The 72,089-nt window shown below is 43.0% G+C and overlaps 1 protein-coding gene across 1 annotated transcript; it reads right to left on the reverse strand.

The window, feature by feature from the left end:
* Positions 1-17,252: 17,252 nt before the first annotated feature.
* BARX2 (BARX homeobox 2) lies at positions 17,253-49,128 on the reverse strand. Its single transcript, XM_062508503.1, has 4 exons — positions 48,918-49,128; positions 20,784-21,081; positions 18,271-18,355; positions 17,253-17,507 (listed from the first exon to the last, which is right to left on the reverse strand). The coding sequence occupies exons 1-4, from the start codon at positions 49,126-49,128 to the stop codon at positions 17,253-17,255; spliced, it is 849 nt and encodes a 282-aa protein (XP_062364487.1).
* Between the last annotated feature and the right edge of the window lie 22,961 nt (positions 49,129-72,089).

Below are 72,089 nucleotides of genomic sequence, written 5' to 3' on the forward strand. Positions count from 1 at the left end.
ACTCTCTCCTACTTATTAGTGGGAGGAACACCTCTTGTGTGCTCAGCTCTTAGAAATATCCATGGAAATGTGCTATTTTCTATCTCTCAAAACTGTTATTATATTGATATCATTTGTTGCTTGCAACAGTGAGTCAGGTTGGGAAACACTGGGGGTCGAGTATCAGCTACTCATCTGCAAAATGAAGTAAAGGAATAAACAATGGAGTTTCTTGGGGTCCCATAAATTATAGTAATTAGAATTAAACAATTTGATACAGTCAGAAACAGTGCCCAGAGCTTTTGCCTTCCCCCTCTGCCCCATGGAAGACACAGCCCAGGTAGAAGCTGGAGCCAGTCCCCAGTGCTGGCTCTGGGGCAGCTGGAATGTGATTGAATTCCTCCCCTCTCATTACCACTTCCTGAGCCCGGGTGCCTACGAGCCCCGAGGGACAGCAGGGGATGAGGGGAAACATTAGTTTCTTAACAAAGTCTTGTGTCATCTTCTTGACAGTACCTTTAAGCACTGGATGACACTCAGGAATGATGTGGCTTAACCTCAAGGGTTCAAGCGAGGGAACATTTCCTTTTGCCAAGGAGCAGCAGTAATCGCTGGAGAAGAAATCCATTCCAGCTCTCCCTGGCAGCAGCCACCACGTGCTTCACCCATGTGGCAGGGACACCTTCAGAGCTCCTGTGCTACCTACATGGGGTAGCTGTGTACTCTGGAGTACCACTCATTTTGGGGGAGTGTCAGGATGGTTGGTCTCGATGAGCTTTTCCAGCCTTAATGATTCCCTGATTCTCTATGCATGGATGAAGGGGATATCATACATTCCCCAAAATTAGTACCTTTCCATGGAGGTGATGTGACAGACTGTGGGCACTCCCTTAACCTGCTGCAAACAGAAAAGGAAAGGGGTTAAAGCACAGGAAAGATGAGTTTAAGTGGAGGGACTCTGAGGCACAGCATTCCAGTGGGATGGAGGGAGTCCCACTGGAGGAGTTGGATGCAAAGGTTTTCCTCAGCACTCCCTTTACACACTTATTATCTGGAGATTAATAAAAAGCCACAGTACTATTAAATCCCAGGGATTAAAGGTTTAACATTACCAAGAAAAAGAAGAAGCCTGGAGAGAATTAACTAATGTTTATATGTGGTTTCTATCTTCCCTTTTTCTTTCACCCTCTGTCTGCCTCAAAAATTAATAGATGGGAACAACTTCTTCTGCCAAGGCCAGGCTTCACCAGTTAAGACTTCTTTTTCCACTCCAAAATGCTTATAACAATTCAGTTCAGGGGCTGGTGATTCATGGGGCTTTCCCAGGGTTTATCTGCAATTACAGGTCCCATTGTTCCCCAGCACGGCCTTTCTTGTAGTTATATTGTCCACACGATGACTTTCAGCCCTGTCCCTCAGCCTGGGAAACTCACAGCATCACTGCCTCTACTGCTAGAGCACTCTCTTCTCCCTCTCCAAAACAGCAAGATAAAGAACTTCCCATGGATATGGCATCAAGAGCTGCAAATTCCCACCCTTGGTGGCTCTTCATGAGCTGCTCTGTGTGACCCTGACCTTTCTTGGGAACATCTCCAGGTCAAGGTCATTCCTTGTTCATGGGAATGAGCCTCTCACACGGAGGACAGAAGGTGACACTTAATCCCCAGCCAGATGCTCAGAAGCTATAAGTGGATCCTCATTGATTTATGTCAACTGAAAACACAACTTGACCACATCTCTTGGTTCCTGAACAGTCCTATGCTGTGCTGCTCTTGAACCAGGAATTCCAGCTAACCCAAAATTCCAAGTTACTGCAACAGATGAAAAGAATGAGGGGCTGTTCCCTTCTCCTGCCCCAATGGAATGCAGATTACCAACTTAATTTAAAAAGCCCCAAACAAACCAGAAAAAAACAACCCCACCCCCAGATATGCATTCCCTATCAGACTTACACTTGGATAAACATTCCTGGTTCCTGAAGAAATTTGAACCACAGAAGATTCTGAGTTGGAAGGGGGTCCACAAGGATCATCAAGTCCAACTCTTATGTAAATACCCATACTGGAATTGAACCTGCAATCTTGGCATTATTAGCACAATGCTCTGACCAGCTGGGCTAATGAACTTCATAAACCTGTCAGTGTTTCAGCTGTAAACTCCAGGCCTTGCGTGCTGGAAATGCTGGAAACTGGATGTTGGAAGTTAATGAAATGAAAAATTAATATGCTTTTTTTCTGGAAACATCAGTATGGGGTGAGATACAAACTCCAATAGTAACAGATGCTGCCTTCTCTGCATTTTCCATCATTCCAGTCTGCCCTACCTACAGATGTCTGTCCATTCCCTCTTTTCCTCCTACTGTTGATCCTGAAAATCTGATGTAGATGTGCCATGCTGGGGGCTGAAGATGAGAGGAGCTCTGTGCCATCCATTCCTCATCCTTGGCAGAGTCACATATAGTGACACCATGTCACAGGCCCGAAATGCTCCTTGCCTGTGATTTTGGCAATGCTGCTGCCTCTATTTATAAAGCAAGATTGCCAGGGAGGCACGCCCAAAACAAGGGCAATGCCAAGACAAGATTAAGCCTCTCTCATTGCAGCAATTCCAGGCTATTCTGTAGGAAAGAGGAATTAAGGATCTCCTACCACACACAGCCAGGGGCTTGGGACTGGCCAGAGACCCAGCTGAGAGCATATATCAGCTCCTGGGAGTTATCCCATCCTTTTCCAAAAGAGTTGTTTTTATGCCAGTACTGCCAGGCTGGGAGGCAACATAACACCATGAGGGGGAAGCATTGTGATCCCCTCTTTTCATCTTCCTTAGCATATAAGCACAGAATTAATTGCAACTAAAGGAAATCTCTTAAGAAGAGAAATTTACCCTGGATATCAATATGTCCAGTAATGGAAACTCCACCATACCCCAGGCATGCTTTCCGTGCTCAATTAGCCACACTGTGAAAATGTCTCCCCTGATGTCTCCATTATCCCTCCTCTCCATTAGGGAAAATCCAGTAGATTTAAAAATGAGATGCATGTCATTTCAGATTTTAATGCAAAATAAAGAAAAAAAGCTTACTGTTGATTAGGAAAAACCCCGTCCTCAAAGACACGATTCTCCAGAGGCTGCAGTTGCAGCTCTGTTTCTGACTGGAGCCCAAGTGCTGATGAACTCCCTGACAAGTGCCCTTCTTGGAGGGGACTTGGCACAGTCCAGCCCTGTGATAAAAGGTTTTGTTGAACTTCAGCCACGTTCAGCTGCCTCCATTCAAAGCTCCTGAGGCAGAGCATAGGGGAATATTTCCAAATGGGATGGATCAAACAGCAGGTGATTATTACCTCAGTAAGCAACCTCCATTTCTCTCTGTTTTCCCAAGTTAAAAACAAGGCTAAGCACAGCATCACCACTCACAGCCTGCTCAGTGAGATTACCTATTTTTACTGTGACATAAAGTACTAAGAGCTCCTGAAAAAAAAAAAAAACAAACTGGATAAACATTGACTTCTATTATTTATAAATCCTACCATTTACAGAGATGATGGGTTCAATTCTCCTCTCACCCACTGACAGCACAATGACACAGTGCCAGGTGAGGGAAGGAGGACAGAGACCCAGAGGCACATAAGGAGTTACCCAGGGCATGTTCTTGTCCCGGTCCTAGATGAGCAAGAAGGGGATCAGCACAGGAGGGAGGAGGGAGGGTGCACTGAGAGCCTAATGAGGCTGCAGGACTCCCTGCCACACAATGCTTCTGAAACCCAAGAACCAAAGTGTAATTTCTGTGAGTAATGATACCTAGGGTCATTACAGCCAGGAGTAAGGAGCATTTGGAAGGCAGATATGGTGTCACGTACCAGGGTTAAGCCAGCTGCTGGGGGTCAGGAAAAGGAGGAAAGATTGCTCTGCACCAGTGTGAACTGCTCCTCATATTCCCCCTGGCAGCCAGTGTGACACAGACTGGACACATTGGAGTCAGCCACTTTTCTAAGCTACTTCATGTTACTCCATATTCTCCATTTCCACAGAACGGTTTGGGTTGGGAGGGACCTTAAAACCCTCTCATTAAATCCCCTGCCGTGGGTTGGGACACCTTCCCCATGACCATTCTGTGTTAGTCTTCAGCTAAAAACAAACTCTAAGACATCTGCTTTTGCTAAAAATGCTCAGTGGTCATCAATTTCCACGCAAATCAAGGTCTGGTGGCTTCAGCTGTTAACTAGAAACATGAAGGAGATAAGGGAAAGGATTTTAACTCTGTGTTAAGTAACTGTGTACTTAACTCTGGTGTCTCCAGAGAATGACTCTGCTCTGCAGGAGACAGAATAAATTGTCACAGATGGAAGGAGATGGTCAGCTCAGACTTAGCAGCAAATTTTAAGATGGTCAAAGTCGGGTGAGATGAAGCCCATTCAAAGGAAGAAATGTTTCAAGCTGCTGTTGTGTAGCATTGCCCAAAAGACTATCAACATGAGAATAAAAATATCTGGTTTAAGTTAAAAAAATTAAAGTAGAAAAAAAGTTCATTTCCTCACCTTTGATTTGTCAGTCCTGAAAGGGCTCATGTTTGAATAACATAAAAGCAACAAAAATTTGACAAAGTGAACCAACTACCACCCTAAACTGGAGGAGAAACAAAATAGTGTAAATCATTAGCAACTTCCATCAAGAAATTATGACATTAAATCCATTAAATCCTGGTGAAATCCACTGGTATTGACTCGTTGGACTCAAGAACATGACTGACAAGGTGCTCTGGAGGTGACTTACAGCAACACAGTGGTGGGAGCTGCTGTGTCTGAAGTGGCTCAGACAGGTACTGGACAGCAAAGCCAATCGAGGCTTCACTGGAGGTGGGGATCCAGCTTCAGAAATTAAGAGCTGGTGGCTTCAACCTGAACCTCTCCAGCAGTGAAGAACAACCCCACAGGAGCACTTGGCTGATTTTATTGACACTCAGCTTTGTGTGCCTTCCCCACCTCACCCCTAACACCAAACTCCACTCAGCTGTGGAGCGTCATGATCCAGCTCCAGACCTGAATTCTCCAGCTTGCTCCCATCCTGTGCTTGCTGAATTGCAGGTGGCAAAAATAAAGGCTGTTTTGATATTTCCCAGTGCACCAAATGCACATAATTTTGGGAGAATTTAAGAGAAACTCCAGTCAAAGCCTCTCAAAGGAATTAAAATACATTTCTCATGAGCAGTTGAACTCATGTCCATACTCTTACTGCTCTCAGAGAGGACCCCTGGCATTTGCAGTCCTGCCACTTTTGTCTTTGATATTTTGAGAACTGTGTTTCATCTCTTTGTGCCTTTAGTTTCTCTATCTGTAAAATGGGCTTTTCCCCTAACTTAGAAGTTCTGCATTAGCTGAAGTTGTCAAAGCATTAAAATCATAGCCATGGAGTTTTTGTTTTCTTGATTTCACGCTATAAAGAAAGTAAAATCAAAGCAGATTGCTACAAAAAAAAAAATAAAAAAACCACCAGAAGCCTTTGTGTCTCATCTTCCTCCACAGATAGAGTTTCTAAGGTATGTTAAGAAATGAAACCACATAGGGGTTAGTGGTGTCCATTTAAATCTCTCAAATACCTACACTCAAATATTCCAAGTGCAGGAGGATTAACTCCAAATCTGAGCGGATTAGTCAAAAAGCTTCCACAGCAATGTGGAACTGCGGGAGAAAAAGATATAAAATTGTCACTTTCATCAATTTTACAATACAACTTGATCCCCACATGTATAGTGAGCTGTAAGCCTGGCAATATCCTGGGATCAGGGGGAGAGGAAAATTTCACTTGGGAACAAAACAGTTCGGAGAGTTGGAGCATCAGAGACATGAGAGCCAGGAAACCTGAGGCCACCTTGGTCCCTCACTCAACACCCACAGCCCCCACTGGCTGTGCTCCTGGAGCTTGTCCAGCTCCTCTGCAAACCTAGAGTCACACACACACATAAAAATATATATTTACACACTCCCAAGGAATTAAAGACAACTCCAAAAGATTAGGATGTGAAGGACATGATTAAACACATGATATCACATAAGCAAACAGACAACCTTGCATCATTGTTTGAAGGTTATATACATTACAAGGCTAAAAAGGGGAGACAATTCCCTTGCAAGAGGAACAAGGAAAATACAACAAGTACAGATTCCTGCAGGATTTCCCTGGGCTAGGAGGCTGAAGGAGGGCAGAGATAAAACCACTTGTAACAACCATTATGACCCATAGAATTAACACCAGACTCTATGTGTGGAACAACCAAGGGAAGAGTCCAGCTCTGATACAGAATCCCAGAATGGTTTGTCTTGGAAGGGAATTAAAGCTCATTTCACCCCCTCCCCCACCATGGGCAAGGACACTAGACCAGGTGGCTTTGAGCCCCATCCAGCCTGGACTTGAACACTTCCAGGGATGGGGCGGCCACAGCTTCTCTGGGCAACCTGTGCCAGGGCCTCCTCACCACCACAGGGAGGAATTCTTGTGAATCTACTGGCCAGAGAAAGAACACACCACTCTGCATTTGTGGCAGCTCTGGTTCAGAAATATTAAAATACAGAAAATTAAAATACAGAAATATTAAAATCCACATCCAGGATTGCATTTGATCCACAGAACTCCCCTCGATTTTTATCAGAAAACCTTCCCTGCCTGGAATTGGTTGTCAGTGCCTGCATGACTGGTCACAGCTTATCCATAGCCTTAATTAGCAGGTGTGTGACTGCCTGTTTAGCCATATTTTTAGATCTCTGGGCTCTTGCAAGCTGTCAGAAAAGAAAATGCATTATTTTAGGAAAAATAGCACTGTAAAACAGTGACATTCTGTTTGACGTGTGAGGATAAATTAAGGATGAGAATACATTAAAGAAAACTCAGAGCACCTTCGTCATATTCCTGTATTCAAGGAGAAACACAGCAGAGTTTCAGTTGATCTTGGCTTCTTCACTGACCTGGAGCAGTAAATTTTCCCCCCTTTTAGTGTTTAAGTAGTTTGTCAGTGAATGATCCCATTCATAAAGTGCTGGTGATGACAGTTCTGCAACGCTAAATGGCACTTAACCGTGTAGCTAATAAATCTGCAACAAAAATAAACAGAGAGGATGAGAGTGGAAAAAAAAGATTAACAATGGCAGAGAGCTAAAAAGAAAAAAAATTCAAAACCCCCACTGGCAGGCATGAAAGGCCATTGTCATTAAAAGTGTTTGGAATGGTACTGAGCAGCATTGCTCCCATTTCCCTCCCCTGTTTGCCTGACCTTTGAATTTTCAGAAGAAACAAGGCTGGGCTGATGTCTGCATACTCTGTATTTAGTAATTCAAACTTGCTGTGAATGGTGCAGATGCAGCTCTCCGTGCAGGTGTCCCTATCCACTGACACCCCCTGGATTAAACAAAGGACATGTCCATGCTTGTGGAAAGCAAGATTTGCACTTATGAAATGGGAACCCTGACTCCATATAGGAAAAATGAATGCAAATCCTCAAATTGTTGAAAGCAGGACTCAGGGAGGGAAATTCAGGCAGAAAATTTGGAATTATGACAATCCTGTAAGAAACTAACCTAATGCCACAAACAAGATGATTTATCATAGAAACCCCAGAGCAAAGGTTTTAATAAACCAACTTAGCGTGGAAAATTGCCACCTGTATTTAAGAATTTGGAAGAAAATTTGATAAAACGGAATTTAACAGCTTAGGAAAATAAAGCAGAAGAGATACAGGGAAACGGGATAATATGAAAATATTTTGTTGTGCTAGTTTCTTTTCAATAAGATAATGGATTATCTAGACAAGGGAAATGTCATCCACCAGTAATTTGTATGAATTCTCCACTTCTGCAAAGGGAAGCAGTATCCTCACTAACAAAAGCAGGGCTAGTACTAGAGCATCCAGAGGTGATTGGAGATAAAAGGAAAACGTGTTCAGAGAGAGGCAAGTGGACTCAAGGAAGTTTATTAACACAGTTGCTCAGGATTCCAACTGAGATTAATTTTATATAAGTCTTTAATTAAAACACTGGACAGTAAGAGCAGACTTGAGCCTTCAAAGTTTGCTGACGACAAAAAGCTGAGTCAGATTGTCAAAGTAATTGTACAACCAGCACAAAAACAGGAGACTGAGAAATGAGATATGGCAGAAGCAAACCCTGTGGTAATCACTGAATGATTAAATGAGGTCTCTGGCTACCAAAATCAGGTGGCCCACCTTAAAAAACCTGACCATTTTAACTCCAAAATGAGCCAGATGAGATGTCTGGGGTAGAGGAGGTGCTGCTGTAAGGCTTTCACTACAGCAATGTGCATGGCTTTTATCACCTGTGATCAACAAAAATAAATCCAGCCTGGAACAGAAACAGCAAAAGGATATGGGAGTGATCCTGCGAAGGAGTTTATCTCATGGGACAACCTCCAAGAGCCTGACAGGATGAAGACTGCATGGAGATCTGATCGCCAGCTTTAAATACCCTAGGAGAAGAGCAGCAGAGAGGGAGAACTGCGTGTGGCAGTGGACAATGCCAGGGAAAAACAAAAGGCCATGAAATGGGACACACAGAGGCCTAGACAGAACATTTAATGAAGGGTGGCCACAGGAACTGGGCTCTGCAATAATTTTTCAAGAGGGGTACAAAACTAAAACCCCTTCCATTTGTTTTTAAACAGAGACAGAAATATTTATGAAAGTATGAACAAACATGGAATTGCAACAACCTGGTCTTGTAACCCAAACAACCCTGCTAATCCTGACTTTTATATTCTGCCATGATACCAGCTTGAGCAGGCACCCCCAGCACTACCTGTGCAGATTCTGCACAGGTAAACGGGAATATTTCTGTTCTGTTTCACAAGCATCCATTTCCTGCTCTGTTGTTATTGGAACTACACCGAGTTGAATCAACGTAAGATGTTAGGAAGAACAAGCAGGAAATGAAACTGATGAAAATAGGATCCTCCAAAGAGGACACCTGGCTCTGGGAAGTACTTAGTGAGCATCAGCGCTTTGGCAATACTCACCTGCTTCAGGTTTACGGTGCACAACTAGAACTCAGTTTCTTTGCTAAGAACAGACCTTGAAAAAGAGCTAAAATGCAGAAAGCTTTGGGTTTCTGAAAGAAAGAAAACCATTCTTTCTTTACAGGGGCTGGATATGCAGTAACTCCTGATATTGGGGGACATGGGCTACAAGGACAAGCTTGTGATACCCTCCAAGGAGCTCAGTACCCTCAGAGGGAGCATTATCTGCTGCTTCAAAATCAGCATTTCTCCCCAAATGTCTCAAATTCAGATTTAAAGTCTTATCTTGGCCCTTGTTCCAGGCCTATGTCCCACATAAAGTGTCCAGGGTGCTGAGTAAATGGCGAAAATTTCCCTCTGCTGCCTTGGGCTCCCAAATTGCTGCTGGAGCAGATGGGCTCCATGCTGTGCCCAAAAGGTCAGCACGCTTGGCGTAATCCAGCCCAGGGCTGGAAGCCAGGGAGCTGAGCATTCCTTGGGAAAGGGTGTAGGGAGACTGTTCCATAGCTTCCAATCAGTTTCTATCAAGTGGAGGATCAAGTTCAGGGGCTTTTGCTCATCCCAGGGTGGTAACATGGCACAAGGAGAGGAGCAGGACCTGGGGAAGGGAAAAAATGAATCTTCATAACAATCATATTTAGCAACTAAAGGACTGGCTGATGCTTCAGAAATGAGCTGTTCCCTCTCTTCTGGCAAGAGCTTGGAACAAATGCCAAGCCATCCTCTGCTCTCTGATATCTTCATCTCACTGCACAAGATGGTGACTTTTCACTGCAGGGGCAAATCTAATTATTACCTCAGGGGTAAATAGTCACTGAGGCACATGGAGAATAAGGCAGGTAAATCCCAGTCTGCATTTTAAATCCCATTATCAGGGATTATTATCAGCATCATTAACCTACATAACACAAAATGAAACACAGGGGGAGAAATTTCATTGTCTTTTCAGTAATGAAAAGAATGGACAGGAGAGGAAATATTTCTCTGAGTCATGCTCTCCACCCAAACAATAGAAATATCTCCATGTGGAGGAGCAGGTGATGTTATGGATTAGCTGCTGTTAATTATCACCATGAAGCAGCTTCTGTGGGCAAATCCCAGCACAGAAAACTGCTCTCTCTCCTTAGGAAGCCCAGACTCTAGAGCTTTGCTGTCTTTGAGGTTTGTAGAGAGCTGATGCTCTGCACCCTTGTTTGGTAGGCATCAATCCTCTGAGACTGCAGGCACGTTCCTCTGATCCTCCAGCATCAATCCAGGGATGGGCACAGCACAGGAAAAAGTGAACAATTGTTCTGGGTGTGGAAAATAGCACTGGTGTGGCAGCCTGTGGTTTGAGAGCACACTCGGGTGTCTGCTACTCTAAACCCAGTAGCATTGGTAGATCACAGTTCTGGGAATGCCAGGAGGTTCAATTCCCCAGCTGCCAAAGCCCAAAGCTCCTGTGGGAGCAGCATTGATCAGGAAGTGTCCAAGGTAGGAAGGTTGGGAAGAGAGACAGAATTATGGGCATTCTGAAGGTCCATAAGAAGATGGAAATTTCCATCCCTCTTGGCAGGACCTTAGACCCAAAACACCAAGGCTTGTGCACACACTGACATGCCAAGGACAGGGATGGATGATGGAGGAGGAGTGTCTTCTCACTGATCTGGTCCCACCATCTCTCGGCAGAATCACTGTGAGCAAGAACTCCCAGTCGTGACCTACTTGTGCATTTATCATTTTTAATCCACCACTTTCAGCTTGTTTGCTCCTCATTGAGCTACCAGACCTACAGGATAATGTGAATTTTCCAGATGCACTGGGAAAGCACCACAGGGAGCTGTGTGACCTAGCTTTATAAATAACCCCCCTTCCTCAATGCTGTCTTGCTAAAAAGTTCTTGAAAGCCACAAAAATCTGCAGGGTTTCTACCCAGCAACCTCAAGGATGAGGCCCTGCTGTTTTCACGACACTTTACTCCTCTTTTTTCCCATTCATTTCATGAGTGTAAGTGTATAGCATTGTAATTACAAGGTGACACTGCTGGAACAGCAACCCAGGCTGGGACAGGAAGGGATGCTGCTGAAAGCTTTCTCCCAGTGAGCTTCTTCTAGCATAAATAGCAGGACCTGACTGACTTCAGTCAGTTATCAGACCTGCTTTAACTTAATCCCCTTTCTGTGACAGCCTCCGTGACACCTTTCAGGGCTTCAGGGTCCGTTGTACTCTTTGTCCTCACCAAACCTGCTGAACTCATTGTGGTCTGCAAGGATCAGCATCAAATTGGGTATTGCAGCTCTGATATAAGTAATGAAAATTTTACTTCAGCTTGAGAACTGGCTTTGGGTGTGGTGAGGAGGGTGAAGTCTGAAATGTCCAGGAAATCAGAACCTTCTCCACCTGACAAGGCTGGCTCCTGCATGCGAAGGGCATTAATGGTCCGTGTGGGAAGCATAGAAGGCCTGAAATATTTCACTATTGTTTTCTCTACAAGGGTTTGGTTCCTCTGGTTTGTACAAATATCAGAAGGATTTGCCCAAGGGGTACCATCACTTCCTCTGCTTTTGCTAGTGCTCAGCAGTCTCCGCCACCTTCTTCCCCAGGAAATTTTGGCTCCTGAAATTTTACCTTGATAAATTTGTTCCTCGGTAATCTGTGGAGGGAAAGTTCCCCCTCCCACCTGCATGCAGGAAGGCAGGCTGTCTATGATTTCAGGAACTTCCCCTAGTGAGTAACACTTTTCTGTTACTCTCAATTGTTTGACAAAACAGGAGCTCCACTGTTTCCAGCAGTGAAGGGACCTGACAGAGCAGCCTGGAAAGGTTGCCTGTCCATTGTAGCTGCCCACACTTCTCCCTTTGGGAGGGGATCATTTTACCCATGGATCCCAGCAGATCCAGAGGCTTCCTTTCGAGCAGTGACTATAAATCCACTGCACTAGGACACTACATTCAAGGAGGTTTATAAGACAGGAAGGGACTGGAATTAATGGGGAAAGACTAGAAACCCCAGGGTGTCTGGTTGAAACAAAAACAACTATCAGACAACCTATTTCTGACAGGAAAAATATATTTAGATTTTAGGGTTCAAATCCCTGCATTGAAAATCACCCCCATGGACTTTAACTCCATTATCTCAATGTCTAAAGCTTGTATCCAGTTGTGGATTCCTAGACACAAGACAAGGGACAAGTTGGGGAAGGGTTTGGCCAGTTTCTAGATAGTAATTTAAACCAAGTATCACTAATGCAAGAGATTTAAATTGCAGCTACAATATAATAATGGAAAGCTACTGTCCTCCAGAGACTGATGCCCCCAAACCACCTATTCTTCAGTTTACAATAAAACCTGATAAATCCTACCTGGCAGTACCAGACATTGGGAAGAAAGAGAAGGTTCTTACATGATATTCATGCCCAACATTTAGGATCCTACAGGATGTAGACTTCACCAAATCTCTGCATTTGTTGAGATTTGGGCCCAAATCCTGTATCGTAGCTTACGTCTAATCCGAGAACTGTTCTTTATCCAGCAGTGTTTTAATTTATAGTGCATAAAAGGAAACATAAAAACGTGTCATTCATCATCCTTGCACATATAGCTAGACCACATACAGCTAAGTCACAGAAAAATATCTTTTTACAGAACTAGTGCTTCATCTGTCCAAAAAAAGAGAGGTTGACTTTTTACAATGATTATTTTTCTACCCAGTTTTATTTTTCATGTAGGTTGATGCAGTTTAGCCGTGCCCCTTTGCTTTTTCTTTCAACTACTTCTCTTTTTTTTTAGTCCATTCTTGTATACTGTCCTTTTCCATTTTGCTGCTAAAGAAAGATGTTTGAGGGGGAGGAAACTGAAAATCCTCTCAAACACCAAATTTCTTTTTACTGGCCTGAAGTCAAATTAATGAATTTTTTTTTCTTTCCTTATTTATCCTTGCTGGGACCTGGGGGGACCATCCTGCAGGATAACCTCAATGCTTTGCAAAATTATCTCAGGAGTGGGTACAATAAAAGGTGGGTCCCAGCCAGAACTCCGGATATGAGCATTTCCCATCCCTGTAGGGGAGTTGGGATTTTGACATAAGGGCTGGTTCCTTTCTGTCAGGACTGGAAGCCCTGAACATCATCAGACTCAATCCCAAGGGTCCTTGTCTCTGGTCAGATTTCTGGGATGAGCAACCAGCAGTCCTGGGACAGCAGATCCTGAGAGGCACAAGAGTCAAGAGGCTTTTAAAGGAAAGAAACCATCTCCAGGGCTGGCCCAAAGGCTCCCAGGCAGCCCTTGGCTGTCACTGGGGGTGAGGATGAGACTGTGCAGATTCCCTCAGGGAGCAGCTCCCTGTGTTTCTCCTCAGGTGCCTAAAATCAGGCTTGTGCTGTTTTTCCTGGGTCTTAGGAGCACAAGGCAAACACAACTTTCAGCCCACAGCCCCTGTTAAGGGGTAAAGCCCAGCCCAAACTTCAAACCCAACTCAGCTCAGCCCAAAGCCAGTGGAAGAGTCACTCAGTTCTTGGCATTTCAGTGACCAGACTAAAAATAAGCCCAAAGTAGAAAAAACCTTAAAGTGAGAGGAAAAGGAGCACTTGCCTCTCAACAGCAGCTGGGATCCCTACATTTAGGTCTACTAGAATTTGTAATTTTACTCCAGTTGCAGACATAAATGGGTTTCCCCATTTCTTCCATGCCATTTTCCCTCCATCCAAACATGTTCTGAATGTGCTTTCCATGATCACTCAAGGGATTATTAGTGAAAGTCATTCAGTGTGAGCAGCAGCAGCAGAGAGTGTTTCGAGAGCTAATTCTGCACTTAAATGATCATGTTGAAAAATAAGATGTTAAGATTGCTCCTCAGCCAAAACAGGAACAAAAACATCCTTAGTGTCTTGTGGACTCATGAAAAACTAGCCCAGACAGTAAGAGAATTGCATTTTTATGCAGACTGACTCATAAATTATTAGAATGGGGTTAACAAAGGAAAAAAAAATTAAAAATCATTGAACTGTTCCCACTGTAAAGTAGGGCTGAGTCAGAAACAATTATTTTCATCTGGGAAGTGGAAAATGCCATTTTGTAAAACTTACTTCACCCTTTATTGGAAAATGGCCAACTTTGCTTTCCTTGGAACTTAGACACCTATCATTAAAATTTTTGTAAATTTTGTATTCTCATATTTATCAGTTTCATTGGACAGCAAAGGAACACCACACACTGCTTCCTATCTCAGGGCAAGAAAGTGATATTTTTTTGTGTTTCCATGTTTATTTCCCCACCCTGTAATGTAAATCTATCAGAATTCTTCAAATCGGACAAATCCACTGGGTACCAACTGTGAAGAAAACCCAGCAAATGGGACTCATCCATTCCCATCCCCTGCCATGAGCAGGGACATCTTCCACTATCGCAGGTTGCTTCAAGCGCTTTCCAATGTGGCCTGGGAACAGATTCATTAAAAAATATTTTGCTTTGACTCTGGCAAGTTGAATTATCTTTGATGCCTTCCCTGATAGTCAGTTTTTGTTTCTAGAATAATTTGTACACAAAATTTGATTTAATCACCTATTCAGGCTTACAAATCAACTGAGTAGGAACTTTTGCAGAGTTTTTTTTTTTGCAACTTGATGGCGAAAGTCATTATTAGACAAATTATTCCCACTCAATTGCTCTCTTCACTCTCCCTGAGTACTGTGGCATTTGAGACTTGTGGAAACACTTTCTATGGAGATAGGAGTGCTGATGCCACTATCCAAGAACAACAGAGGCTGATTACAGATTTCGTAGACCATCTAATCTAATTCCTGTATAAACAGGCCATAGGCCTTTTTAAATTAAATGTTATTTCTAGTCCAATAGATTCGAGGTTGAACTACAGCACAGTTCTGGAAAGAGGGATAAAAAGACAACCACAGATAAAGAACGTGCAACAACTCAGACATTGTACCATAGTTCCAGACAAGCAGCAAAATCCTGCCTCGCCACCTTTGCTTGTCACTTGGCCTGCCACAAACATGTTAAGGCTCTGTGGAAAGAAAAAATATCAAAGACAACTAAATTTTGATGCATTTAATGGCAGAGGAAACACTTCGCAATTCACAGCCTGTGTTTCCAACAGAACAGGCAAGAGGGAAATGTTTCATCCCGTTTCTAGTTCACTATCAAAGGAATAAAGGAGCTGAAAGGCAAAAAAAACCCAGTTATTTTCTAAATTCCTTGCAAATGATTGTTGCCCAGTTCTGGTAAATTTGATTTAGGTTTAGGTTTAGGTGCAAACCTGTAGATGCACTTAAACCAGTGGCTGCCTTTTCCAAAGCTGATTATTATGTACTGGACACACTGGGAGTGGAGCATGTCCCACCCTGGCTTGGCTAAAGCTGGAGTTTCACCACATGAAACTGTAACTTCTGTCTCACACACTGTAAATACACACAGTGAGTAGCACAGAGATACCTGGAGAGTATTTCTCTATTAAGCCTTTTCAAAAATCAGTCCCCAGGCAGGATTATACAGATTCATTTCTTCAAGGAGTTACCTACATTTTATAACACTAACTGTTCTAAGACAGGATGTCCCACAAACATCACTGTTGCTTATATGACTTATTTACTTTTACCTTTGTGAAGGCCATTTTCAAGTTTTAAAGCACATCTTCAGTCACGGACTGGATGGAGAACAAACAACAGGGTTTGATGCATGCAACCATGGAAAAGTCTTGCCAAACTGGGACACTCAACCATGAGAATAAACTGCACAAATCCTTTACCAAGTACCTATTTTATGTTACCTGATGCAACACAGAGCTAATGCAGAGCTGGAATCAGAAACTTCTAAACACCACTGAGCAAGAAACTGGGAGAAAAAGAATTCCTTTCTCCCCACTCAACACTACTGGGATAAGGTGTTTGAAATCTATCTGTGAATCCTTGCCATCCCAAAAAAGGTCTATTCAGAAGTCATCTTCATAGGGCCACAAAGAGCCACTAAATGTGCATCCAAAACTGGAGGAGGTGACAGAAAATACTGCCCTTCTGACATATTCACCCAATGACAAGGTGGCATTTACAACGTGCTCACCTCCCTTAGCAAATGCTACAAATAGTTTACACAGAGCTTGTTGTGCAGTCATGTTAAGGAAAATCTGATGATTTCCATTTCCTCCAGATTTTGTTGGAATAGAAAAGCTTATTCCAGAAAAGCCCCTGCCTGATATTCTGAAATTACAATCTCTGGAAGAGAAACAACAGCAACAACTGTTTGATTTATATATTTTATTTTTAATTAAAAAATAAAGGTTATCTTAATACATCTCTTGCAGCCTTGGGCAAAATGCACCCATAACAAGACTCTATGAAACATGATGCACATCTTTTCTTGGCACACATCTTAAACAAATGCCAACTTCCTGCAGCATCTTTGGAAATCCATCATTTTCCCCAAACCCTGAAAACATTTAACAGTTCATTTTAAAAATCCCGACAAAAATTAGAAGTGGGCCCAAAGCAAAAGTCCCAGATCCAAGTACCCAAAAGCTTTTGGAGCAGACCTATATCCAAATGCTCATCTCATTCCAAGTTTTATCCCACATCACCACAAATTCACAGACACAGCACCCAAACCACCCAAGGAGAGGCAATCGGAGCTGACCCAAGTATGGCTCTCCCTTCGGAAGCTTTTATCTTAAGTGGGCCAAAGCAAACCTGGGGATCTGAACCGTTTCCTAAAATTGTTTAAGTCGGGCCCATCCCTAACAGAATTAAGTGCTGGTTACATGACGAAATGGTGCTGTCACAGTTCCCATTCCTCAGCTACCCCTGATCTGAGCCCAGGCCAAGCTTTTTGTCCACTGGCACAACACAGGGCAAGGATGAAGCCAAGGGAACACACTGACCATCCAACACAGCCACACACCTGCCCCTCACTGTCTGGGACAGCCCTAGGATTCTCAAGGAGCTGTCTTGGGGTTCTCGGTGTGGTTTTCCCTGGAAACATGTCCCAGGCCTCTCTGCAGTAAGGCTCAGGCACCTGCCAGAGGAACAGGCTGGCACCACTCCCAAGGGATGTCTTTGTTCCACCTGGCCTACGATGGCTGATTCCCAAAGGCACAAAGTGACCAATCCTTAGACTTATTCACAAGGTCTACATACATATATATATATTTATATATATATGTACACACACACCATTACATACATATTTAAATATATATATACATATATATATTTGATTTTGATTTTTCTCTTTTCTCTTTTTTTGCCTCTTCTTTTCCCCTCCTTTCTCTCCCTTTTAACTTAATGGTGTAGTCTCCTCTGAGGAAGGCTCTGGTATATGTTCTGGACACTTCTCTGTCTCCAACAGGACTTCTTCTGGGTTCTCCTCTGTTAGTTTTGGCTCCTCAGAGGCTTGACATCCCTCCAATGCCTGACTCTGAGCCTGGCTGTTCATTTTCTCCTCTGCTTCGATCTCCTCTGAGGTGGGAATGGAGTTTTTCTTTGGGCGGCCTTTGGGCTTCGTTGGAGCTTCCTGTCCACCCTTCAACACCTGGAGCAAAGAGATGAACTGTCAGGGTTCTGAACTCTGCTGGTCTCAGACATCCTGTTCCTATGACTAATTCCCTCTCTCTTCACACCATTCCTGCAGCAACAAGGCACTCCAACCAAGGATCTATATCCAAAATAATGCCAAATTTGTTAGAAGTGACAGCAGCTTCTGCAGGTGCCACATACATCCAAAGGAACAGCCTAGAACTGCATCTACTCTCCCAAATCAGAAAACATGGACACCTTCACTAGAGAATGTCACAACATCATGTTCCTACCAGCATTTATTGGGTGGCTGTCCTTTATAAAAAAGAATTTTAACTGCAAAAGGATCATGAAGATGAGAATAAGTAAAAAGGGGAAGGAAGATATGAGAAGCAAAAATGAATGATATCAGCTCTCAAAACTGCTCTGTTTCCATAGAGCAGCACAGTCTTTTTTGTCTATGTACAAAACCAATCCGAGAAGCACTAAGATCACATGAATGCCAAAAATGCAGAAGGAGATATTTTGCTTCTTCCCTCAGTTCTATTCCCATTTCTTCCACCCCTTTGCTTTGTGCTCCTCCTACTGCTTTTGGCCCCCTCTAGCCCACCACATATGCTGCAGTATGAACACTCTAAAAAAAGAGAGCATCTCTGTGAAAAATGATCAGGGCTAAAACAAAATTTGGTATAAATAGACACAAGTCACTCCACTATGTTCAGCTTCCAAATCTGTTCTTTGCAATCAGTTCTAATCAGAAATTAGAAGGACCCACTCACCATTTTCTTCCACTTCATCCTACGGTTCTGGTACCATGTCTTCACCTGGAGCTGAGTCAGTCCCAAGGATTGGGCTAAGTCCAGCCTGGGAGACAAACCAGACAACAACATGAGTTTACAGAAGCCAAGAGGAGCTCAGGTGCCAGGTCTAGTGCCAGGTCTAGGCAGTCCAATGGTGTTAGAGCATTCAGCAGTGTCTCTCTGATCAGTTTTCTCAAGAACAGTCACACAAAAGTGGCAAAATGCATGAATTCAGGGTGCAAAGACAGATGCTCCTATGGAAGATGCAGGTGTTTGCAAGCTCTCTTTTCTAGAAGTGGCAGGGTTTGTCTGCCCTCTTCAAAACATGATCCTGCTGCATTCCAACTGCTGATGCTCCATGTTTGTCCATGAGTTGGGAGCTATTGGTACATCACATCTGTGAAAAACACTGGTGTCTGAAGCAAACATGTAAGAACAGACACCCAACATCAGCTACTCTTAGTATGATCTGTATGATTTCTCCTTCACCACCTTATAAATGGGGACCATGGTACTTGCCCATTTCTCATGGATTAGTAGTACATCTAAATCTATTAATTTCATATACATTCTGCTATTCAGGCAATTTAAGCTTCTAAGTGAATTTATTTTTTGTATGTTTAGCTGTAGGGTATATGTGGCAGAAAGCCCTTAATCCTGATACATCCTCCACAAATCTCCAACCCACAGAAGATCATGTGAACCCATTCATTATCTCTATATGAAAGCCTAGGATATGAAGCAAATGTGGCTCAGAGTAGCTCCTGATCCTTCCCCACAGGTGATAGCACCATGCACCTGGCAGCTTTGTAATGGAATTGCACAAGGGTTGGAGTTGGAAATCCTCAGCCATGCCAGGAAAGTGACCCTTGGAGTCATGCAAGTCCTGCAGGTGGGACAGCTCCAACTCAGAGCCACATTCCACAGTATTCTGCATTCTGTGACTTTTTGGCAAATATCTCCTTGCCTTTGAATGGGGAAACACATTTATCAAGGCCAAATTATTAATAATAAAACCTTTGCTACAGCTGGGCTCCTTGGGACAACCAGATTTACATTTGTAAACACCCACATACCCCACACCAGGTCTTTGTGCTCCACCTCACACTCAAGAATTCATGCTTCTCCCCCACTCCGGATTAACTCTGGACCTGCAGGCTTGTTCTGCCACTACATCATCTAAGATCATCTCTGTATCTAAGACTCCATCACTATTAAGAGTAGAACATGTCAGTCATTACCCTGATGTACTGCCCTCCTTCACTATGGATAAACCAGGGGTTTCAAGTGCTATCCCAGAGCTACAATCTCCTATGCAGGCAAAAAGCTGCAGAAGTGAACACAGACCACAGTCCATTGCTTTGCCACGTTTCCAGCCATAAGTTGACAGAGAGAAGCTCAGCTTAGCCAACCCTTTGTGCCTTAATGCACATGTCTGGTAACACCTGGATTACCTGCAGCCAGCTGCCATCTCTTGCTACATATCTCAGTGCAACTAGCACTGCCTGGAAACCCAAGGAAACAATACACAGGGGAAGCGGTACATAGGCATGAATTGCTCATCGGCCTCAATGAAGCCAAGGAAAAAATCATATGAAATTATTAATTACCAGCCTTGAGTGCTTCAGCAAAGTGTCAACCATCTGGTGATGTGAAGTTGTTCCTGCAGGCACAGCAGGAACTCCAAAGCTCCATGAGACAGGTTGGCTACTGCCAGGAATTTTGATCTTGCAGCAATTTAGTGACAGGCAGAAGGAGCAGAAAATGCCATCTTCAGAATCAGTTTAAATATTGGGACACTGCCCTCTGTGTAGGGAAGGGACCAATACTTCTCAAACCTTCTTCAGGTTTACAAACTTCCTAGGAATTGTATGGATCATTTGCCCATAATTTAAATTTACAGAGAAGGATTCAAAGCCTTTATAAAAACTAAAATCTCTCTTATTCCGGTTTGCCCATGTTGTACCAAGTAGTGCCTAAGAACTTGCCTGTGCCTTTGCAAGGCAGCTTTTAACCCCAGGCTCCGTTTTCCAAGCTTATGGACAGGCCACCACCTTCCCACTGTATTGCTGCCCAAGGTGCTGGATGAAAGCCAGCTCAGGAGCAGCTGAAAATACCATGAACACACAGCCATGAACTAGCAGATCCCACAGGGAAACAGGCTCCATCCTTTTTCAAGTGTGCAGCAGGAGAAAGGGAAAGGCAGAGATCCTTATTCTATGAGGAGATCTCTGAGCCTGGAGACCTGCTCCCAAGCATGTGCATCATCATCTGACATTTCCACTGATATGATCTATTCATGTCACCTTTAATCGCAGGAAAAGTAGACTTGAATTTGAATCGGGTTGCCTGCGCGTGGCCAATGCCAGAGGCAACTCGGTGGATGCAGAGGCAGCACCCCCCAGCCAGGGAATGTTCAGTGTAGAACAGCTGAGCAGGGCTGGATCATCCCTTTTGCTCATCCTTATTCCTGGTGTGAGAAACCCACCTACCTATCGGGGGTGGAGAGGTACTTCTGCTTCTGGAATTTCTTCTCCAGGCCCATAAGCTGGATCTCAGTGAAGATGGTCCTGCTCCGGCGCGGCTTCTTCGAGCGTGGTGGGGGCTGCTCTGCCTCCGACTCGCTGCTGCCCTGGGCCTCGCTGGGGGAACCCTTGGTGCCCGCGGCCGCCAGGCAGGGCTGGGCCGGCAGCAGCCGGGAGCTGCCGGCGGCCGGGAGCAGCTGCGGGAGCACGGGTGGCTGCCGGGCGAGGACGGAGATGACAGGATACGCCCGCAGAGAAGGGGAGCCTGGCAGGGAGGAAGCAGAGTTGGATGAAGGTCAGTTCAGTGCTGACGTGTTTGAGGAATGGGAGTGCTGGGGAGAGGAGGGAGACAGGAATAGCCCTCCTGGCTCTGCCATTTGCTTGCAAAGGATCACAAGCAAGAATATACCCTTCTTTGGACCTGTTCTTTCTCCCAAATTGCACAGCTTTTCTTGGGCTTGGGAACCCTAACCCTGACCCTGACCCTGACCCTAACCCTAACCCTAACCCTGGGAAAGGAAGGACTGCCTTTCAACTCCTTTTTTGTAGGAGCTATTATAACAATTGAAATAATCTGTCTAATTACCGCAAGAGATTAAATTCCAAGTAAAAGATGAAATACATGCCCATTCTGTTCCTAACTTTGTTTCCCTGGGGAAACCAGGACAGGGTCCACTTGAGACAGTCACCTCCCCTTCCCTTGCAGGTAACAGACAGCAGAGTCCAGTTCAGAACTCATTCCATCCCCTAATAGGCAACTGCATCAGGGCCACTCTCATCCTCCATTGCTCACAGTGATCCTGCTGACCATGCAGGAAGATGAGGATGAGTAGATCCCTAGAGTTCTTCACTGACTGAACTCTGCATCTTACACCAACCAGTTGATACCAGCACTAGAAAAAAACAAAAAACAAACAAACAGTTCTGCTCCAATCTTTTCAGGTCAGGACTGTTCTGGGATGACAAATCCAAACATTCCCAAACACTAGAGGAAGTTCTGATCCACGTCAGGCCTTCTGATTTGCAGCTATAGCAAATTCCTGCTCAGCCTTAGCCCCAGGAAATCAAATGTTCCTTTAAAGTTTGGGCAGAGAAATTGAGCTACATATGGGAAACCTAATCTCACAGTAAAATATACAACCTGCAGAGTCTTGGGTAAGTCACTTTATTGCTCTGTACCTTATTTTACCTCATTTGCAAGATGGAAACAATCTTCCTTACCTACATCACTGGTGGTAAAACATGGATTAAAATTTAACGCACACAAAGTTTTCTGAGATCTTTAGATAAGTGGGACTGTGGAAATGAACGTATTACACCAGCAGGTTCGATTGTGAAACCCTTCACATGAATCACCTCTAACGAAAATAATGATCTCTAGACCTCAGTGAGTGTGTTGGGGTAAGTAACTCCACACAGTGAAATAAAGGAGTTGCCAGCCTGGCCTGCTGATGACCTGTATTCCCCAGTCCTAGGTGAGCTGGGTACATCAAAGAACATCACAGGTTGTTGATTGTTGCTTCTCTCCTCAACCACAGGAAGTTGTGCAAAATCTAGCCACTTACACAGCAATCTTGGGAAACTATTGTCAAAAGCCTAAATCCCAGCAGACTGGGATATAAGGATGGCTGTGACTACTGACTAGGGTTTAGGCAGACTGGGGCTTCAGTCTTGCTTTCTCCTCCCTACCACTGCAACAGTAAAATCAAAATATTTCCATTAAATGTAAAGCTTTCCACTTAAACTACCAAGGAAGCACTTGAGAGATGAGATCAGGATTGCCAAGCCAACCTTTAGCTTGTGCCAGGCTTTATCTACCTTTTCTTTCTGGGGATGTTTTCCAGCTGAAGACTGTGCTGATCGACAGCATCACTGAATAACCTGGTGGAAATTCTGCCTTGATTTACAATTTCAGTGGCTGTTCAAAGATCATAAATTAGGACAGAGTGTGCTGTCCTTTTCTTTACACCACAGTCCTTTGTTTTACACCTCTGTCCTTTGCTTTACACACTAGATCTGTGCTGGTATTTATGCACCCTCTGACACCACCCAGCTACACAGAAGGTAAAACACATGCTGCTCCCATAGCCTATGTCCTCCTTGTCAACCCACCACTGTTCATTTCTGACACTGTGTGATAACAAAAACTTGCTGACCCACCCATAGAACAGATGATTTCTTCTCTTTCAGCCAAATTTTCCCAAAAATCATCCCCTCTTGCCTCCTCAAAGCGTCTCTCCATTTCTAGAGTCCTATGCAGGAACACTGATGCCACCTCCACCATGAGAGAGGTGTTCCTGGGTGTGCCAGGAGATTCATGAGGACATCACGTGTTGATGTCTTCATTTGCAGCAGTTCTGGGACACAGCCCCAGTACATAACTGCTCTTGGTCACTCAGGTTCCAAGAGGCTTCTCAGATTCCAGTTCTACCCTATTCTGGATAACGACACTTAAGCTTAAGCTTACTCCAGAAAGGAGTGGGTCCAGTCTTATTGCATCCCCTTATTCCACTTATTGCATCCCCTTATTCCATATGGGGTCCTGGTTTAACCCTGCCCATCACAGAATTCCCTACAGGTTCATCCTCCAAACCTTATCCTAGAGCCCATTCCTGTCCTTGACCATGGGTAGCTTTTGGCACCAGATCACTGATTAATCAGTACTTTTTTACCTCCATATATTTCCAGTAGGGCTCTCCATAAAGCACAAAATTACTCATGAATAATAAATCACCAGAGCTCAGAAACCCCTGCAAGGCTCCAAGCGACTGATACCTCTGGATGAAAGGATTTTTACAAGGAACTCTCTTCAAGGGAGGTCAGCAAAGTTATTTGAAATCAGAGCAACCGAGGATATTTGCTTTCCTGTATGACATGGCAGCAGAATGTGGAAGTGCTTGAAGGTAGGGAAGAAGTGTCCTCAAAGCTTAAGATCTGCCTTCATCAAACAGAGAAAAGTCTCTTCAGGTTATTTTCTAATAGTCGGGTAAGACTAAGATTAAAGGAACTGCTTTTCAAGATCAACAGCAAGGCCTTGGCTATTTTTGTAGTGTACAACAGTGGTTATTAGAGAAGCAGATGACACCAGAGTTGTTTGAGTCTGGGTTTTCAAGTGCTAAGCACCTGAATGAAGGGATACATTTTCCAAAATGCTCAGCAGCCAGCAGCTGTGCACTGGTCAAACAGTTAAAAAAGCTCAGCACATGCTTATTTTTGGTGCCCACGTCAGGATACAAATTTATTTATGGCCTTCTGAAACTGTGGTGCTACTTCTGTGCAAGTAGTGGCTCAAACTGCCAAGCTGATTGGAGTTCCAGGTGCTGAACAGATCTGTGAGGCTGTTGACACTAAGTGTTGTGCATTTGTTTACCATTTGTGCTTGTCAGCGTAACCTTTGCTTATGGTTTGACACCAACAGTTGCTTTCAGAAACCATAGAAAAATAATGAAAACATCATGATCAGCCCATCTTATACAAGACTGCTCAGCTTTGCACCCTCAGCCTGGTGAGGACACAGGATGGTTGTTGGCATGGAGTAAGGAATAAGGATAGCATCTAGAAAAGACAGGGGGGTCAAGGCTGCAGATATTTTTTGTGGAAAGTTACAGGTCATAAAGGGTGCAATGCTTTAGTAGGCCCTTGCACGTAGAGCAAACCAGAAATAATTGATCTCTACATTGCATGAGCCAGCTCTCAGTTCCCAGAGAAAAAAAGCCCAAGTTCAGTGTCCTGCTCTGGATTTAGTTATTCCCAAAGTTCAAAGCAGCTGAAGCTGAGCCAGTCCATAGTCTCTAGGTACACTGTTATCATGACTCCCCTTAAACCATCTGTGCAGCTCTCACCCTGATAAAGTCTTGCCTTCCAAACACCACGAAATCTGAGGCGAGATCTAAACTTCACATCTCCCAGAGTTCAAAGGTACTTCTAGACGTATGTGGTATTGTAAGAATGGAATAATTTCCTAATATGCAACAAATTAAATGCTGGCAAGAAACTCTTGTCTGCTCAGCACTGTTGTGACATGCTCTGTCTCCCAAACTGGGATGAATGGGAGTGAAGAACCTTTTCTTTCCATACCTGCCTTTCACAATGGTTCCACTGAACATGTTCTTACCTGCACTGTTGTGTGAGCACTTTTTCTGACCCACTGCTCTTTCATACATGAAAACTCCCCAAAAGCTGCCCACATAAACAAGAAAATGAGGAATTTGCTACCCTAGAAATACACCTAAAGCATTTTACTATTTCCATCTAAAACTGTCAAGAGGCCCCACGCTCCAGTGGTGAAACCACCAGTGGTTTAGGACTCAGGAGGTCTCACTGCTGCTCACAGGGACCATGGTCTCTTACTATGTGGTTTGCTACAGAAAAGTTCCAGTTTTATCTACTAGAATCATCTTATTCACCCCAAAGCCTAGGGTATTCTTGGGCTCACTCTGCTGCTGAATACTTCTCAAGTACTTGGGAAGAATAAGTATAATCCCACACTTCATACCATGCACAACTGAAGGAGAGCTGCTTAAACAACAGATTTTTTTCCTTTAGTTTTTTTTAAGCAAGCAACAAGAAAGCTCTTATTTCTGTCTACCCCACAAAACAAACATCTGGCCACTCTATACCAAAATTAACCAAGGGCTAAAAATAAAATAGACACTGGAGAGCATTTTCTATGATCTGAAAACATTTTGCTTTGCTATTTAAATCTGCATTGGCAGCCACTGTACAGTGAATAAGAGATGTGCAGTAAGCACTGCCCACATCACCTTGGCATGAATGGGCTCACTCAAGCCAGACAGGTCTGGGAGACCCCTGGACTCCTGTTTGCTAATTATATGTCAGATATTTCTGCAAAAATACATCATGGTTTGATGAATCCACGTATTTTTTGTCATTTGTTTTCCTTTTCAGCAGCAGCAACAAGATGTTACATCAAGAAGACCAACCTGAACCTATCTACACTCATCTTCTGGGACGTTTCTAATAAACTTCTTTTAAACTTCTTCTGACCACTACCTAAGACACAGTGGATACACCACCACTGCACCAGATCACCTTGCAGAAGTTGTAATTAAAAATAAATACTTGAAACAAATATTTTCCCCTTATTTACCACCCCCACCACCCCCGTCCTCCCTGGCTTAACTTCAACCCCAGTAGACACAGAACAGAAGGAAGAGAAAAGGGAAAGCACTAATTAGTTGCATGGTTTGACTGCCGGCAATGGAAGAACAGTTTTCCTCCCAGGCAAACTCAGTCTCCAAATGCTGTTTTGGAAAGCAAGAAAGAAAAAGGAAAGAAAGATTTATGGATCAGCTCCTCTTGGCAGGTCAACCCTGCTCAGAGGCAGAATGAATCTCACTCAGAATGGGCTGCAGCGAAAGGTAAATAATAAAAGAAAATGAATTTACGACTCAAGAAGGTCTATAAATCTCTCATCTCCTGAGTGTCAAAATAAAAGGAAGCAAGGAGCTGAGTTCATTTGGGAAAGAGCTGGATTTTGCTGAAAGAGCAGGCAGTCTCTTGACAGGAATAAGCAAACCCTGAGTGAAGAAATGGAAACAGAAGAAGCACAGAAATGTTGAGAATTAATTGAGCCACACACAGTTTCTTTAGTGGGGAGGGCATTGCATTGACTTTTTCTACCATAGATCCCAAAAAGCAGAGATTTTCCAACCATACCAATTCCATGGATCTCAGCTAGACTTTACCACCACACCCAGAGCTGAGCAGGGACCCAGTACAATCCAGGAACTCAGCGTGGCCCAGGAGCCAAGTGCTTAAAGACAACAGCCAGGTACCCAGTGTGTGCTGCAGGACACACAATGTCCCCTCAGTCAGAGTGGGACTTCGCCTTATGGTTGCCAGACCCGTCAAAAGCTGACCAGAGACAAAACCTTATCCTTGTACAAGGGCTCTGTTCCTCTGCTGAGCTTCCTCAGGCAGCACATGGACCTGCAGCACCTCTCTTGTGCATTAGGAGCCCCACTGAAAGCAGGAAAGCAATTCTTGCACTCAGGTTAAACCTTATCTTTGATGACATCAGATTTAAATATTTTCTGCTCCATCTGTACTAGGCTTAGGCACTGAGAAGTTCCTCAGACATGGGAGACACTTTCTTATTAACTATTAGAAGGCATCAGGTTCTTCCCAAGACCAACACTGTGCTCCACCAAGCACCCTGATACGGACATAAAGGCAAGAGGAAAGGGAAGGACAGCAACAGGCTGTGCATATACCAGAAAAATTCACATGCTCTCAGGAACAAGTGCTTAGGAAAGGGGAATTGCCGGGTCTCTCAGACTTCCTTGATCCAGCCCTTTCCAAGGTGCCTGGCCCACTGAGCACTTGAATCCCAAGTTAAAAAAATTACCTGGGTGATGTTTCTGCTATGCAGCATGGTGGGAACAGATCCCTCTGCTATCTCCAGAATGGCAAGCAGCTGAGCCATGCCAGGGGATGGCTGCTTCTGAGCCAATTATGGCCTGGGCAGAGGTGGGCTAATGAGGTTGTGATCACTGTGCTGACAGCTTGGCACTTCCCAGCTGTGAGTCCATATACTTGCATGGAACAGCCCTTGGAACACACACTGGCACAGATGGTCCTTCAGAGTGGGAAGACCAGACACAGCAACAAAACCTCCCAAAACTGTCTCTGAGCAAGGCAATTGAACTAAGAGGTGGTACCTAAGTATGGAATTAGATGTTCTTAGCACCCCTCTCAAACAAAGCTTGGCCAGAAAGGTGGAGACAGGTAATTTGTCAGAAACCCTTTGTATCAACCAGTTCAGGCATTGATTCTCTTCTCATCCTTTTCAGTCTTTCGGTAAGACAACCCTCAGAGACTATTTTACATATCCTATACCTCTTTTAGTATTGGAAGAGCTGGAATACCTGCAGTTAATCCTCTGAGCCTTTACACGTGCCACAGCTCAGCTCTATAAGCAGATTTTTCTGTGACTATTACATATTAAATGGGAATCCCAGAACTGGGAGTATTTGAAAATGCTCTTTGTTGCCATTCTTCTTCTCCAGCACCTCAAAGATCAGTGACAGCTAGCCCTGTTTAGGGAGAGGGGAATTGTCTGTGGTTTGGTTGCTTTTTCTACTTGCTCTCTTTCTTTACATGTGGAAATCAGTTGAAGCTAAGCTAGAGCTAAAGTCTCTGCACAAGAGCAGAGGTTAAGGGCACTTCTGGGAGATTTTTGAGAGCTTCCAAAAATAATCTCAAGATTCAGCCCAAATTCAGAGAGACAACATTTCTATAGGAATTGTGTCATGGAAGCTACAGAAAAGCAGAGCAATCAACTCTGAAATCTTAAGTGCAGAGCTGGAACAAAAACAGACACTACCGGTGCTCTAAAATAGCACCAGTGAGGTTCCTTGGAGTAAAATTTAATTGCTCCTCAACCAAAGACTGCAGGTACATTCACACTAGATTCTTTTGCCTCTTCAATGAACCCTATTAGTCTGACAATAACCATGAGTCTTGCAAACATTAAAAACAGCAACATAGCAAGAAGTGTAGCAAATGACTTCTCTTCATTGTAGAAAAATCCAGACCTAACTGATGTCCATAGCAAGTTGCCCATCAGCTTCAGTGGAGCCAGGATTTCATCGACATGTGCCCACAAAAAGAAAAAAAGAGACAAAACAAAAAAATTAAAATTAGTGCAGCTAATTTTAGCACAGCTGAAGTGATCTGATCCTTTTTTAGGCATTCTGACAGAAAGCTAATTCTTCAGGAGTCTACACCTCTGTATGAGCCAAATGGGAATGGGAGAAAAAATTGGCATCTGATCAAATGGCAGTTTTTGACCTCAGATTTTCAGGCGGGAGAAAACCTGGGCTCATCCAGGAGTCATGTTTAACCTTCCGTAAGACAACAGTCTCTTTTCTCTTCAATCACTTTTCTGGGGAGAACAGGTTTTCAGCTAAATCTGTTACAAACAAAACCACTGATGTTGGTGGAGGTTGACTTAAAAGATGCTCCTGCCCAAAGCATCTCCCACTCTACAAATTCCAGTACAACTCCCCAGGGATGACTGGAGCTGGACACAGCTCCAGGTTCTGTTCCCTGTGGTGTAGGACACTAGAAGCTGTGGCTGAGTTCAGCCCAATTTCAAAGCCACAGGGGAAATTTTCTCAGCTCTTGAAGCTGTAGGATCCAGATTTTCCATTATAAGTTTGTCCGCATTAGCAATTTATCAACATATTGCTGTATAACTTCTCAATAACAACAGCAATTAGTAAGTTCAAATGATGCAAGGTGTGCATGCTGCAGGCCTCCACAAAAACCAACAGAAAAATAATGAATCCTTACTTATTAATGACATTTGATATTCATATTGCGCTTTTTTGTGTGTTTAAAGCCCTGCACACAGTAAGTAATTGGTCTTGAACAGCTGAGAAGCCTGAGAGCCTCCCTGAACAAGACCTGCCTCACTCCCTGCTACCACAGGCAGATGTGGTACATCTTGCCTTGGACAGGGCTGAATGTTGGGCAATTACCCATCTTAAAAACACATTCCAAAACTCACCTAGAGCAGCAGTGTCTCCAGGAATACCAGATCCCTGAAGGATGGAACCAGGGATCCTCTGCCAGGGCTGGAGATCACCATTCTGACAAACTGTCTTTGATCAGGGCCATAAGGGGGGAGGAGATGGAAATGCAACTTGAATCTGGAGTGGAAAGGCCTGGCTGTGCTGTCCTGGGGTGATCACTGGGATATCCTGGGATAACAGTGCTCAGCTGCCGAGTTCATTCCCAACTGCTGGAAGGACACAAGCCAGCAATGCCTGGTGCTAAAGGCTGCCGTCCCTGCACAGAGCAGCCTTTCTTCCAGGCGATCAGTCAAGCAGAGGAGTGTGCCAGGACCTTGTCAGATCCTCAGTGAAGAGGAAAATTTGTATATAAAGAAGATTTACTTTGTTTTAAATAAGCATTTAAAGAATCTATTTGGCCAGCACTCAAGAAATCCTTTGTGGCAAACGTAATGGCACTGTGGCTTCATCAGAGAGAATGAACCAGAACAGAAACCACTTCTGTACTTTGAATTATTCTGCTTCACTTACTCAAATGGCAACCTGCCTTTTTGATGGGGGCCCCCCTTGAGTCAAACCTGACCCCTCCAGCCAAACTGAGCATGGGTCAGAGAGGTCCTGCTCATTGCCTAAGACTACACAAAAGGGACTCTGTCTGGGATTCCTTATCTTTACCTGATGATTCCTTTAAATCCTACTTAGTGGGAAAGGAGATGCTCTGTACACAAGCAGATCTGCCTTAATATTTATTGGATACATGGGCCCAAGGCCATCATGACTTCAAACAGTTCCCAAGGGAAGGCAGGTTCAGAAGTGAACCTCCATTCCAGACCCTTATTGCTTGGATTCAGAGGAAGTTCTAAACTCAGGCCACATCAATCCCAGGGAAATAAACAGCTGCACATCTCCATAGACAACAACACTCAGGCAGTGCAGGGAAGTTCTGGGATACAATCTGCTAGCTCCCTTCCCAGATCTGCACCAAAGAGACACTTTGGGTCCACTAAACCAACTTTAGCTTGAAATGCTTTCTTTTTAACTCAGTTAAATACTCAATCACTAAATACTTAATCATGTTAAATACCTCAGCCAAGAATTCCCTCCATCACTAAGGAGAAGGCTCAGCACTAGAGCTCATCACTCACTGGACCCAGACTTCACATGTGGAGCAGCCAAAGGATGAGAGAATGGAACAGCTGTAAGGGGTGGATTTAAAGGAAGTTTGTGGTCTTGGCTATTGGGGATGGAGGGGGCGCACAGCACTAAGACGCCAGAACTCTCAGGGTGTCTCAGCTTAAGTTGCAACAGTCTACCAAAGACAGATATGACCAGACATCATGGGACACTGGGAGATGCCAGATTGATTCCTCTGTCAAGGAGCAAGATTTGGACTTTGATAGAGAAACGTCCAGCTGGATGGAGCCCATCCTACCTGAGAGGGTGGAGTTTGATAGAAGGATAAGTCCTGTCCTGTGCTCTGTTCTGCTCCCTGAGCATCTCTCTCTGGCCACTGCCCAAGTTTTGAGTCTATATGGACCTTGGGCACACACATTATGGCCATTCTGATATCCTCACACATCTGACAAATTATTCTGCCTTCACTCAGGATTTCACAGTTTCTAGCCAAGTTCAAATACACAGTGCCATGGATGCATAAACCAATCAGTCCCTGACTTCCTGCTCTGTTAATTATTATCACAGCATCCATAAGCAAACACCAGCCTTGGCCAGCTGACTGGCTGTGCACACAAAAGCACTCTTCAGGTTTCTCAAGCCCACCCTTGTGTGAGCTCCAGCACAAAGCTGGCCATAAATATCACTACCTCTTCCTGCCCCAAGGCTCTAAAACATGCTGCTGAGTGACACATGGTTAGAAAGAGAGTGCAATTGTTTCTCAACACCAGACTGTGTAAATTTTGCCTGATGGATCTTTTAGAAAACACTTTTTCCTTCTCAGGAGAATAGTGGATCAACGTTTCAAATACACAGACATCCCGCTCTTTTCCTCCATGGTGAAATGAAAGGGGGACTTCAGCAAGTGCCAGTGATAACCTGAAATGGACCTGTCACATCTTGGCAAAGCCTCTGCCTCTTATAGCTGTGGCTTATAATCTCAAGGGTGGCTTTATTAATAATTTTGCCCCCATCAGGACACATTTAGCAGAGAGCTTGGTCTCTCTGAGCTGCATATATGATTCTTTGATTTTGCATCTTCCCTAACACAGAGAAAACCTATCTCTATTTCCTCTAAGGACAAAAATAAACTCTCTGGACCATTTGGCTGAACAGCTGCACAAACAATGCAATTTAGAGGGATGCGAATGATATACGAGCAGGTTTTGTTCACAGCCTGCCTGTCCTTTGTGGCTGCCAATTAGATCAGTGGTCTTAACCCAGCTCTTGTGACTGGGTAAGGAAGAGCGATGCACAGGGAACAAAGCTGAGCATAATGGATATCCCAGTGTTATTCCAGGAAGCTGAAACCCTGTTAACAGAATCTAGAGCACCCTGGAAGAGGATTTCCCCCAAACCTGATCTTTTTGTTTGGATAAGCTGACTGTGTCACAGCTTCCATAAGCACAGGACATAGCTATTTTTGTCCTCTTCACATCAAATAACGGCACACCCATGTCACCTCATAGATCCACTCTTAACTGAAAGAGAATGAATTGAGGACAACTAAGCTTTCACTTTTTGGAGGGGGAAAAATACGCAGCTGGATTTCCAGGTTACAGAAACTTTTCAGTGCCAACCATTCTACAACATAAAAATCAGTCCTGGCAACTTCATTCCCAAAGCAGCTTCCTTGACTAAAGGACGCTCTGTATTACATAAAGTCATCATGAGCTGAAGATGTTGCAAGAACCATCAGTCATGGCTCCATCTCCACCTCTACGTGCAGCCATGTGTGTCCCATATGGATATGAGGAGGTGGATGTTCCCACCAGTTATACCTCAGTCTCCCAGCAAACTGATAGATGGGAGCCAAAACCCAGCAGGTTCATTCCAGGGTCAGTGGCATATTGGGGTTTTTCAGCTGAAACACAAAGTGAGTTTCAGTCTTACAGAAATTCATCTAATCTCAAAAAATAAGATGAAAAGTTGATGGGCAGTCCCCAGATGGACAAGCCAGAATAAACAGTTCCATGAGAAAAAGGTCAGCCTCAGAGTTGCAAAGTGCTTTATAGACATGAAACTAGGTATGTGCCAGAAAAGTGATAACAAGATTTTCCTGGATACCAGGCTGTCCATACCACACCCCTGACAGAAGGATGAGCCAGATTCCAGCAGGTGAGCTCCAGCTGTCCTGACCTCCTGCTCAGAGGAACTGAGGCAGCCCCTTCCCTGGAAGTGTCCTAAGCCAGGTTGGATGGGGTTCAGAGCAACTTGGGATAGCAGAAGGTGTCCCTGGCTGAAACTGGATGAGATTACAGCCCAAACCATCCTGGAATTACATGATTCTATGATCTCCAAATGCAAACCCTCACTCATGTCCAACATTAGTCTGTGTGATTTTTTCTGTTCTGATAGGAAGTCAGCCAAGGAAACACTGTTTACACATCTCCAGACAAATTTAAATTAGACTCTGGGTGGAGATAAGGCCCTAATTAATCAAAATTGATAGAATTAGGTTTCTGTAGTGCTCAAATTCAGCCTTAATTGTGAATTAACGCCCTTATGGGCAGAAATTTTAGAAGGACAATTGATGCAAACAGCTCCAATCCAGACCTACAAACTAAATGCTCTGGAAATGCTCTGATTTAGTGACCAAGGTGGGAAATTTAGGGATCCTCCCTCATTCTAAGATTTGAAGTCAAAGCTGTGGTTAACACCACCCTCTGGTTCCATCTCTCATGGATTCTCCTCCAAGTTCCCCAGAGCCCCTGCCACTGGGAAATGCAGTGTTGCCATGTTCCACAGGGATGTTAGGGCTTCACAATCTCATTCCAATGCCAGTTATAAAACAGGTAAAAAACAACACAGCTCTTTCTTCCCTTCAAATGTAGGTGGGTGTATAATTCCCACTAGCATAAGAAACAGCTCCAGGCTGATGGGAATATTGTCACATTCCCACTGACTTTACTCTGTCCCATAAAAGTACCAAAAGAACAAAGTTCTGTTCACATAGGTGTAGATTTTGGGGAAAGAGGACCTCAGGTACAGTATTTCCACTCCTGGCACTGCCTTAATATTCAGTCTCAGACAATCCCCTGGATCCCACTGGACTTCTGTTTTTCCCACATGTAAAATGAGGGTGATAACACCAAACACACCAGTGATGTGATCTGGAAAGGACCCGACAGCAGCCATGAGGGGAGGTGGATGCGTTGCTATCTCCCAGCTCACTGCAGATATTGCCCATTAATACATTGCATGAGCACTGTGTTGAGAACTCTCTTTTGTGTCACACGCTTATGAAATTCCTTAATGTGCACTAATATATATGTTAATTTTGAAGCAATGCATGTGTCCTGTTCTTGTGCAAGCAGCAATATTTCCACAGGAACTCCTCCAATAACAGGCACAGCTGCAGTGTGTGGCTTTTACAACAAAAATAGCTTTTTCAGCTCAATTTTTATAAAGCTCTCCTCACCCAAGAAAGACATTCTGCCCAAGATCAGCCATCCCTGCCAATTTTAAAACTATGCTGATCTAAATAATTTTGCTGGGAATATTTTATGTATCTCCCAAATCTCACTGCTACCAGACTCTGATTTGGCACTACTGGGATAAAACACATCTTAGATGTGGCATTTCCACATGTAAACAGACAAAATCTTCACATTGACAGTGTTTTCATTAAGGTCTGAAAATGGGGCTGTATCCCACCTGGAGTGTTATTAAGCTGTCCAGACATTTTAGGCAACTATTGGCATTTACTGCTCTCTGATGAAAACACCCAGTGCTGCTGACCCATCACAGGAAATGGTTTGCTCTGCTCAGCAATGGTGTGATAGTTCTGAGGGAGCTTTTAAATTCTGAGACCTTTAATTCACGTTTGGTGAACCACATATGAAAAAATCGTTTAAATTTTATTTTTTTTAAAAAAATCCTACTCATCTTTTCCTCTCTGTTTAAAGTATTGATGCCACGCCCATAGCTGTCCCTGTTCCCATCCCAGATGATCTGGAAAGGAGATCCAAGGACTTTCAGTTTATGTAGAGCTTGCGAAAGATTTGCTTGGATGCTGCATTCCATTCCACTGCTTTGAAATAGATTTTCTCCAATTAATTAAAAAGTGCTTTTAAAAGTTTTTCCTCCTTACTTTAAGCCATTCTACAGAAGTTAAAGCCTTGACATTAGATGGATGTGATGTTGAATCCATATGGATATAAAAAGGTGAGTTCTGTGTCTACTCTGTGTATTCCAACCACTACACTCTACCACCACATCCTTTACCCAAACAAAATGACAAAGTAGAGGGAAAAGTGCAACTGAAACTGCAGCAAAATGAGAAATTTATAATCTGATTTAAAGATTGGCTTAAATACCTAAAGATTTCAAATTATTTTAGTCCTTTATTTAAGAAAAAATTAAGAAAACAAAGTTTAAGGCATTTGAATAGCTTGCCCCTTCCAAATGCATAAAGGTTCAGAATGACAACACATCAACACATTCCTACTTGTTTGCAATTTGGAGGGAACAAAATGAGATCTTGTAAGGAAAAGAAAAATCCTGTATGAAAAAACAGTTTTGTGAGTTATCTTCTCACACATTGAAAGGAGAAAAGGAAAAGGAAAATTTAAATTATTTTCTCCTCTTTGTGGGTCACCTTTCATTCAATTGCTAAGAATGAAACAACTCCCACCAGGTGCTGCTGGGGTGAGGAGCCTGAATAAAAATAAATGGTGTCTCCAATGAGACACATCATCCATCGTCAGCATGTAAAACACAGTCATTAATCACAACAGAACCTGCTTATTATGGGAATTCAAGCACTGGCAATACAAATGCTTATAAAACAGGGCTCCTTTCACAATTCTTTGCCCTTGTCTCTCAATAGTTTAGAGGATTAACCCTTTTGCAGTGAGGGATGGGCAAACTGGTTTTACCTAATTCCAAATCAACCTGACATCATGGGTTCAAAAGTTCAACTTGAACTCGAACATTCTCAGGTGCAGTTTGTGCTGAGGGAACAAAGAACTCAAGGGGAGATAAGGGAAGGAAGATAGCAAAAGAGCAAACTGAAGAACCCTACAGGGCATGGACTGAGTGTAAAAATCCAGTAAGAGACAAAGGATGGATAAAAAATGGTGATGAAAGAGTTGAAACTCTTGCAAAGTAATAAAATACAGTTTTGTCTTAACACCTATCTTAACGTGATTTGTGGGGAAGTCTCTTCCTTCCTACAGAATTCCCCATGCTGGGAAAAAACAATAGGATTTTACTTGTACTTAATTAATACTCATGAAGAGCACAGTCATACATACACGGTTAAGCATACACTGACCATACAACTTTGGGCTTCTCTTGCATCTCTTAGCAAAGAATTTTAAAATACTTGACACTAATGTGAAATGTACCACCATTTTTCTTTAAAAAATGGGAAAGATGAGTAATTCAGCTGGCTTCATGTCATATATGAATTCAAGGACAAAGCCAAGTAGGGATGGCCCAAGCACAGAGCGCTGCCTGCAAAGCTCTCACCTCTTCCCTGGGCTCTGCAAAACCCAACTCCACTCAGTTACCCCTGCTCCCAACATGGTGTGTCCAGAGCTGCCAGATAAATGAATGCTCAGCGGAAAATGGTCATTTATTTGCAGTCTGACGCAATTCCTTTCCTTTTTCTACACACCCAAAGCTTCTGTTGACTTCAAGGAGAAAATAAGCGGAGGCAGGAGGAAAATCAAGAGGTACTGAGAAAAGCAGTGTTTGGACATCTATGCTGCATGCAAAAAAACCCAAGCCCCACTATTTACTGATAGTTGTAACAAGTGAAACACCCAAATGAAGAAAATTCTTGTGGAGAAAAACTAGCTGAGGTGTGCATTCAAATTTTCTCCTGAGATGTAACCTGGTCCCAGGTTAACCAGAGTTGGTAATTTATCAAACACTTAAGTTTGTCATCAACTGGACAAGTATTTCCAATGTCGGTATCAATTACTGGGGGCAAATGACCCAGTGACTGGCTTTGGGGAAAACAAACATTTTGAGAAGACAAATTAATAGTCCACCACATCTTAAATTATATTAAAGCTACACACCAGGTACTGGTGAAATGAACACTAAACTTTCTTCTGGGTGGATTGTACAGTTAATTAACATTGCAGCAATGGGTGGTGGCAGCAATTCCATTATAATTTACTCCACAGGTAAGAGATACTCAGTGAATGCTTCATAGGCATGACTGGTTCAGAGTAGACTGGGATACGTCCCAGCAAATCATCAGCAAGGAGTTAAAATCACAAAATATCTTGAGTTAAAAGAGACTCGCAAGGATCATCAAGTCCAACTGCAAGCCCTGCACAGGGCAAAATCACACCTGAGGTACTCAGAAATTCAGCATTGGCTCTACTTCCTAGAAATAGAAGAACTATCAGGAGTTCTTCCAAGGTATTTCTTCTAAAGGAAAGGTTTTTTTCAACCAAAGTCACTGTCAAGACACTGTGATGAATGAAAGGCTTCTCAGTATCCTTCACTACCAAAAGAACTTTCTAGCCTGTAATTTACTACAGGAAAGCACCAATTCTATTTTTTTGATGGAAGCTCAGATAAAAAACCACCAGCAGGTGAGAGCTTTACTGATGGGTTTGCTTTTTCAAAGGCACCCCCAAAGCTGAGCTCAGTGGTGAGCCAAGGCTGTGCTGAGCAGCGTCTGTGAGGAGGGAACAGCAATGCTCAGGTTTTAAAAAGCTGACAACTGATGTTAATGCATTTTTACAAGTTGCATCATGACTAATTGTGCTAATATTGAAAAGGGAGAAATAAGGCCTGAATCACAGAAATCCGCTTTTTCAAACATATTAAAGCCAGAGAGTCACCGGTTGCCATCAAAGGGTTTCATTGCTCTCATGGCAGTGGTTTTGCTCAGTGACAGCGAAGAATCCATGGTTGAGTATGTGCCACTGAAGTCATACATTAACGTTTATCACAGTTCTGTCCCTTTTTCCTGATTAAAGCTGCTGGGTGGGTATAATTTTTCCCCTTCTCCAATGGCCAAATCAACGGCCAAATTTCTATTTCATAGTTGCCAGCTCTGTAGAATGTGACAGTGAAAGCTATTAATTGATCTTGCTATTAAAAGAAAACAAGGAAAACAAAAAGGCCAAAACAATTACCAAAACTGTGATAGCACAAAAGAAAAGGAAGCTATTTGCCAAACTGAGTTTTCCAGACCAAAGCCTACTCCATGGAGCCAAGTACGCAGCAATAAGACATTCCAGCACTCCCATGCCAGCTGGGCACACAGTCAAATCCATCTTTTCTATTTCCACACATGTCCAGCACCTCCATCCTCCTCACAGATCCTCTCACAGAGCCAAAGTGATGTCATGCTTTTAAAACCAGGATGAGGCCCTATCTTTCATTTCAGCACAACTGCTACAAAGACAGAAACCAAGCCAGACTGATCCCACACCTGCAGAAGTACTTTCAGCACTTGGCATGGACTGGGAGATCGTCTGTGCAGAGACAAATTTAGTTCACCCAGAGATGGGAATGATCCCAGTGAACAGACATCCCTTGCTGTCTGCACAGCCTGCCATAACCCAAGGATTTGATGGGATGGCAGTTGGGATGTGGAGCTCTGAACTCCCAGGACAGTCAGACAAATGCAAGCCAGGAAATCCTACGTCTGCAATCAGAGCTGCTCCCTGACTCTGCTGGAAAATGGACAAGGAGGAAAAGTTCTGAGAACAGAATGAAAATAATCAATTCAGAATGTATAAAAAATACCTAAATTGTCTTAAGGGAAACCTGTGAATCATAATTTAAAAGATAATAATGATTTAAAATATTATCTGCCCAATTTTGTGAAAACACCACCATATTTGAACTTATTTATAAATCCACCATTTTATCATGGAGATTATTTCTTTTTAAATAATATTTTGGGTGCTGTACTTTGTTCAGCTGAGAAACAGATGAATACCCATAACCATTCCAGTTTTGTGATTAGCTCATGTAGAAGTTTCATTAATTTATGAGCTGATACTTACACAAGTAAGCTCTCTAAATCTTGACAATTAGATGAAACAGCAGCAGGATTTATACAATCTCTTTTCAGTCATCTTTGCTGCCTCTTCTGATGCAATCACTTCAGCAGCAAGTCTGTGATGGACAAATTCATCTACATTATCAATGGCTGTGACATCTCTTCACAACAGCCAGGTGCTCTGGGGATTAAGCATTCCAAAGAGGTCTCTGTCGCAGCCACAAGAAAAAGGCTTTTAATAGGGCTGCACAAATAAAATCAAATCAGTTGGAATTTCATAAATGCTTTCGTTTTAACATAATTTAAATGCTGAACTACCTTACAGTAATGTGCTTTAAAATGCTTACAGTTAAGGCATAATTGAATTTGACTCATTATGGCCCTGATCCAGCTACGATTTAATTGACTTCAGTGGGAGTTGGCCTGGACTCTAAGTAATTTTAACTAAAGTAATCCATCAATTGTTCCTCACCCACTTCATCAAACTCCTTCCTATCATTTATGATTGCTCTGTAATTTATTGCAACAAGGTGAAACCAACCCTTTTAACTTCTGGCAGGGCTTCCTGACCCTTGGTGGAGAATTTCACCATATGCAGCCACCTAAACCAGACCTGCTCAAGGAAAGCCAAGAGCACAACTCAGCTGAGCCACAAACCTCCTGGTACTATCCACAGAAGCCTCCAAATATCAGCTCCTCCACAGCTTAGTCACCACAGGAACAAAATGAACTGTTAGAAAAGCTGTCAAGAGGAGGCTTGGAACGAAACAGGCAGAAGGGTGAAGGGAAATGCATTCACAAACACTCGCATATTTTTTGGCCAAAAAATTCCCATTTGCTTCAGACTTCTCACCATTTTGTTCTATCAACTATTACATTACTGGTTTCTATTTCAGGGGGCCTTTTCATATTTTTCCTCTTTGAGCCACAGGATTAAACACCATCCAGAGCATTAGGCCCTCCATAAGGCACATCATGTTATGTGCAACATGCAAGGAGATGTTTTCCATAATGAAGTACCACCACTGCTAATTTTATTTCAAAGATGACAGGTTAATCTGCCATAGAATACCCTGTTTAAGTAACCACAAACATATTACACACTTTTCTCTGTCTTCTAAAAAAAAAGGACATGTTTTTATTAAAGTTTCAGCCCTTCTGTGGTCACACAACACAGCTCTGTTTTTTAACGGATCAATGTAGGCAACTCTACACTGGATGTGGCAATAGGCATCTGCACACCCAAAGGTACAGGAACTTGTTGCTTCAACATTAGTTCTCAAGATGTTTATTAAAATTTAATTCAGATGAAATTCAACCTCTGTAAGGTGAAATAAATCCCAATTAAAAAAAGAAAAATAACACTGGCAAGAAAAGTAGCCATTAATTGCTCTGTGACTTGCAAAATAATAATTAAAAGAAGTATCCAAAGGCAAATGGTGGCCAACTGTTTAAAGATGACTTAGTGATTACATGGTAAACTCTATTATTCTGATGGAAATCCAAAAAAATGAATAGGAAGATTTTCCAAAACACAGGGCAAATATAAATACTTCCAAGTCAACCCCTTCTCTGTATGTCCTGTTGGAGTTAGACAATGAACTACATTAACAGAAACCACTGGCATGTAAAAATAAATTTACAAGACAAGACCTGAACATACACATCCAAACACATTAAGGTGACTGAAAAGTTGTTGCTTGTATATTTGCAAATTTTCTCTTAATATATCTCCAAAGGGAATTGTAATTTTGTTGTATGGGAAGTTCTAAAAAACTGGTTTTTTCTTCCATACAAAAAAGTGTTATTTTTTAAAAGAGGAAAATGAAAAACAAAGCAGACTTGTTTGTTAAGGTTCTTTCGGGTTCTGTGTTTTAAGCATTCTGGATGTGCTATCTGCAGTCCAAAGATTTTGAATATGAGTTCAGGGGTCCATGTTCAGGAAGATGGGGGTGTTTTTCTGAAAGACTGCTCTTCACCCTTCTCTTTAGTTACTTAAATAGATCTCAGCTGTTCCCAAACACCTGAAATATCTGCAGCTGGTATCTGGGTGTTGTTCTGAGCTGTGTTCTGGCCAAGAATAGGTCAAAATGTAAAGGTGCGCCAGAGGAAAAGGGAAAAGACTGGAAAATGTTAAATATTACTGTCTTAACCAGGTCCTAATATCAAATCTCTGTAGTTTTTTAAGGTGTCATTAAAATGTAGCTTTTGGAATTCTGTACTAGAAATCTCTCATCTAAATTCTCCCACAGTCCTGGGAACCCAAAAAATAATGGATAACACAAGACTTCACAGCTCCCATTAGCTTGTCCTTGTGATCCTATTCTATTACAGACTTTACACAAGTACAACTGAGATCACAAAATAGGTCCCAAATTTTCCAAGGAACTGTTATTTCCTAGCAAGTGAAGCTCTTGAACATGTTCTAGGTTCTGCAATCAAACTGGAGCAATTCTTACATGGAAATTACTGAAAATGTTTGGTCGTAACTTTCCTTAAAAAAGAAAAAGAAATAAAATTCTGCAATACTGAAAGTAACTATTTGCTTTGCCAAATGTCTCATAAAGAGGAAAGTGCTATAAACTTTTGCTTCAGCCTTTAGAAGACAAATTTTCAGTATTTTGTTCCTGATTATTTTCTAATTGATCTAATTTTACACATACACACACTTTTTAAACCTCTCCCTTGTCAAGCTAAAGTTATAATATTTTGCTTTGCTCTGAACTGAAAATGACACATAATGATTATTTCTTCAATCTACCAACAATCCAAAACATCAATTTTTCTCACTTCTCCTATTTTCACTTGGATGAGATTTTGTACATGGCCTGCAAATGCAAGCCCAGGTTTCCAGTGGCTCCAAGCAGGGCTGCAGTCACTTCTAACACTGGACAAGTTATCATGGGCTGAAGCAGAAGAAGCAGATCAGCAGAATCAAGCAATTAAATCATCTGAGCAACCAGAGCAGAGCCTTTCTCCAGCCCAGAAGTGGATTTAGAAAAAACTCAAGGCACTGTATTGAGCAAGTGACTCCAGAACTCAGTTCTTGGATCAATTCCGGCTCTGCCATCCATTGTGTGCAAATCTGCCTTCCCCACAGGCCTGCACCGACGGTGTGGAAGTGACTTTGAGCTGGAAAGGCAGATTTTGTTCCATCACCTGAACCTGCTCACAATACTTATATGAGCAGAAAAATCCATGCTGAAGGTGAATCAACACCCCATATATTGCCAGAGCTGTGATCCAGGGAGCAATCCGTCACTGCACCTGGGTGGGAACGAAATGTACTGCTCAACACAACAGAAGAAAAAATACAAAGCCTCCTTAGTTACTGCCCTGCTCTGCTCCCTGAGCCTGGTGGGATGATAGGAGCTCCACACACCAGCTCTGAACACTGGATTACTTTTCCCCACATTCCCCAGCAAGGATTTTTGCCCTTGTTCATGCCCAGCTTGTCCTGAAGGCAGCAATGATGGGGGTTATTGATTCTACAGGATGATATGGTCTTTTCCTGTATTCTACAGAAGCAAGTTAAATAAAAGTCCTCAAAATAATGGCACTCAGTCTGCACTGCGCAGTCTCCATGAGCAGCAGACAAATTGAGGACAGTTTTAAAGGAAGTGCTGCATTAAAAACTAACTCACTGTGCAGATGGATTTAAACTGTGCTTCCAAGCCAACTGTGAGGCTTTAGAAAACGAGGCATAGGAGTCAATTTTCCCAGTGGAGTCCTAGATTCATTAATGCCTCCTATTATAGCATTCCTCCACAATGCTTATTCATGCCCAACCACAACCACAGTGCTGATTACTTGCCACAGTAGGTTTTATTGCAATCACTGGGGTGTGATCTTCTGGTTTGCTCACTGTAGTTTTGCCATTCATTAATTTCTTTTATTCACTATTAACAGTACCCAGATAAGACAGCAAAATCATTTATTACAGATATTTTAATATCTAGCTCTGAAATTTCTTCAGAGAAAGATTACTCTGCTCAGTCCTGAGACCTGCTTTCAAATCCAGATTAGAATCTGGGTTTCCTTCTGAAATGCCACATCTAGTACTGCATATAATCCAACAGGGAAAATTAGCAGGCACTTCTCCAAGTACCTATTTATCATCACCCAGCCCATTATTATCCCCCAAATGCCACGTTTGGGCATTTCTGAACTAGATTTTCTACTAAAAACATCAAAACACTTAAAACCCAAGATGGCCATCCTGAAAGACACTAGGCTCCATAAAATTAACTGTTGTGCCCAATTTATAGCAATTACAGAGGAAATCACTTTCAGTCCATAGGTTTGTTTCATTTACCTCAGTTGTTAAAATATTCCTTATCCACAGACAGGCTTTCCCTTGTAGGGCTAAAATAGACAGGAAGTTATGGAGAGTTTGAGAAAACTCAGATTTCCCCAATGTTGCAGCCGAATAAATCCCACTACAGGAGCAGGGACACGGTCCTGACAGGAAATCCCGACTTTTCTGGTTTTCAGAGGAATGCTCAGAGACAGCAGCGTAACTGTGACTGCACATTCTGCCATTTCCAGGCAGAAATGTCATCTCTGAACTATCTTATATCTATTAAAAATACTGAGTATCTCTACTAATACTGGATCAAAGGCATCTAGAGAAGAAACACTTTGCATTTCTCAGGATTAATAAAATTCCTTTCTAATTTTGCCTTTACTTTTTGCTACTCAACTATAGAATTCTAGTGATCTTTGTAAGCTAAACTGGGTAAATACAGACAGTTTTCAAAGTATCTTTTTTTTTCTTCATATGTTTGCACAAATAATCAGCAAAAATCCCAAACAGCTTTGCAGCAATGCAGATTTCCACACGGAGACGTTTTCAGCTTTGCAATTTAGGTTGGTGCCTATTGTATAAACACACAGATTCATTTTGGCCTGTTTCCTTCAACATTTTGGAACACAGGTTTTTCTTGGACTCAGGAGCCATTTAAGACATGTAGATCTCGTGAGCACACACTTCACACAGCACAGGAGCAAAACTCTTTCCAAGACCACTGCATTCCCAGCAGTCATCCTGGGGGGAGACAATCCAACCCCAGCTGCAGATGCTGGGCTCAGGGAATGCAGGACACGCTCAAGTCCAAGTGAGCCTGGCAGAAGATGCCCCCACTACTCCACATCAGCTTTATTCAATGGGATTTACCCAGCTGTCATTTTCCAGACTGGAAACATGATGAATGGCTGGCTTCTCATTTTTCCCTGTGCTGGAATACACTCACTACATGGATTCCCTTTTCCCTTCCCAAGCATTCTGCCTTCCCCCAGGAATTCCATAACAAAATCTGTTCAATTTAAAGGAAAATATCCAGCAAGTGTTTGAACAAAAGAAATGGCATCCACCCCAATTTTAAGTAATGTCCCACATCAAAATCAAGCCTTGCCACATCAAGCCCTTTTGGAAGATAATCAGAAGAAATCTTGTTGTGAGGTCGCACATACAAACTGAGCTATTTTTAGTCAAAATAAATCTACTTTCTCACCATGGTTTCCTAAAAAGACTGAGGAGACTGGGTGAGGACCAAACCTCATACTTCATTTCCCAAGCAATGACTCCCCAAAGGCCCCAGCATGTACCTCTAAGTTTAATCCAGAAAATATCATTTATATGAGGAAAATGGCAGTTCAAAAGACCCCTTTGGAATAACCAGCTCCCAATTTCATCCTAAGATAAAACAACAGAAGACAGACATGGAACTGGAAAAGAAGAATTCAAGATTTGAACAATTCTGTACTAGACACCTGCCTACATTAAAATCCCAACCACAAAAATCCTGAACATCTTGAACTCACAAAATCCCCCCAACAAACCCAAACAAAACAAAACATCCAATCACCAAATTAAAAATCCCAATAATAATTTCAAGAGAGCAAATAATAATAATTATTAATGTTCTTTAAAGGAAACTTTTTGCACAGACCAGCAAGTAGAGCAGTAAATTTTCAAAAAAGAAAAAAAAACAAGGAGAAACTTAAGACTGCATTCCCTTTCCGAAGTTGCAGTGCTTTTAAATGTACATAGAGCAGTAGAATCCTCTTCAGCACAACTCACCTAAAACATGGTAAATATTTTATATTTTAGCAGACAATTCTCTCAGAAAATAAGCAAGGCCACACTGATCCAAGGTATATTTTTGCCTTGAGAGGTGTTGTTCTGCTATAGAAATTAAAGAGGAATCAACACAGCCCTACCTGAATATGGACTAGTAAAAAACCTTGGCATAGACATCAATTACTATGCGTCTCATTAGGATTTAAATTATAAACCACTAAGACACATTCAAATTTGAAGGGTTTTTATGAGCTCTGGAATAGGGCCTGGTACAAATGAATACACAGCCCAGACAATTAACAATTTGTATTATCAACTTTGCTGAAATAACTGAACTCTGCAATTGAAGGCAACACAATTCTTTTTAATCCAGCCATCTCAGTTCATTTGCAGAATTTAAAAAGGCCATCCAAGACCCATATTACTGATTACTAACACACAATGTCACAAATTCCACGAGGACCAGGGATTGCACACAACTCCCCTCCACACCCCAGCCTAGTTTTAATTTTCAAACTATTTTGGTTCCTTTGATAAATAAGGAGCTTTTCTAATTTGACCTTGTAACACCACACACTGACAGCATCCTTTGATTCTTTATCATGCCCAAAACCACCAATAAGGGAAATGGATTTTAAATCTATTGCTAAATCAAGACAATAAAAAATAGAGGAAACAAACTAGAATTGAAGTAGGCTTGCCTACAAATATTTTTAATTGAAAAATTAAATCAAGGCAATTTGAAAAGTGATTCCTACAAGATTCTGCTCGGTCAAAAAGCAACCGTCAGCAATCACTGTAACAAACCAAACATATGAACAGTGTATCATTACTTATACAAATTAATTAATGGTGACATAATATAAAAAGCCAATAAAAATATAATTATCATGAAACAAGATAAATAGAATTTTCACCCAGCCATCACAGCCCAAAAAGTCATAAATCAAAGTGGCATTAATCACCATCTGAAAATATTTTTAGTCTTTAAAATTTTAATCATAATGGCTCTGAAACCAGACTAGCATTTTGTTACAGATTTGGTATTTGTTCAGCCTTGGTTTATTTTCTCAATAAACACCACAATACATGTTCATATACCAATTTTTAAACGAATATTGGAACATTTTCACAGGGAACTGCAGTTTTCTTTAAAAAAAAAAAATCCAAAACAAAACTGGGTTGGGGCTTATACCAAGCTCTCTTCAATGGGAATCTCCCTGGTGACATCGGTGGGCTTGGCATTACACCTCACAAATGCTCCCCACAACTAATATGTCAATCTTTGACCTCAAGATGCACCAGAAAAGTCCCAAATGCTTCTTCCACCTCCTTCTGCCTTTACTTGGCAAATCAGTTTTGTTCTAGTTCAGATGCACTCAGTTAAGTATTCAGAAATTCATCACAGCCAAAAGAAGAACTTTTTCTATTGGGTTAGCAAAGTTTTCCAATCTCTCTTCACTTAACCAGGGATGTTGTTGAACACACATGCTGCACACATACAACATCTTATGTCTTTCAGCTCCAAATAAATGATAAAGGCATACAGCCTTCTCTGACTTCACACAAGATGAAAGAAATATTAACTCTTTAGCCCATGAAAATATCTACAAACCCTGACTCCTGCCTTGAGAAAAAGGCATGGAGGAGATGTTTATCAGGAGTAATTTGTTACTCGTCACTGTTTCAAATGCCCCCAAGTCCCAGCTATAACAGTACACTAACAAATCTCTGTTGTTTAGGTTAAGACTAATTTTCTTAAATCATGAAGAGACTAAGTGCTCACTCCCTTCCTGATTAACTCTGGATGAAAAGGAAACTCGGGCAGTAAGTTAAATGCCATACAGTATTTAGCGCTGTATTTCTGCCTTTAGCCCCCAGGTAGTTTGGGAGGGGTTTTTTAGTTTATTTTCAGTCTGTGTATGTGTCTTTGTGGGTTTGGATTTTTTTATTTTATTTTAGTTTAGTTACACATTTATATTGGGTATTTTTCAAATTCTTTCACATTTAGATCTCTTTTGAGGTGTTGTCCATTTCTTAGCCAATAGTTTCCTTTCATTAAGAAAACATTCCCATTGCCTAATACACATAAGACTTGAATTGTGCCTATAAACCTTAGAATCTGACAATTTGGAAGTGTAGACTTTGGTAGCAGCCTCCCCCATGATTTAAATTCCACCAGCAAATCTCTTTCTGTACTTCACAAGTGCTGCAATTCCATACACCTTAGTCCATTAGAAGTAGATATTCACAGCCTGGCCTGACATAGGGACAGGCCAGAACTTGGGCTAGAAACACAACCTTGAGGACAAACTCATTAAAGATCCCAGGCACAAAGAGAAATAAGGCTTTAATTGAAGAGTAACCGCAAGAGACTCACTAACATCACTCTCAATCCACTGCTGAATCATATGAGGATTATTAATGATTATTTACTGAATATACATCACTGTTGCAAAGACAATGCTTGCTATACTTGACCCAGAACTACGTATTTAAAAAATTCGTCTCTCTTTTTTTTCCATGGTAAAAGTCAAACCAGCTGTTAGGAAGCACCTCACCCATCCAAAATCCTGAGGATATTTTAGGTGACATTCAGACCATATTTTTTAATGCCGAGATAGTTGTACATGCTTCTGGACACTGATAATATCCAGATTAATATTCCTTTGGGGTGCTAAAGGGACTTTCTTTACTAATTCTTCCTCTTTCCGCACAGAAAGAGAGAAAAGCCTCTTTCCTTGTCCTGGTGGATTGAGGTCCGCGGGCAGAATGGGGCGCTCCGTGTGTCACTGCCACATACCAAACCCCTTCAGGACGTTTTGGCCAAGCAATGAATTTCAGGACGCAGTAGTGACGGATCACGTCTCAAAAATTCCCTTGTCAACAATATCTTGATTAACAACTAGTTCTTGTATAAAATATGTCAGCGATTAGTTAGGGAAGGCAAGGGACGTCACACACAAATTGGTTGAAAGAAATAAATGTTGATGGAGGATCACACTGTTCATGCAACTTCTTCCCAAAAGCTGGTCATCATGGGTTTTAATTCTGATCCAGCCTCCTAATCTCTCCTAGATCTTTAATAAAGAGTATTTACAAAATAAATATTGAGGTTGAAGGAAGATTTATGCTTGGAGCAAGGATTTACTATACTTGTCAGACTCTTAGGGTACCCTAACAGCAAGTTTTCTATCAGCACAGCTCTGCTAAGAGCTGAAAAGATCCTTATGTATATTCAGCAGTAAAAATCACAAACTAAAAGAGCAAACGTAAGCTAAAGTCCAGCCCTTGAGGTTTTAAACACAACCTAATACAAGGACAAAAGAAATGTTTTCCAGCAAAAAGAAAGAGGAAAACTAAAATTCTATGACCTTGAAATAGGTATTATTTTTATTGGTAATTAGTCCTTCACAAATATTTTCCAATATATAAGATTTTTGAACAATGCATTTTTAAGTTGCAGATTCATCATGTCATTTCTCTTGACACATTATGTGTCACCATTGGAAGTAGGGCCTTATGGGAAGAACAGAAATCTAGAAAAATGCCTGTTTTACTAGAAAGAGAGATTTTTAAAAATATTTTTTAAAATCTGGGATGCATTCTAAGCATACTATTTTTACTTCTAATGTGGATTTTTAAATGCTCACATTAGACCAGTCTGCTTGTGAAATTTTATAATGCCCATGGTCAAGACCCAATTGCTCATCGTGTTGCTTGGGCAGGGCAGAGATGGTTGTGTCTATTTATTTGTGGTGCCCGCAAAATCTTTTCAAGTATTTTCCCATCTTTGCTATTACAAATAACTTACTTCAAATAAACTTTCCTTCAAAGAAAAAGACAACTTAGGGTAGAAAAACTGCCTCTATAGACTTTTGACTCATTTTCCCAATATTTCTGTTAATTTCTTTCTTCACACAGACAAAATGAAAAAAATCAGAAATTTCAGTGAGCATAAGACGATAGACGATTTCTACAGGAACTGGACTCCTCTAGATCTCCTTAACTCATTATCATTAGCACTGGTTATATAGATTGGCTCCAACGCACACCCCGACTACGATTAGGCTCAACTCCACCACTACACACTGATAATAACTAAAGACTGATAGTAACTAACCGATAGCTGCTAAAAACCGATAGTAACTAACAACGATCCCTGCGCTGGCGAACCCAGGCAGCGGGGACGGAGCGTGAAAGCCGGGCTTCGTTCAGGCAGGGCTTGGGGGGGACGCGGTGGGAGACGCAGGAGCCGCTCGCCGAGACCCCCGACTCCGCGCCCGCCGCACCCTCGCCGCGGGCACCGCTGGGGTCACGCTTACCGGCGCAGGAGTGCAGCGGCTTGGGCCGGACCAGGAGCGACGGGCAGACGGAGTACAGCGAAAGTTTCTCCAAGTAGTCGCAGGTCTCCCTGGAGAGGATCTCGTCGATCATGAAGGTCTTGTAGCGCCTCCTGCCTGCCTTGGGCCGGCCGGGCGCGGGCAGCCGCGCCGGGGGCTGCGGGCCGGGCTGGGGCTGGGGCTGGCCGTGCATGGCGGGACCCCTGCGGGGCGGCCAGAGCCGCGCCCGGCTCGCATGGGCTCGCGGCTGGCCGAGCGCGTCCCCGCCGCGGCCGCGCTGTCCCCGCCGCTGTGGCCGCGCCGCGCCGGCTCCCCGCTATATAAAGCCGCCGATAAGCATCTCTCCCATCGCTCCGCGGCCTTTTTAGGAGGCTGAGGCTGTCAATCAGGGCGCCCGTTGCTCCTCGCCAGCCCCATTGTTGCCCTGCGCCGGGCTGGGAGGATCCGCCGCTCCTCTCCCCTCCCTGCTCGCTATTTTAAGATACTGGGGTGTGTTGTGTGTACTTTTTTTTTTTCTTTCTCCTTTCTTCTCCCCAGATTATAATGATCTAAAAAAGTTACAATGCGGGCTGCCGGAGGAGAGTGCCGCATTCCTGGCCCCGACAGCTTTCCCGACCGGCATCAAACCTATTCCCGAGCCGCAAAGTGCAGGAGAGTGGCAGACGGGAAAAAAATCCTGCTTATAGATGCCTTGCAGGAACACCGTGTAAAAGTTATTTTTCCCCGGAGCGGCGTTACTTGGACATCAATAAACTGAGATTATTTTCTGGCGAATCCCTGCTAAAAATCCCTGGATTTTGCAAAGTTGAGCTTTCAACCCCTTCTGCTGACGGGTGCTGAGGCTTCCTCACTGGAAGTTTTCCTACCAGGCTATGGGCTGAGTTTTATTTCTCATCTGTGGCCTCTGACAAGAATCACCAGGATACCGTACTCAGGGAAAAGTGTATCAGGAGGAATCCTCTGGATTAAGTGGTTGCTGCAGGTTTTGCAGAACTGACAGCCAGCTCACTAACTTTAAATGGGTAAAGAGAGGCTCATTATGGAGATTTACCACCTTCCAAAAATATTATTAGCAGGTTTCACACAAGGATTTAAATATAATCTACAAGAAGTTATCAGTCATCCTTTGGTTCTAATGCTTTGGCAATCCAAACGGCAGCAAACTCCTATTTTAGTAACAGAAAACCCAATCTGTTTTTTCAAAAGGCAACAATCATTTCAAACCTTAATCAATGACCTGAACAACTTTTTTTTTTTTTTTACTGTATTTATTAAAAGCCTTCAAAACATTGCAAATTATCTTTAACCTCCTTTGTAAAAGCACTACTTCTTTTGTCAATTCAAAGTTTCATTTAACTTCAGTGATACAATTGCTCATTTATAGAGACTCAAAATCAAAATAAGACACTTGCACTGTCCACACACTGTCAAAACTGGAAGGCAGATGAAAGATTATATCAGACTTTAAATATATCCATTGATTTTTTTTTCGTTAAACCTCATTACATTTTTTAAAAAACATAGCACGGCAAATTATATTAAATGTAAAGCAAAGTGTTTCCCTTATTTTAAACCATTGGGATGACAGTCTCATTTAAAATAAATTGGTTGGAAATTTTTTTGGTTTTTGTTTGCTTTTTTTTTATTTTCAGAAATTAAAGCGACCTTACCATGAGGAGTTTAAGAATGGTAACAACCAAGGAATCCAAGAACTTCACTCCTCCACAACATTATAACTCTTTTTAAATTACATAAACTGCTGCTTTAATTCCTAAACAAACTATGGATGTTTAAGCAGATGAACTGACTTTATTATGAATGCAGTTTTATGAGTACTCACCTCTTCATTCAGACATAAGCCATTTCAGGAGCACATTTTCTTTATCTTTTTCAGATACTTTTTTTTCCCTTTTTTTTAGGAAACAAAGTAATTACCAGCAACATTAACTTCAGTAATTAGTACTTGCTGATAATTATTACAAAGAATATTTCAGAAGCAACAGTGAGCAAGCCCCTTATTTAAGCCCCAAAGCAGCAGCAAATGGCATTTTACTGCTCTGTGCTTCCTCGGGGTCCGGCCAGGAGCTGCAGCCTCCCTACCCCCACTTGGAATTTATCCTGCTTTTCCTGCCTTTGCAAAACCTGACACAACACAGTAGAGGAATGTTTCCTGAAGAGTATTCCAGGAGCTTGACTAGATCCAGCCCAGAAATCAAGAGTGGAAACAAACCATGAGCTTGCCGAGCTCACACACAAGCGACGGCGGGATGAGAGACTCCCCTTGTCTTTAAATGTTTCTATCTCACATCTGAAGAGCTGAATATCCAGAGGTGTGGGACTGGCACCTCTGCCCATATTCTAGAAATGTGATGCCCTCCCCTGAGCCCAAGCAGATGAACTGGCAGGTGGGATTAGCCCACAATGACACATATCTAGAAACTTTCTTTTTGTTAATGGCATTTAAAAGTAAGTGGCCAGAGCAATACAGTGGTTTATGTCATATGAAACACACACTGGCTGTCAGTCAAAAAGGGGGTGCTTTGGTCAGGAATAATCAGGGGTTTTGTTTCCAAAATTAATGAAGTGGCTGGAATAGTGAACATCTGCCAAGGGGACTTAAACCCCAAGCAGCTGTTGGAGCCCTAGCACTCTTCCCATGTAGGACAGCCTTCCTCATAAGTGCTTCTCTCTGAGGTTTCTCTCGTGGTTGAGAGCTGGGACCAGACAGGAGGCTGGGAAGTGAAAGGCACATTTGGGAAAGTTTAGAGGGCAGGAGATTTGACACAGTCTCTGTGTGTCAGGCCGGCACCTGCATGACACAAATGGCAGCCAGGCAGCTGGGACCAGGATTTCTGCCCTTTTCCAAGAGGGGAATTAATCCAAGGGACACAATCCTCCATTTCACTGACTAAAGCATTTTTTTAATCGGAATTGAGGAGGAAAATAGCACTGCTGTGAGCCTGTCAGTCAGTAATAAGTCATTTCTAAAGAAAAGTAGGGAGGCAAGCCCAGCACCTAGAAATAGATTGTCCAGGAGGGCAGTTGTATTCAATCAGGAGAGATATGGCAGCAGACTCTCTAAACTGGGGTTTCTGGAAACAACTCGTTTTCATTTGGAGTTAATTTGTGCTACCAGGCCTTTTGTCTGCAGTGCCAGAGCCCCACAGGTGTGGTAAACCTTGGGAAAATGATTAAGCACCTTTGAGTTGACTTGTTTAGTCCCAGCACAAACATTACCATGAGAGACAGTGATTAAGGCAAGAGGAATTAAGTGGCTGCTGTATTACTAAATTCGTGATTTAGGTAGTACCCAAATGGCTCTGCTTAAGGCAGAGTCAGCTGGTTGTGATCACTTGCTGCTGTATTTGTACGTTGAGCACACTGGGATTGTTTGCCTAAATAGAAGAATTTTGTCTGTTGGGTTTTCAGCTCACCAGTTTCCACAAGAATTTAAAAAGCAAACCTAATCTGATAGAACGAACAGGATGAACTAAAGTGCCAGAGTCTGAAAATGCATTGGATCTCAGTCTGAATTCCTGTTTCCATATCAGAAGGGCAAAGATACCTTTCACAAGCCCCTGACATTACCAGTTTTAATCACTAGAGAAGTTCCTTTTCCAGTGAAATGCAACCACCTTTGAAAACAGATCTGTACAGACAAAATCCTGCTAAACACCAACACTCTGATCTCAAGTGCGTGTCTTTTTCAGCATGACGTTGGGCTCGATACTTGACCCACTATAGAAAAATCAAATGTGTGGCTAGAAATAGGAAGGCACAATTTGGACCAGTGCTTTGCTCCAGGGAATCCAGAGGCTTTGTCCTCTCAGCATGAAAGGTCTCAGTGCATAAAAATCCCTTTGAGTAAAAGATCTCAGCGTCTGCCTCACATAAATAAAGTTTCTAGTATCTGTCCCATGCCAGAGAAAAGGGCATTGCCCAGGAAGATTTTTCTTTAAGCCAGGGAGAGTGTAAAACATCCCACACATGCACATAGGAGGAAAACCCACTTGATGGGTGGGTAAGTGAGCCCCTCAGTCCTGTGCATTCCCCTGACAGAAATGCTCATTGAGAGAAAGCTACCTCTGAAGGGTCTCCTTCCCATCTCCTGGAAAGCCTTGTAAAGGCAGAGAATGGAAAATAAAGTGTTTGTTGATCCTGAACTTTACCTTGGCCCCTTTGCAGATGATGATACCTCTGAGCAGCCAAGGAGACAGAAATTGCACAGCAGCAACTGCACAAGGTCACACACCCCATCACCTTCAGGGGGGGCTCTTTGCTCCCAGCTTATCTTTACAACCAAATGTCACTCCTGGCCTAAGTGACTATGGAATACAACTGATCCAAGTCCAGCAGTTTCACTGGAATGTTTTTTTTAGCCCCCCAAAGCCATGCAGCCTGTCTCAAATCCTCAATTACATTATTTCCCCCGTCACCTTAAATCTGCCTGCAACCTCTTTTGAGTGTCACCAGACCTCACTCTGAGTCCAACTGATTCCCCTCCTACTCCCTATCGCCCCACTGTGATGCTGCAGCAATTGTGTGGTTCCAAACCATTCCTGGCTCTGGTTTTGTCCCTTAATGGACAGCCCTGGACTTAGGGCAGCAACGCTACAAAGGTGTCCTTGACATGCTCAGAATAAAACAAAGCTTGAGTTACTTTCTTCAACAAAATTATACTGAAAGCTAAACTATCAATTGGGACACCTTTGCTTTATTTCCTGTTCTGCCTCAAGCCCTAAATCTAATCTCCCTTGCCCAGAGCCAACTTTGAATCATCCAGAAATAGAGTATAAGGGTATTCGTCATGTGACTGGAGGCACTGTCCAGTCCCCAGATTAGTTAAGATGATCTGATTTAAAGTAATAGTACAGCTAATAACCATTTTTATCAGTGCTGATAGCAGGCTCAGAACACACAAGCCATGAAGTTCATGACATAGTTACAAAATCCCTTAAAAAGGAGTCCTAAATGTGGCCTCAGATCTAAGTGCAGAGAAACTGAGGCAAATTTTCCCTCTATTAATGCTCAGGACAGAAGCCAGATCTCACTCACCATCATGTCCTCTCCAGGCAGATCAGAATCTAAATACCAGAATTTTCCTCTGTGACCTCATTTTTTCCCTCAGCACACTTTGAGACTTTGTGTTCATTTTTTCCCAGTTTCCTCTTTGCAGGACACACAGCACCTGAGCAGCTTTTCCTTCCCTAGGCTCTGTTTCTACCAAAACCCAACCAGACTCAGGCACTGGAGTTGGAATATTTCCCTGAGTTCCCAGGGCATTGCTGTGCCACTACCCAGGGCACCAAGGAACCAAACCAAAAGGATTAAATCACTATGAACCCTGAGACAGACCCACTGACAGAACTAAAGGCATTTAGAGAGATACTTATGGGGTGGCTCTGGTTTTCTGGGAGTTGCACAGACACCACATACACCACAGGCTATGCCAAGGAGCAGAGCCCATCTTTCAGCAAGTGGGATTTTTTTTCCCAGGCTATAGCTAAGAGGCTACATTCTGGGCTTACAAACTAGGGCTATGGAGTTTGGGAATGGCAACCAGGAATGCAAAAGAGCATTCTGCACCACCTGAGTATCCAGTTTGGGCAAGACAGAAACACTTGGTCTCCTACTAGTCATCCCAAATATTAATGGGACAATAAACAGTGTTCTTCCCCTTTCTCCAGTGAATTCCACACTGCTGTGACAACCCAACCTTAATGGGAAGGAAGCACCCAACCATCATCCTCCTCCTACCCACACTGCTGTCCTCTCCAGGATGCCAGTGAAAACAGAGACAACTATTTTAATATGGCCAAGGTAACAACAATCTCATTTAACTCATTTTCCTAGAGGGACTGCAGCCAATTGTGAGGGGAAGTATCTAATCTCATGAGAATGAGTGTGTTTGGAATTAGAACATCTTTCAAAAAACACCCCCAATTTTTGGCAGGGACAGCTTCCCAAATCTAACACTGCTTCACTCTTTAATCCATGCTCCAGCCTCATTTGGATGAGGATCCACATGTGAATGCTTATCCAGCTTTGCCTAAGGCAAATTATTTTTTGCACAAGTCTTGCTAAATCTCTGCCAAGATGGTAGTGTTTTAAAAAGGAAAAACCAAAATATTTGCAACTCCTTCTATAAAACAGCCAGGATGTTTTGGTGTTCTGTGACTGATGCTTTATTCATTATTCAGAGGATTATCTCTGCTTTATTTTTTTCTACAAGACAATTTACCTGAAAGCAGCAAAGAAAAAGATTCCCAACCAATAGGCCAGAAGACTATCTCCAGTCTCCATAGAGACACCAGGAAAACACCAGGATCATGTGAGCTGTACACAAGAAACCTATTCATACTGGAATGGGTGGTGTTCCAGGACGTTAAGTAATTTTGACAATCTGCCACTATCTCAGCCTGCAAGAAGCCCAAAGGGAGTTATTGATGCCATCGAGTTCTGATCTTTATTAATGGTTTCTAGACAACCTTCATTATTCTGGGCTTTGCAGGACCCCCGTCCAAACCTGCAGATGGATCTTTGTACAGTCATCCAAGAGAAACCAGGGCCCCCATTCCCAGAGAGCCCAGGGGCTGAGTGTCCTACAGGAACTGCTCAAGCTTCCCTTCCTGACAGCTTTCAGAGTCAGGAGATGCCAGCCAGAAGCCCAGTTATCCCAGTATGCTGGAACAGCCCAGCACTTACTCTTTACTTACCAGGTGCTGTGCTGTTGCAATGCACTGCTGTAAATAAACTTGTACTTAACTAACACAAGGACAAACAAAGAAACATAGGAGCTCTGGGACTCAATAAATAACAGAGCATACCAAAATTACTGTAGCATTCCTGTGTCCACAGGTAAGGCCAGGATTTTCATTGCCTAACGCTAAGGGAAGGACAGAGATGAAGAGCCTGATCATGCATATAAATAGATGGATTCCTTCTAAACAAGGAAAGAGCAAAACCTCAGCTACAGTGAGAAGTCCTTTCCAGAGGTCCCAGCCAAATTTACTCTCCTGAGGAGCAGGCAGAGGACTGGCTGTGTGCATGGAAGGCAGAGTTTGGGGCTTGAAACACAGTCTGTCTCCTATTAAAATTGCTTAGTTTGGCCTCCTATGATACTCTGTGTTATTCCTCGACCTTCCACAAAGTCATAGAATCCTTACCTGTGTAACAGCTCGGGAATCAATTTCATCACCAGAGCTGGAGAACTGTGCCATTCCCAGAAGGATTTGTTGCCTGGGCTGCAGCAGTTGGGTATTTCAACACCATCAGGGAGCCAGCACCCAGCTCCAGGGGTTTGGGAATGCTGCAGAGGACACTGCACTGATAGGGGGGGCTGCCTGCAGAACACTCAGCTTCTTCAACCTCAGCTCAGTCAGAACTGCTCAGAACACTGAAACCCTCAGAGCAACCCTGGACTAAAAAGTTTGACCCTGAAGAACGACCTGGCTGCACCAGTGCCACTCTGGAAGCCAATCTGTCACACTCTAGATTGCTGAACAGCACTGAGGCACCCGCAGGAATCTGCAATCCATCAGGTTGTGCCACTTCTCAGCTCCAGGCTCTGCCTCACTTCCCTTCCCTGCAACACAGACATTGATTGTTGGGTAATCCCAGCTCCATGCAGAGACAGGCCCTGACCCCTGCCTCGGAATCAGACAAACCACCCAGTGAGGAACAGAGAGGAATCAGCTCTAATTCCATTGCCATTCCCTGTGATTAGGATGTTCAAATACATGCAGCTGTTAAGACCCTGGTGCCAATAGTTAAGCCCCAGAGCTTTCAGTGTGTTATCAGTGCAAGTGGGGAGTAGGACATCAAAGAACTGGTATATGCATCCAGCATGTCCAATCCCCTTATTTAAGGAGCACCCCAAAGTACCTTAACTCAGTTGTCCCATTTTTCTGTCTGTAGTCTCAGCTTTATGCTTGATCCTGAGCTGTTTTTCTTCTCACCATCACCTATTTCTTTGCCTGCTCTCCCCAGTCCTTTTCCAATGGCATTCTGAAAGACTTTAATCCCTACTGCCATGGACCTTACAGCTGCTGGGAGCCTCAAGGCTGTCTCAGCTGGTAACTGAGCAGTGTCTTTCACTCAGGGCTTAACCCAGACTGCACAGATCCTCATCATGTCTGTTTGCAAGGCAGAATTGTTCTCATTTGCCTTACACCCATTTCAAAGATTTCCCAGGGTAGATAAAGTTCCACTTTACTGCTGGAGGAAACAACAGCAGCAACTGCAGAAAAGAAAGATCTCTAGACTCAGCCTGGAAGCTGGTCCCGGCTCCCTGTCTGCCACCAGTCTGCCATTCACACTTCTTCATATTCCAGAGATGGTCCTGCTTAACTACACTAATATTTTACATTTCAATTCTTCATGGTTTAGCTCCATTTTATGCTCTCATTTTGGGGCAACACCTTCATCCTTCAGTCAGGACTTCATGTTTTGTTGTGAAAGTCTTCCTGCTATAAGGAGGGGAAGAAAAAAAGAGAAATAAAGAGAAGGAAAGCTCTTCCCCCTTTCATAAGATGTCCAAGTCCTTGCACTTCCACCAGCAAGCAATAACTAGGGGTCATTGTGCTAAGTGCCTTCCACACTGCAAGAAGAGGACAAGACAGTCTAAGAGAGCTGTAACAGTTACGATAGCTGCTTATATTGTGTTAATAGCTGAATGTTAATGTCAGCAATTGAAAACAAAGTGTTTTAACTGTTCAAATAAGCAAGGTTAATGTAGAATGAGCTTATAGAGGTTATAATCATACAATGTCCGCCTAGAAGGATGTCATGAAGAAAAGACAGGTCTGAGCTCTTAGAGTAAGAGCATATTATTATAGATTATTCTTTATTATATAGATTTCTTTTTTCTCAATTCTAAATTTCCCATTAAAGTATTTTTAGCACTGAAAAAAAAAATGTTATAAGACTTAGTTCCTGAAGTCTTTCTAGCTCACACAAAATTTTATTTTCATCAGCTATGGATCCCTGGTGTAGGCAGGAAATCTCCTTATAAGATATAGGGGTTGGGGAGCACTTGGAGACTCCTTAGTCTTAATTCTTCTCTGTGTCCTATTCTGTGCTTTGTGTATTAAAGAAAATCATGGTTTACCACAGCTGTAGCTCTAAGTCTAGAAGAATATTAATATAGAAGCATTAATGTAGGTAGGTACATTACGACTTAGAAGAAGGGTCAAGGCTTATGGAAAGTCTCCTATTAAGAGAGCAAAAAGAAATTATTCAGCTGCAGCTAGACAATAAATCAAAATACACAATTTTTCATAGTCAACCATTTTTCTTTTCAACTTATTACTACTCCTTCATAACCTGATAATGATTAATAGTAATAAAGTAATTGCAGTGAGATGTTTCTGTAGACCTGAGTGTGAAACCCCCATTCTTCCAGAATATTTGGATTGTGAACAGGATCCAGTTCAACAGATGATTCCTGTTCCATTGCCTGCATTGTGATTTTACTGACAGAGAATAAAGATGTGTCTTGTGATACAGATAAGGCAAAGCTTGAGAATAATTACCAGCTAATTAGGTCTCCATGTCCAACTGTTTTCTTGGTTGAATAAGTAACTGGTTAACAATAAAAACCTGCATCCTTGAGTAAAGTTGCTCATTTCAACTTAGTGTGATTTAAAATTTATTTTTAATATATATACTAAAGGCAGGAACAAAGGCAGGATATCTTCATTCAGGCAAAGGATGGTGTCTGGGATTGTACTGGTAAGCCACAACTGATCGCTGGGAAGGCAAAGAGCAGGTTAAAGGATTTTCTGTCCCTAATTGTTCTCAGCAGAACTGGTATGGCCACATTTCTCCAAGATGCTCCTGTGTGTAGGAGAACAAACAACTCTGCCATGTCCCAGAGGGTTCTCTGGGTCTGAGGCACAACTTCAGGCAGAGAGCCTTTGCTCCTCTCTTGCCCAATTGTCACTCTGCACACACAAGAGACAGGAGATGTGCTGCCTGGCCCATGGTCTGGGATAAATGCAGCTGGCTCTGTTTGGTTCTACAGGGCTTGGCCAGCTGATATTGGGAGGTACATCTCTCCTGGGCAAAGGTTCATGTGGGCAGCTGCTGCTTTTTGACCCCCCTGCAGGGATTTCTGAGGGTGATGTGCATCCGAGCAGGAGCAGAGTGGGTAAAGGTGAGTGTTCCTGGGCTGGTGGTGGTTGTGAATGTTACCCCCTGGTGTGTCACAAACAAACATTTTCAGCTCTAAAATGAGCATGCAAATAGAAGAGAATGACAATCACAGACTCACAGAAAGGTTTGGGTTGGAAGGGACCTTAAAGCTCACCTTCTTCCACCCCTGCCATTGGCATAGAACCTTCCAATGTTACCAAAAAACAGACTGATCCGGAGCCCTGGACTCCCTATGACCTTTTCATGTCACACTGCAGAGGTGGAGAACAGCTTTAGTCAGAGTGACAGTAATCTATCTTCCTCAACAGACAGCAGTATGATCTCCAGAGCCTTGTTCCCCACTGGTTATGGCGTCACTGTAGTAGTAGAGGAAAGTGAGCAGAGCTTCATTAGTTTATCAATATAGTTATCAAGTCCCCATTTCAGGAGCATGCTTCTACGGGGGAGTTGGTGTTGACAGCCTGTCTGAGGCACTAATGACCTGGTCATTAACTGCTGAGTTTGAGAAGCCTGTTTGTCCAACTCAGAGAGTGTGCACAGTAAAATAGATAGCAGCATAGGAACCCACATGCTGGCTGGAGAGGCAAGAAAACAAATGTACCTTTGGTGTGCTTCAGAGGCCATCCAAGCCATGTTCAAAAACGCAGATGGGGCTGCCGTGTTCTCAGAACCAACTGACCCTCCCTTTGCAAGTGTTAGGTCACAGACACGTGGGTTATTCATGTTAAAAGACAGGCAACACAACTCTTCCATAAAAGTCCACCAGACAGACACTTTAACCCCTGTAATCCCTTCCTGTGGTATATGTGACGCCACATAGATTTATTAATTAAACCCTGTTATCTGGTGGCCACTGTCAATTAAGTGTTTCCTTATAATGTGCATAACGAGGGCTCATTCATTTGCAAATGTTTCCATTACATTTAAGGCTCTGAGTCTCTCTGAGCTGTTCTCTTCCCCAAAAAGAGATACAGAATTGGCTGTGGTTTGACATTCTGGGTTAAGGGAGGGGAGAGAGGAGTAAAAAACAGCAGGGACAGAAAACGGATCTGTTGCTAAACTGAACAATTAATAAATTTAATTGCAATGCCCTGGGAAGGCACAGTGCTAACTGCAAACAACCCTGTTCCAGGAGTTGTTGGATGCAATTCTTGTTGTGCCACTTGCCAGCACTGTGGCCCCAGAAAAGTTGCAGCACTCATTTTTTCTTGCTGCTCTCTGCTTCGACAGCTCTCTGGAGAACTCTATATACTGAAAAGGAACAACCTCACATGCAGGGTCTGCATCTTGATTAGTGCCTCTGGAATGGGCTGAATAATGTAACCCAATAATTCATTGCAAAATGTGTTGACACTCTGCTAAAAGTACCAGCTCCCTGAGTTCTGTTGCTAGGAACAGTCACATTTTTGCCTGATAAACTCTGACTGTTGACAAACTAAAGTACTAAAAGACTGAATGAAAAAAAAAAATTCTTTCAGGCAGTATCTGTAATAATAAAATCTTTACTATTTTAAATGAGTACTAAAAGTCCCTTCAGACCTGATATGATTAGATCATTGGATTTCAGTAAAATAGATCTAACAGAATAATTAATCCACTTGGAATGTTAGACTGAGTTCTTTCCAGCAGCTGCCTTGAGAGAAAGAGGGAAAGACTAACTGAATCCAACGCTTTTAAGTGCATTCCTGTCAGTTGTGCTGGAGCAGCTGCTGGGAGATGGAGTTTTAGTTCCATCTTCTGGTGAAATTTGCAGTTGCAAGTCTTTTTTAAAAACAGGATTTAAATTAAAAATATATTTTTTTCAATTAATCCAAGGCTGAGTTAGGGCTTGTTCTGAATAAAGCTCAAAGGTAAGAATTTCAGACAAATCACAAAGTCTGCATGTCAAGGAAAACAGTAATCAAAGCATATAGGGAGATAATGACAAGTAGTCAAAGAAATTACACTCATCTAGTAACTTTTTTGCTGATTTAGCCCTCAGCACAACATTATTAGTGCTTCAGGGTCTTTGTACAGTGAACTCAAGGAAGTAAATTTATTACACTGGCAAAAGGAAGGAAAACCTGTGTTAAAGATTCATTAGCTGCCAGAGAGCATGGAAAAAGATGGGAGTGGAAATTTGGCTGTCAGGCTGAGAAGGTCTGGGGTGGTGTCCTTGTGCTGTTGGAGTGCTGCAGCATGGTGTTGGATGCCAGCACTGGGGAGTGGGGTCAGCAGCAAATCCTGAGAGAATCCCACTGCAAAGATTTGAGTCAGATGCTCCCTTTCTCCCAGGTCCTTTGCAGCCAGACTGAGGGAGCTGTTACTGTGGAGCACATGGAAAAGGCAACCTTATCGAATCAAAATCACTGGGAAAAAGAAACAATGCCATCTGGCGCCTCCGGAGAGAGCTGGAGACCATGCTGGCACTACCTCAGGCAGGCTGTGCAGTCATCCTTCCCCACACATTCCTGGGACATTTCTAATCATAACTGTGAATGGAATCCCGAAGGGCCTTTCTGGGATCAGGTTCCCTTCTACAAGTGTCCTATCCTGTGTTTGGAGGCAGCAGAGCTCCCACTAGCATCCACTGAAACAAAGCCTGCCTTGCTGCCATCAGACCTGGTATTTCATGGAGGGCCCATTTATAAAGTTTTTAACAGAACATAATGTAGACTTTCAAAGTATCATCATATCTATTCAAAGCTGCAATTTTTTAGGAAGTAAGCAAAAGACAGGCAAGGATAAAATGACATATTCCTTGTCCTGTCTTCTGCATTGTTCTAGAGTAACATGTATATATAATCAATTATGGAGAGCAAAAAATAGCATTATTTTAAGAAGCCTACTTTACTTTTCTGCCTTTTTAGTGTTGGTGCATTCACACAACTCAGCCTGGATTGAAGTGATAATGAGCAACTCAGCACATGGTCCTGTCTGCATTTCTATCTGACTATCTAATCTAAGATGCTTTTAAAAGACCCATCACCAAAATATTTAAGTGCTGCCACAGGATCTAATTACTAATCTTCAGGAAGAAACACTGGCTTTGCTGTAGATTTGGAACAACCCTCCCTTAAAGCTTTCTGGAGGTTGAAAAGCAAATGTGTATAAAACATAAAACTGCCTTTCCTTGAGCATGTCTAGGAAACACTGGATGCAGGGTGCAACATAAAACAATTGTTCTATCAGAAACCGAGGTGTTGTTTCACACTGCACCATGAGTCCATGAGTCATTAAAATTGGGCTGCACCAGAGCCAAGGAATGGTTTACATTGGCTGTGTTCTTCACCACTCTCCTTATTGGTTGGCTTTTCTTTGAGGTTGTTTCCACAGCATTTGAGTGTCCTGCAAGTAGTTGTGGATTCATTCTCCCAGCACTCACAGAACAGGCAACATTATCCCTTTCTTTTCTTTTTTCTTTTTTTTTTTTTTTTTCATGTGTGGGGAATTGGGAATTGGAGGCAAAGATATGAAGGATGAGATTTGTCTAGGGAAATAAGAGTGATTTTCACGGAAGCATTCCAAGTTAACCAGATGTCTTGTGTCACAGTCCTTCCCTGCAGGAGCTCTGCTCATCTAAATAGAGCATTTTCCCTTGTCTGCTGAAAAGCCAAGGACAGGTTCACCAGCTGAACAAAATAAAATCACAGCCAAAGTCTGCATCCTTCTGCTCAACGGAGTTATGAAAACACTTAAGGTGCACAACACAGTAACAGTGTTGGATAGAGACCTACCATAGAAAATTGAGGATTAAAATACTAGGGAATGAGCCTGGGATGAGTATTTTATACTTGTTATAGAAACCATCTTGTACTTGTTATAGAAACCTAAATCTAGGTCATTCCTTCCTTCTGTTCCTAAGTCACTACCAGCCTTATCCTCAATTCCTGCCCATTAGGAATATCAAGACTATCCTGCATATCCATGTTTCTGGATAGTTCTTCATCACAGACAGAAACAGCCTCATGAATCAGACTCTTGTATCTCAGAAAGAGGGGGAGATACTAATGATCTTCCCTCCAATTTACTCCACACAGGGCTCAGCTCTCTTTGATTTCCATCAGTAAAAGCAGGATTTTCCTTAAAATACCGGAAAACATTGGGTGGGCACAGGCTGATTTAGGGTTTGGGAGGACAGGTAGGTTTGTAGCAGTACCTTTGAGCTGAAAAGAAAACCATTAGAGCCAAATCCATTGTAACTGACCCAGCACAGTTACTTAAACCAGGTGTAACTGTGTTCCTAAACAAACATTCATTCACAGACAGGGCTACCCAGGCTCATGGAACAATCACCAGCCTCCTCCTTCCATGGACAGAAGGACAGACATGTGCTCTGAACCTTCTCAGCCCAGCCTTCTCACTCCTTTTTTCCAGTCTCTCTCCTACCAAGCAATGGCAGCTCATTCATGGAGTCAAGGCACGTACTGTGAAGTTAACCAGTGGCTCAATGCAGATGTCCTTGGACTGCTCTGGTTGGTGATTCTGGGGTGAAACAGCATCTTTAGAAAACCATCCACAAAGCCTTCATGTGATGGCACATGTAACAGGGAATTCACACATCTGCTGAGATGTGCCACTGCAACATCAAAGTTTTATATCTAATCAGGACACATTCAGCTCTAGCATCTAAGTGCTGATTTAATAAGAGTGTTTGGCATCTTATTTGTAATGTGCCAACTTCTACTTATTATATTGCTTTGTAGTGAATTTAGTTGTTTTTTTAAAAGTGCTTTTACTAGGCTGGCACCAGTTGGGATGAACATCCTTTGTGCAGGATGTTAAATCCCCATGCAATAAAAATGGTCCCTTTCACCAAGATTTTACACTCTAATGTTATTCCTTTTCTCTGGGGCACCCTCACACATGATGAAGCTCCTTTTCTCCCCTGCCACCTCCTAGGCAGAAGTCAGATGGCATTCTGCTACCCTGCACACACCTTTGGAAAGCTGCCTGCCTGCCTCATACGGGGCAGTACACGTGGTGCAGTGAAGGGGCTGGAATGTGCATCAATAATGCTCCTCTTCCTCCCTATATTCTCCCATGATTATAGCACTCATTACATTTGTTACTTTACAACCACTGAAACACAAACCAGCCTCAGCCTAGAAGTGTTCATGCTGGGGAGGACAAAAGAAGAATTTTAATGATACCGGGACTGAGTGCATAAACTATCATAAAAAAAAAAAAATCAACCATACAAAGCTTAAGAAATCACTTAAACCCAGCTCTAAGAGGGAGATGGGATGATGTCCTAAAGGTGGGGAAACAGAGAAGTGCCTGCAGCCAGTACCAGAGTGGCCTTTGGCTCCCAGGTCTGGAGTTCCCAGAGCTGAACCCCTCTGATTTCCGAGTCCTTCCACAGTGAGAGCTCGTTCAGAATGCCAAGCCAACGGTCCCCCTTTAAAAACACTCTCCTGCTCCGTGAGCCTTACCCACTACCCCGCCTCTGCCTTCTTGCCACGCCAGCGACCTCAGCTCCGGAGTTACCAGAGCTGCCAGCAGGAGTGAAGTCGAGCTGAGATGGGGCCGGATGCCGAGTGCCAAAAAGACAGGAAACAGCAGGGGGAGGTATCAGGCCAGGAAAACTAAGGATATGCGGATGACCAGGAGAAATTCCTACCTCGTGCTGCTAGAGAATCACTAAGGTCGCTTTGGCCTGCACGTCTTCACTATGGGACCCAGTGGGCCCTAAAGGTGATTGTGCGTAAGGAAAAAGGTTTACAGGTGACAGGCAAAGACAACTCTTTGTGTCCTGCTCAGCTGCACAGCTGTGCACATCTGTGAGCCCTTGGAATGACAGAGGCACTGCAGGGTCGGGGAAATGTTTTGCCCTGTGGGTGTATTTCTAAGTGCTGATGACCTCTCACGTCTAAGGGAGAAAGGAGGGATGCCATGTGCATCTTGGGAGCAGGATGTGCTCTTACCCCCCTAAGACATGGGTGCTCTCAACAATCAGAGGTTCCAAAGAACACATCTGGAGTCACTTTCAGCAGCATCTGGAAGCTGTCATGAGCTGCAATGAGACACAGTTGTTTAATTATTCCATATCCTTTGCCACTGTGAAGTTGTCAGTGGTCATTCAACTTCCTCAGCACAGATCCCAGCACACCAGCTCTGGGTGCCCCTTGTCACATGGAACACTCACGATGGCACAGGAGCATCGGCTTCACCTTCAGCCCTAGCTTGATGGTGTCCAGCACAAGGGAACAACCATGGCAAGCTCAGTTACAGCAAGAGGGATGAAATGAAAAGAAAAAACTTACATACTGAAAGAGCCTAGAACAACACTCTAACAGAATCATAGAATACGAGCTGGAAAGGACCCATAAGGATAATCAAATCCAACTCTTAGACCTGCACAGGACATCCCCAAGAATTAGAGAATTAATATGTGAGAGAAAGGTTGTCATAATTTATCTCACCACCATACACAAATGAAGATTTAATTCCTAGCATCAATCCATTCTTTCATGAGAAATCCATTAGGAAATCCATTTCCAGCAGCTGCATATATAACATTCTCTTGTGAGAAATGCTGGAAGAGGAAAGGAGTATGAAGGTATCCAGAACAGACTTCTATTTCATCATTACACTCTCAGTATCTCGTTTGTGCTCTCTTACCAATACAGAACAGATGGATTTTTCATGGAAGATGCTCCTTTTTGTTTCCCTGTCTCTTTACCAACAACTTTGCTGCTGGCAGTGACAGAGTTAAGCAGACTGCACTGTGCATTTTACTCATAGCACAAAGGGAGAGGACTAAGGAGTCTTGCTGATTATCCCAGTGCAGAACTTTAAAAGCTTTTGAAGCTGAACTTCCTCTGTAATCGTTTGCACCTTCCCTTTCCGCCTCCAGCAATCCCTCTGAGGTCAGTGTCTTGACCCAGTGTGGATGGGATTAGAGCAGGAGGGAGGCTGATGCCTACCCTCAGTTGACTGTTTCAGAGCAAGATGGTGTTCCCTGTGCTAACAGGAAGCAGAGAAACGTGAGAAAAAATTGAATAAAAATAATAGAAACCAAACAAGAATGTTGAGAAGTTCTGGGGCAAAGAGGAAACATGAAAGTATGTGGGATACAAAAGGACAGAGTGCACTCACACAGCAGTGGCTCCGGGGACATGAATGAGACATATGGAAAATGCAAAGGAATGCCAGAGAAATCACTAAACCAGGACCAAATTCCAAAGGATACATCTAAGAGTTCAGCTCATGCTGCAATAAACAGCCAGATGGCTGCGTATCCCAGAGAGACGCTGCTGGGAAAGGAAATGGAGAGGGAAAGAGGGGGCAAGCAGGGTCAAATACACATGACTCTTCCATTCCCAGTGAAAGAGGAAAAGGAAATGTAGATTAAGAGATGTCTTTGTGGCCCCAGCACTGGCTGAGCCAGCACAGGAGTCAGAAAAAGCCAAAGAATGTCTTTGAAGCTCGTGTACTCATGTATTTTTCTTGCCCTCTTCCTTCTCATTCTCCCCCACCATTCCAGCTCCCTCTTCCCTGTACACCAGGCATTCCTCCATTCATGACAGCCCCTCTGCAATTTTTCAGAGGCCCAGAGCAAGGGCTGGTTTCTGGCACCCTAAGCTGTGTGTCAGTGAGACAAGGAAGCAGTGAGACAAGGCTTTATTCTTACAGGAAAAGCTCTCTGCCATCCCCAAAGATCCACAGGATCTCCCAGACTCATCTTCACCAGAAAAACAGGAAAAAGCAACTCCTCTATTAATACAGCAATGCAGGCTGGAGTTTCTATACCAGGACAGTTATAGAAAATAATGTGAATTTCTGATTGCATCAATTAGCTTAAAAGCAGGACATCTTGTAGCTGTCTGTGTGATCACTGTGTGATCTTGCATATGTCATCTAATCAGCCTGTGTCTCAGTTTCCTCAGCTCTGAAACATGGAAGAATGCTGACCTTGCTTTGTACAGGACCCCAAGATTTTATATTTAAAACAGGAAAATAGTTTAAAGAAGCATTGGATGAATCAGGTGCTATTAGTGCCTTCTCTAAACAAGATTTTAAAAGCTTTGGTCCTTCAAGCAGTTGTGAAGGTAAGAAACGCCAATGAATTTGAAAGAAGGTGTTTGTTGTTGTTTGGGTTTTTACTGGGCTCCTTTTCTTGCTTGGGCTGTAGTGTTCCACAGTCAATATGGATTATTTTATCCTATTCAGCTAGGATGCACCAAAGACAAACTCCCACTGAAGGCAGAGAGATAAGAGAGTGTTCTTGATGCATCATTTAGTGGTTCATAGACAGCCCTGGCCCACAGGGTGAAGGGCAGCAGCAGGAAAGGCAAAACCTGATGCCTCAGACAACTGGCAAAACAAAAGCAACTAGAACAGAAGAAAACCCACAATATTGTTCTGTTCTGCTTTGATAAAGTTCCTTTTCATTCAGTATTACTGTATTACCTGTACAACTGTTATCATTGAGTCTTCAATTAAAATTACATTACTCTGGGAAGTAAGGGAACTGAGTTACACAGCCTTTCTAAAAGGCAGAAAAAGTTTGGACATTAAATCAACATTAAACAGGTTCTTTTACATCTCTGCAGCTGGAAAGAGTCTCACATGAAATAAATCCAGAAAGCTGAGTATCCCACATAAAAGTACAGATTCTAAGCACTCCTGGCAAGACAGTTCAGGATGTGCAGGCTTAGATCTCCTCTCTGCTCCACCACTGAGTTGCCAGACTGCCCTGAGCCCAGGCCAAGGGGACTGGAGCTGCTCATGGAATGGAAAATTGGAGGAGCAGTATGGTATTATCACTGGGGATGCCAGTGGGATTCCTGCAGAAAACATTACCAGAAGCCATTCCTCAAGACCTATTCCCATTCCAGCTGTAAAGGGCTGACAGTTTGTTCTGCCCAGGAGTACAAAACTGTGAGAGATGTGACCTGTGAGAAAAGGCTCTCAAGTGGAGTGAGACACAAAAACCAGGTTGCCACTCTGTCCACCACTCTGGAAGGTGAATACACCAGGCTGATTTATCAAAGCTTTTAAAAAAGCAGTATATGCAGAAAAGGGAAAACTAGACTGCGTTTTGCTTTTTTCCTCTTTCTTCTGTATGCCATCTAATTCAGGTTGAATAAGGAATTATTTCTTCTAACCTTTTAATTCTAGAATCACTGTAAATTATTTTCACATTTACATGTTTGCCCTTAGAAGGAGATTAAAGTCTGCTGTGAGGAAGATGTTGGTAGTACTTCTGTTCCTGGGTGCCTGGCTGACAGGGTGAAGCACTTCGAGAAGTCAGCATTTTTAGGGCTGTGTGCTTTCATCTGTTTTAGATACTGCTGACTAAGTAGGGGAATAAAGAGATTGGGGTGGATGGGCTGCCTTAAGCAGGAGGGAGACAACAGACTTCCACAACACCCTGCTGAAGGATCCCTTTCACACTAAGACTGCTACTAATGTTGCAGATGCTCTGCCCATCCCTTCCGCCCCATGAGCAAGAGCTGAATGTTAAAAGAATGGCTTCATGAATAAAATAGTAAACCAGATCCTGCAAATTTTATAGATCATCTTTAGTAAACCACTGTGTGGTAACTGATCTGTAGAAAACCAATTTGCTTTTCTGCCTTGTCTTTCAAGGCTGTGTTTCTTTGGTGACTCACGCGACCCACCCAGAATCTCCCCATGGGGATTTCTGTGTCTGTGAACACCCCCACAATGGGAAAATCAGTCCTGGAACACAGGCCTTGGCTACCTGTTGGGGGTTGTTTCTTTCCCTTTTCCCTCTGTGGAATTTTCCCCATTGTCATGCTAACTTACCTGCTGACTAGGCCCTGGTGGCAAGGGGGAGGGGAGAGAAGAGGGAAACCCCACGAGATTTCAACAGCCAGAAGAGCAGACAGAAGGCTCTGGCTTGGCCCATTTCCCCCGCGGAGTTCGGACAAGAAGGACGATCGCCACCTCTGCCCCATCCCTGCCCTCCCAGCGCCGGGAGCCACCTCACTGCTGTCAGACCCTGCCCTGCTGCCTTCTCACTTTAACCTGCCACCATCCAGCACTCTGCTGAGCACCGGAACCGACATCGTGAGCAGAAAGCCCTCACCATCTCTCTCTCCCTCTGGAACAGCTCTGCCATCACCCCCAGCCCTCCTGCAGCTCTGCAGGACCTGCCTGCCCCCAGCACCAGGAACTGCAGCTCAGGGAAAAGGTGCCTGCAGCCAGAAAGGACTGGGACTGAGTTACTGTTCTGTTTGTGGGTAATTTCATAGCTGATGTTGTTCTTGTTTGTCTTGTTAGATATACTAGTAAAGAACTGTTATTCCTATCCCCATATCTTTGCCTGAGAGCTCCCTTAATTTCAAAATCATAATAATCTGTAGGAAGGAAGGATCACATTTTTCAGTTCAAAGGGAGGCTTCTGCTTTCCTTAGCAAACACCTGTCTTTCAAACCAGGACACTACCACTCTCATTTCCCCTCAGACCACCCCTGGCATCTCCAGAAGCAGGAGGCCTTTTTCTCTGAGTGGCTCAGATTCCAGAGCCTGGAGCAATAGAAATTGAAACACACTATCCAGAAAGATTTAATAAAATAAGTCTTTCAGCCACAAAGATGGGCACCAAGCCATTCCCCTTTGCCTCTGCCTAGCAGCATTCCTTTGCTGGCAGGCAGGCAGAGTCCAGAAGAGCCAGAATACAGGAAAGAGAACAATTCTCCAGAGTCAAAACAATTGCAGCATAGAAAGCATTTGCATTTCTGGGCTGTTGGAGTAACTGAGACAAATGCACATCTCTACTTGCCAGAGCATTTGGAATATCTCATACTACAGAAGAGTCCAAGGTAAGCAGGAATTCAATGGAATTTGCCCTAACTTCCTCCCCACTCCTGCTTTTGAAGCCAGAAATCCCTACCTGCACCATCAGAAAAAAAAATTAACTGCATCTTTGGTGGAGTTTTCTTTGACTCACTTAATGATGTGTGGGGTATTTCTATTATCATCATCATCAGCATCTCAGATCGCAGTCCTAGCCCGGAAGAACGAGCTATTGTACAGAAAAACAGCAACAGGCTTCACCCTAGGAAGTTACTCTGATCAGACTTGCTAAATCCTTCTTGTGTCCCATAACATATACACAGCTAATTCCTAAAAGTGGAAAGGGATTTATACTCACAGACATCTCCACTCTCTGGAAGAAAAGCCATTTCATAAAAAGAAAAAATAAAATAATAAATAAAACCAAAATAATTAAGCCAGTTCATACAAAATTAAGCTCTCCCAAACCATCAAGCTGGGAACAGACAGATATTTCCTCAATGAAAACAGAAAAGAAGTCAAAAAAAACTGGTGAAAACTTCCTAGACAATAACACCAGTTAACTGAGAGGAACCTTTTAGACAGTCTTTCACACTTCTCAAAAAATTGTCTCACTTAGATGATACAATTCAGGCCTAAACTGGACACTGCACAGCACAGTGATGGAAAAACAATTTAAGAACAAACAAACAAACAAAAAACCACAAAACAAACAAACAAAAAAAACCACCTCCAAATAAATCCCCCCAAAGCTGTGCTTTCATCTAGGTATCACCTCAGATACATGTGATTTTTTTTGTTGCTGTTGTTTTTCCTTCCAGGAGATTTTATCCAAGCAGAACTGAAGACCACACACACTTTTCTGGGTTTCTAGGTATTCTGCAGCAGTTCTGATCAGGCAGTTCTGTATCCAGGACTCCTGAACATATCCTTTACGTGCGTATGTAAAGCTCATTCCTACATTACCTGCACAGCAGGATTAAGGCCTGCAGGAACTTAGGAGGCATTAAACATGCAGCTCACAGCCCATCCACTCAAAGTGACTCAGGCTGCTCAGAATGTGCTGGACGAATACCTAAGCAGAAAAGTGGCAGTTCTGCATCTTGATGGCAAGACAAACACTGTCCTTGTGAAAAGATTGATCACAAACCAAGCACCTAAGGTGAGCAGGAGTTGGAGACACTCTATTGTAGGGCTCCAGCTCTATCTAGAGGTTGGTTTAGAGAGTTTAAGAATTTAGAAATATGTTGCAGAGATCCATTCCACCCTCTGGCAACTCCTGTGCTTCTCTCCTACCTAGATCCATATTTGAGCAGCCCCTCCAGTGCAATTCAGCAGGAGCTGTGCTCACTAACCCCCCATAGATCACACCCTCATCAGCCCTGCTTCCTGGATTTCCCAGCTCAGGGGATATTTTAAGGCACCTGTATTCACACCTTGTCCAATCCTCCCCTCTGAGATAGGTCAGCATTCTGAAGAGGGGCTGCTTATCCATGCCCATGATAATTTCCTAGAGACAGACTTTAATTTTAACGATGTCACTTGTTTTAGCTTGGCACAGGATTCACAGAGTTAATTTTGTTTTCCTCCCTCCTCTCTGAGGCACTGCGGAACCTTCACACAAACGCCCCCGGTCAGTGGGCTCATCTCTGGGATGGATGCAAGTACTGAACTTTCAGGTATGGAAACAAGCCTTGAAAGGCACTTTGTGCTCCTTCATGGGAAGCAACATAAGGACAAAAGTCTGTCTCTTCCTCCTCTCTCATCAGTAAATAAGTTTATTCCTCAATATAAGTAAAACTAAGTGTGGCAAGAAGGAGCAAAGGGAAGAGAGATCTCTCTGAAATGAGTAAAGGAATTACAGTAATTGAACAGCTCATATTTTGATGCACTGAGTTATTACATTTTGAGAACCGATGAAATATATCTCTAGATATAGCACTGCAGCCAAAGCGCCAGGATAAATACCAGAGCTTAGGCAGCCTGATTTTTCATACAGATACACTGTCCATGGGCTCAGGCAAGCCTACAGTTGCTGCTGGTGGAGAAAAGTTTTAGGAAAAAGCCTCAAAAGGAGAAGGTGGCTCTGAAGGCAATGGAAACTACTCAACAACCGTGCCTAAATCATTAAATTAGAGCCTGCATCTTATCTTCCATTACCTACTGATTTTACTGAAAGCTTAGGAACCTACTCACACATCATCCCCTCCTTCAGTTTCTGTAACCTGTTGCATTTCCAGCTCTTTTCTG

Source organism: Cinclus cinclus, chromosome 25 (assembly GCF_963662255.1).
Source record: "Cinclus cinclus chromosome 25, bCinCin1.1, whole genome shotgun sequence".
NCBI classification, from domain to species: Eukaryota; Metazoa; Chordata; class Aves; order Passeriformes; family Cinclidae; genus Cinclus; species Cinclus cinclus.

Bases quoted from the DNA above. Each gene is read 5' to 3' on its own strand.
- BARX2 (XM_062508503.1), bottom strand. From the start codon at position 49,128: ATGCACGGCCAGCCCCAGCCCCAGCCCGGCCCGCAGCCCCCGGCGCGG. The intron at 18,356-20,783 runs GTAGGTGGGTTT...TTTGTCTCCCAG, and splicing joins TACCTCTCCACCCCCGATAG to GCTGGACTTAGCCCAATCCT. The intron at 17,508-18,270 runs GTGAGTGGGTCC...TCTTTGCTCCAG, and splicing joins GGATGAAGTGGAAGAAAATG to GTGTTGAAGGGTGGACAGGA.